General features: G+C 40.0%; 4 protein-coding genes and 1 long non-coding RNA gene across 7 annotated transcripts; 2 read left to right on the top strand and 3 right to left on the bottom strand.

The window, feature by feature from the left end:
* Positions 1-22,505: 22,505 nt before the first annotated feature.
* On the bottom strand, positions 22,506-23,343 carry LOC141003846 (cilia- and flagella-associated protein 20-like). 2 transcript variants are annotated; one of them, XM_073475320.1, is made up of 5 exons: positions 23,260-23,343; positions 23,051-23,130; positions 22,935-22,976; positions 22,673-22,892; positions 22,506-22,581 (listed from the first exon to the last, which is right to left on the bottom strand). In XM_073475320.1, the coding sequence occupies exons 1-5, from the start codon at positions 23,341-23,343 to the stop codon at positions 22,528-22,530; spliced, it is 480 nt and encodes a 159-aa protein (XP_073331421.1). In that variant the 3' UTR covers positions 22,506-22,527. The 2 variants fall into 2 exon arrangements, 1 of the variants encoding a protein (XP_073331421.1); XR_012179760.1 differs by lacking the exons at positions 22,506-22,581; positions 22,935-22,976; positions 23,260-23,343 and having other exon boundaries at positions 22,780-22,861; positions 23,051-23,120.
* Positions 23,344-24,932: 1,589 nt separating this feature from the next.
* LOC141003779 (uncharacterized) lies at positions 24,933-26,010 on the bottom strand. Its single transcript, XR_012179751.1, has 2 exons — positions 25,744-26,010; positions 24,933-25,524 (listed from the first exon to the last, which is right to left on the bottom strand). It is a non-coding gene; the product is annotated as an uncharacterized lncRNA (long non-coding RNA).
* A 4,639-nt stretch (positions 26,011-30,649) lies between these two features.
* LOC141003159 (uncharacterized) lies at positions 30,650-36,188 on the bottom strand. 2 transcript variants are annotated; one of them, XM_073474439.1, is made up of 11 exons: positions 35,873-36,188; positions 34,753-34,877; positions 34,565-34,661; positions 34,105-34,220; positions 33,902-33,972; positions 33,688-33,813; positions 33,503-33,598; positions 32,328-32,456; positions 32,105-32,233; positions 31,917-31,992; positions 30,650-31,540 (listed from the first exon to the last, which is right to left on the bottom strand). In XM_073474439.1, exons 1-11 carry the CDS (start codon positions 35,962-35,964, stop codon positions 30,693-30,695), a joined length of 1,905 nt encoding a protein of 634 aa, XP_073330540.1. In that variant the 5' UTR covers positions 35,965-36,188; the 3' UTR covers positions 30,650-30,692. The 2 variants fall into 2 exon arrangements, with proteins under 2 accessions (XP_073330540.1, XP_073330541.1); XM_073474440.1 differs by having other exon boundaries at positions 34,753-34,880; positions 35,873-36,167.
* Positions 36,189-36,323: 135 nt separating this feature from the next.
* LOC141003381 (E3 ubiquitin-protein ligase RNF19A-like) lies at positions 36,324-37,876 on the top strand. The gene is made up of 4 exons (XM_073474706.1): positions 36,324-36,426; positions 36,629-36,729; positions 37,002-37,148; positions 37,261-37,876. Exons 1-4 carry the CDS (start codon positions 36,324-36,326, stop codon positions 37,717-37,719), a joined length of 810 nt encoding a protein of 269 aa, XP_073330807.1. The 3' UTR covers positions 37,720-37,876.
* Positions 37,877-61,149: 23,273 nt separating this feature from the next.
* syt4 (synaptotagmin IV) lies at positions 61,150-68,710 on the top strand. The gene is made up of 5 exons (XM_073475457.1): positions 61,150-61,192; positions 63,345-63,961; positions 64,097-64,420; positions 67,828-67,948; positions 68,390-68,710. Exons 1-5 carry the CDS (start codon positions 61,159-61,161, stop codon positions 68,707-68,709), a joined length of 1,416 nt encoding a protein of 471 aa, XP_073331558.1. The 5' UTR covers positions 61,150-61,158; the 3' UTR covers position 68,710.
* The last annotated feature ends 2,865 nt before the right edge of the window (positions 68,711-71,575 follow it).

Here is a 71,575-nt window from a genome sequence, read left to right as displayed (position 1 = left end):
AAGTTAACCATGGTAATTATCTCAGTTTAGCGTGGTAGCATGCTAACTTACAGCTGAGGCTAATGGGAATGTAAGTAAATTTTGACCATAGGATGGCGCTAGAGGAAAAGCAAAGATGAATGTCAGTGCCAAATCTCACCGCAAAAAAAAAAAAAAAATTGTCGAGACATTTCACTAGAAACCGCCGATGTGAATGTCGTGGTGAATGGACAAGTCGGAGGTTTAGAGTTTAGCCTCCTGGTAACATGAATGTTTGCACAAAATTTCATGGCAATCTATTTAAAAGCTGTAGAGATATCCGGCGTTGTCATTGCTAGCGTAATGTGGCTAGTGTGGCTAAAAATACTCAAATAAGACCCACACAAATCTCTAAATGTCCCTGAAATAATACAAAGAACATGACCTCAGTGTCTTCAATCGTAGCCACAGCCATGGATGCTTGTTGACATGATGTTCGAATAATCAACTCATCATTCGAGTCATCGTCTCAGTCATTTATTTAGCAGGCAGCACATCACTGAAACGTAACAGTAAACCCACGGTGAAGGAGGTCATCAGCCAGATGCCGTTTTTTTGACATGACTGGCACGTCGGCGTGGCTCCTGGCCCGCTGAGACGTCAGCACGCACGGCGGGCCAAACTTGTGTTTCTCAATGAGTTAAGCTTTTCTGTAACAGTTGCCAGTTTAAGGATGAGTGGGCCAGATAATAGTGCTGCTGACGCCACAGGAACACAAGAATACTGGGACTGATTTAGAAATGGAGGCTTTTTAAAGGTTGATAAGACTCGCTGGAGGACGGCTGAGTGTGTTTGTGTGTGTGTATGTGTGTGTGTCTATGTGTGTGTGTGTGCATGCTTTCCAAGTGAGTGAAGAAATGCAACCATATTTTTAGTCTCTTGCCTGTTGCTTAGCGACCATCTATCTGTAAGTCGTTGTCTTCTTGGCTGTTGCTGGTGTGTGTGAGACATTGTGTGTGTGTGTGTGTGTGTGTGTGTGTTTGAATCTTTTGATGTTTCTCAGTTTGTCTGCTTGCCCTTTTTTTAGTCAATGTGACGACAGTTTTCATTAATTTTTTCTCTTTCTGCGGGTGAATCTCAACATTTATTACTCATCATGCGATTATTTTTATCTCCCCCCACGTGTTTCTTTTACTTTTTGTGTTCCTCGTGCCTCCCCTTGTTTGCATGTGTGTCCATTGTATGTAGATCTGCATGCGTATTTGTGCCTTTGTGTGAGTGTGTTTGTGTGTGTCAGTTGGTGTTGTAATCTCCTTACAAGGGCTCGCCCTTTGTGTCCCTGGCCGAGGCCCATATACGCTAGATTAATGAATTAGAAGACCAACCTGACCCACAGTTAAAATGCCTGGAAATTAGATTCCCTCCCTTTGTGTGTGTGTGTGTGTGAGTGTGTGTGGAATAAGATGATAATAGATTTGGCTGTCGATCAAGACTGGGAATAGATGGTGGTGTGTGTTTGTGTGTGTGTGTGTGCCTTCCATACATTAAGGTCGCTGACTCCACATCCTCTGATTGGCTCACATACAGACATCAGTGATAACCGATACACATGTACTGCACTTGGTAGCGTTGGTATTTTTACTGCACATATTTTGCAATAATGTTACACTTTATCAAAGGTGCAATATGTAAGAATTTCAGTTTGAAACGTTCGGAAATTTACTGAAATTATCAACAGAATGTGAAGAAATAACAGTTTTAACTTTATGTCGAGGACGTCTATCTATTGTGTTGCAGAGCTAGCATGCTAACCAGCTAGCTCCTAGCCAGTTTGGTCGCCAAGAGGTGATCCGTCTGATGGTTAACAACACCAACACTGCCCCTGTGCTCCGAGCTCCCAATCCGGGTAGAGTCAGCTAATGCGACCACTAGCTGCACGCTTAACTGAGCTAACTAGCTTACGTCAGGGAGTCTGAATTTGAGAGGTGTCACTTCTTACATATTGTACCTAAATTAATTAGAACATGATTGCAACGGTGGCTTGAGATCAAAACTGAAATTTATTTATTTTCTTCTCTCTCTAAAGTATATGGTTGCTAGGTTGATTAGCTGTGCAGGTGTGTATGTGTGTGTGTGTATGTGTGTGTGTGTGTTAGAGGCGTTTACAGACATCACTACCTGTATCTGAGCTTGAGATATAAAGATTATTTTTAGAAGTATTTATATTGTGGTAAACCTGGAGTCAAGACTGGTAGCTGCCGTCATGTTAACATGTTTCATACTGTGCGTTCAGCAACAAACGAGTGAAATGTCGTGAATGCAGAGCTGTTAAACAACAGATTTATGGTGTTGGTCAGATTTCAAAGTCTCTCAGCTGAACATGAGCACACGCTTAGCGGCACCGATATCTTTTGTCAGTTCTAGTATCTTATTTATCTGCTAAAACCCACAAATATCCAGCAAAAGTATCCAGCTCATGACCTCAGTGTGCTCAATTTTAGCTGCCGCTCTGATGACTCATCCCCACACGATGATAGGGTAACTTCTTTACTGCTGTTGTACACTTTGAGATATAATGTAAAGAATTTAATTTCTAAATACAATAATTATATGAACTCGTTTGTAAAGATCCATAAATTATATTGTTTGTATGTTGCCACCTATCAGATTTAGGAACATCCCGTGTGTGTGTGTGTGTGTGTGTGAGTTTTAAACCTTATGTTAATCAGCCACTATCTATTGATCCGCTCTTATTTGACCTCTCTTCTCTCTCACTCTCTCTCTCCTATCAGCCACTCTATTGATCTCTACCTTATAAATATTGATATGTTTTATCACTTTATATTTATTCATCACTTTTCATTTTATTCATATAACTCGCAGCCCTATTTTGAGCTCACAAAGTGCTTTTGATATTAATATCTGGTGTTTTTCATTTTTTCCATGTATTTTATTATTGTTATATTCTTTATGTTGCATTTGTTTCCATTGTTTTGTGTTGTTTTGGTGACAAGCCCTCAGAGAGTAGAGCAAATTAGCATAGTAGGAAATTACAGAGTGTGCTCTTATCCTTTTTATTGTGTGTGTGTGTGTGTGTGTGTGTGTGTGTGTGTGTGTGTTACTGAGCGCGTGTGTGTGTGCGTGGACGCGTGCGTTTTCTTCATATCATTCCGTCCATGAGTGTGTCGATGCATGAATTAAACTCATACTGAATACAGTGTTGATGTTGGAAATGTCGTAGTAAAGAGTGAAGTATTTTTAAAAGCTGAAAATGACATGACATGAAAAACGATATAGATGTTTACAAAGACCAAACTTTTCTTTTCTCTCTTCTGTTTTTTCTTTTCTCAAAGATGAAATTAAACTTGACTGGCAAATGCTCAAAGACAGTGTCTGTCTCTTTTCTACTGACGGAGGGGAAAACTCAATTAAGTTTGAAATTATTTTTTAAAATGAAGTTGCTAATTTCACTAAATGCTTCGCAATCAGCAAATGGACTGCAGTATGTAATCATATTTGGGCTGAATTGATTAACTGATTGCTAAACTAGCAACAGCCCTGCTTTATTTGTATTGGCAAGCATTCCTAATTAATTTGGAAGTTCAGCTAAACCTAAAAAAGAAATAAGGCAGCCTCGTCTCAAAGCCAGTGGGCTTTTTGAATGGGTTTTCTGTTAAATGTCTGAAATAAGGTCTGTGGTTATCACAGGCTTCAGACAGTTTCCTGTTTTGTTCTATGCCAAAGTCATTTAATACCCCGTGTTTCAATTAAAACGCTTTATGTACCTTCTACTCTCTAGTTTGTCTTTACAGGTGGACTTTGGTTGCAAACTATTCTAACTCTTAACTTTACAACTTGTAGATTTATCATTTACAGTAAAATGTGTATGGTGTAGTAAGAAGCTTAGTGGTGGTGATGTTGAAGTGATGTCACTGCGATGTAGCTCGTTAGCACATTAACTTTTTCAATTCTTGCATTTATGCCTCAAAAATCTGAAAATTGGCGCTCACTTATGACGACTATGTTGCTAAACAAAACATTGTATCACACAAGTATCATTAACTTGTGTTTGTGTTTATTTTCTGCAATAATCCAAAATCCAATTGAATAATCCCATAGGGTTTTTGTCAAGGGAACAGGTCGACGCTAACTTCCGGGTTAGCGTACAAACGTATGCCATCCCTGCCGCACTAGATATGAGGCTTCACTAGCCCAAATTAGCCAAATTAAGGTGGTATGTCTTCCAAAGTTGCTGTCTTTTTAGCACAAAATTCCTAATTTGTGTTTTCCTCCTCGCCACAGATTAGCAAGGCAAGACTGGAGAAATAAAACCTGGGAATGTTATACAGTGAAGCCCTTTTGCAAAGAAGGAGGCTGTGTATTTTGCCCCTAACCCGTTAAGATATCCTTTAATGATCAGAAATTGGTGCAGAATTAGTTGTGATCACTTCCTGTTTGATACCAAGCTTAATTTGACACAACAACAATCTGTGTAGTTTCCTCTGTTCTGTCAGTTTGTGTTTGTACGCCTGCCACAGTCCAGTAATGAAAAAATACAAGTTATCTGAGGTAACGATCAAATAAATATAAATATATGTAAGCAAAGCAGGATGTCCTGGTGTCTCTCTCTCTCTGCAGTCATTCAGTAATTCTAATTCACTTTGCAATCTTAAGGTGTAGCATGATGGTGTTGCCAGCTGTGTGAACACTTGAATAAACACGATAATGAGCAGAGACCAAAGACAATTCAGAAAATAGGCAAAAAAAATTACGTTTGCCTGAACAACACTTGTTGAGGGCTAACAATAACAACGATTTGTTCTGCATAATTCAGTTTCTGCACCGTGTTCAAAGCAGAGCAAACATCTCCAGCCCCTGCACACAATGATTCATTTACATTTTGGTGCCGCCTGACCTGAAAGCGAATTGACTCAATTTGTTTCAATACAAACACATAATTAAAGGGGAACTCTACCAATATTACACATAAAGATCAGTTTACTCGTCACGAGGAGTACGACTCAGGCTGTGAAAATAAAAGCTGTGTCATGTCCTCTGTGACTCTCGAGGGAGCTTTCTTAAGTCAGAAGAGCTGCCTAATGATGTCACAGTTATGTCATTAGGGTAAGATCTGGGTTTAGTCACAGCAAGCATGAGGCCTGACAACCACACTATCAGCTGATGATGGTTGGTCAGCCCAACACCAGACTGAAGTATCTCAACGTCTAATCAATGAACTGACATTAACGTTTCTGCAGACATTCATGGTTCCCACAGGGTGTTTTTCCTGCAACCATTAGCACTGTCATTGTGATCATGCTAATGTTAGCATTTAGCTCAAAGCGCCACTGTGTCTGAGGACAGAGAGAGCCAAATCGAACACCAGCAGCCCGATCACTGTTTGAGTGAGACTTGTACACAAACCAACTGGTGTATCTTGCTGTAAGTCAACATATCACTAACCCTGGTCCATATGGACATAGCTTATAACCTGAATATGATATCCTCAAACTTCTTTCTAATGGTTTGTAGATGTAATCGGCTGGATAATTATCAGGTTCAAGCTTTGAGAATGTCGTTTTATCTAGGTGCATCTAGCTTTGGGTTACCGTGTTTGTGTAGGTGGAGACGAGGGGTGATGAGGATTTTTCCTCTCAAGAAACAGACGTATTGAAAACACGTTATGTTGTTGATTACATTTTTGTCTATATAGACTCGTAAAGCTGTTGGTGGAATGGGGTTAAAATGTCCACAGTAGCAGGTCCTACTACCCCGAGGGTGGACATAGAGGTGTTCCTCTGTTGACTTTAATGTCTACACAAATTTCAGTTTGTTTAATGGACATGTTTAAATAAGGGACACAATTCTACATAGACTGTGACGCATCTTTTCCCTGTTCATTTTTATTTTTTTATGAATCATATCCTCAGTCTCTCACTATATTAAAGTGCACATTAACAAAAGAACAGATGGTCCTCTTGTGGGCGAGGAATCCCTCCTCTCTCGCTCTTTCTGAGGTGTCTCCCATGTTTTCCCAGTTAAAGAGTTATTTGAGGAGTTTATTTATGTTTGTGATTTGTGTTATTGGGCTAATAAAATGAACTTGACTTCCACATTTGCAGGTGATTAATTTCAATTGAGGCCTTTTTGAACTCATGACTGGTCCCACCATGGGGATATATCATACTGTATCAACACTCTTACTCTGAGACAATTTTCCAAGCATTTTCTCTCTGGTGAAACAGCAGCGAAAAGGTCAAATTAACAACCCAGAGGGCTTGAATCATTAAGGCATGTTCAAATCAAGCAAACAATGAGGCCATTAAATAGCAGTGGGATGTGGTGGGAGATCAGGTTCTGACCTGACCTGACCTGACCTGACCAATCAAAAGGCCACGGGTTCATGACCCCATCCTAGCTAATGTCAATATTCACATCATTGTAAGAGATGGGTTCATGCCCTCATTGTAGCGAATGTCAATCTTTGAGCAAGACACTACAGTAAACGGTTTAACTCCTGAATACAAGAAGATGCAAATACATCTCATACAGTAGAAGTATGTGATGCTGCAGTTCTTATGAAGCAATGTGCTGATCGGCTGCTGTACATTCATACCAATTTCTCCTATATACTAATCAATATACATATATTAACAAAGGGTCAGATGACAATGTGTAATGTGAAAGGTTCGCTAGTAGTGATGAACCCTTAGTGAACTTTGCAGTTCCCCTCAGATCTACGGAGCCTTTTTCAGCTCATTGCTTTGATTTTACAGCCAACTTTCCGGTTGGGAAACTCAGTCAGTGGACCACCATTTTGAAGCTTCAAGTTTGGAATTACAGCCATCGCCATCTTGGATTTTTGGGACCAAAAGTGACCATATTTGGACAAGTGGGGGAAATTGGGGAGGTTATCCTGATTGAATCTGACTGAGACCACCAAGGTGGTAGCGACAAGCATCAGTCACAATATAGCCACACCCTTACGCAAATACTCGTTGATTGTCTTTTTTACTCTAAATGGACCATAATTTACAAAACGAACATCATGTTGTATTGAAGAAGACTTGACACAAGAGATCGAGACCATAAACTCATCAGGAAACTGTTCACTGAGACAGTAAATCAAGTGAGAAGTAAGGTTCTTTTCTCATAAGCTTACACACAGTAAGACTTCTTTTTGAAACCAGTGGAGTCGTTTGTTTCACAGACCAGAAAGCTTCATATATTTTATACAGTCAGTGGTTTTACTTCACTCTCACCGCCCTCATCAACCTTGTTTCACGCGGCAGTAGCTGTTTTCAGCGAGTAAGCTCCAAAATCTCCTTCCCAGGTAGACAAAGTCAGCTAATAGCAACTATTTAGTGGAACATATTTTCAACAATGCAATTGGCTGATATCTTTCTTGGTTCGACTGCTATAAAGCAGACGATTGGTCTTTGGGAGGAAGGGTCATGTGTCATACAACTGCCATAACTGGACTTTTCTATTCAAAATGCTGTAAGTGGTTTGTCTCCTCCATAATGTCTTACCACCATCCCTGTATGGACTTTCTCGCCCTTTATACTACTTCGTATATATTACTATTGCCACTACCACAAAACACTGGACTTTGGTGTATGCACTGAATGGAATATGAAAGTCTAAAGTCGTGCTATTTGTATGCAGATTCAAGCTACTGGGCTGATATTCATCATCAGCAAATATAGAGGTTTTTTTAAAAAAAATGGCCCTCTACGGAGCCCTAAAGTATTTTCAACACCTTTTTGAAATCATAATGTGATGGACTGAAATACATAATGTATACAGCTCAGGTATAAAAGAGGCGATAAAGATGATGGATTCAGGGTTTCATAGCAGTGGAGTCTCAAAAGTGCAAAGACTCTTGTATTAATTTTGGAAGAGCAAGAGACTTCTTTGGCCATTAAAGGAACAATCTGCATATTTCATAGATAATGAAATGAAAAGTGCATATGCTGATCTTTATTATTCTGAGCAACTATTAGCAAAGTTCTTATGAAGTACAATATGTAATTTCAGCCACTAGGGAGCTCCCTCTCAAAAAAACATGACATCTGTAGAGTGTTATGTGAGGAAGAGATGCTGCTCAGCTGCTAAGAGTTGGCTAGCATGTCGGATCTGCTCTGATCCGGAGCAGTTTACTGACGGGAGATTGGATTTCTCTTCACTCCTGTTTATCAGCCTGACTACAGCAGTTATTTTCTGAGGAGACCTCCGCTGTTGGTGTTTATGTCAAGTTACTATAGCTTAATGTTGACTGCTGACTGGAGCTGGATTGGAAATCAACTTTGAGCGAGAACTGCAGTCTCTGGTGAGTGCGAAATAGTGAGAGTTTACCCGAATTTAAACACAGATGCACTCTGCTTGTGTGCCGTTGCTGGCTAACGTTGGCTCACAGTTAATGTAGGCTAACCCGCAAACTTATGAAACTAATCCTTTGAGTAAACTTGTGGATGTTGTTCTCTGGTTTGATCATTTAACATATATTTTTTAAGGGCAGAAATGCCCCAAAACGTGGGAAACTGGTTTTATATAAAATATTATGATGTAACAAAATCTTAATTCAGGTTCATTCAACCTGCACGTCATGTAAATGATAAGGGTTGAGCCTCCGTGAAATGCTCGCTGGGTAATATGAGGCCAACCTGCAAACTCTCCTTGTTTGTGCATCACTTTTAACAATAATCTCAGTAAACATACAAAACAGCCTCACAGTTAATTATCTCAGTGTACCTCTGTTTTCTCAGCTGTTATCTAACCTGGCAACATGAGAGAGAACATCATCGTATTTATAACACTGGCCAGAGGGGAGTGGATGTTGTAGATTAAACACTCATGCAAACACACACATACATACACACACACACACCTGGGACCTGACCAGCACCACCGCTGTGTTGCTCTGTTGGCCAATAAACAACTCTTCTGTGGTATCCTGATTTGGTCTAACGCACTGTGCGAATAGAGACAACAGACAAGGGAGCGATGGGAAAGAGTGTTTTCACTTGCTCTGCATTAAAGTCCAGGTGTTCATTAAATTCACTTTCTAAGGCTGACCTCATTAAGGAAAGATAAATCCAAACTTTGAAATAGTTCATGTTTACATATATATTCCCCCCCCCCCCCTTTTTTTTGTTCTTCTCTGTCAGTTTCTGAACAAAAAAGTGGCAGCTGTTATTCCCACAGCAACCCTGCGTTAACCACGACGGCGAGACACGTCTCCATCCTCCGCTGGAGGAGAACGAGACGAAGAGACGAAGAGTAAACACAACAGTCCTGAGGGAGAGGTAGAGGAGTGGTGGAGCAACAACAAGAAGGAAGACGCAGACTGAGACAGACAGGAAGAAGGACGGAGTGTGTGAGGAGGAAGAGGAGGAAGGCAGATGAGGAGGACGAGTGCGAATGTGACCAGAATGTGAGACAAACAGACAGAGAGAGAAAGAAATAAACAAATTGAAGCATGAGAAAGGAGTGATGGAGTTGGTGTTGACACAGATTTATCCTGTGGGACGAGGAAGAAGACAGGAAGTGACACGCTACATTGATTGTCTCCCCTCTCCCGAGTCCCAAATGTTTGCCTCCACACATAAACTGATTTTGACACTTGGTAGTTGGTTAATTGGTGTGCGAATTTAACAAACAGCTTCGTATTAGTATTCACTAAAAGTGGAGAGCATCAAGTTCTGTTTCAGTTATTTATAAACATGAAATGACGCAGATGGAGCAGCATTACGATGTGTTTCCTGGAACTGTAAGAGACAAAGATGTGTTTTCATCAAAGTATTATTACACTATATGAATTAATGGAAAAGCTAATTGGATAATTTTCACTGTATCATAAACTCATCCGCACTTTTGAAGCAAAAACGTGATCACTGCGATCACGGATGCTTTTTCATGTTTTATCTGGAAAAAGACAAAGCCAATATGAGCCAATATGAGCTTCTATGCTTGCCCTAGATCCTACAACAGCCAATGAGGGATCGTGTAGATAAGTGACCCACTCTCTCTTCTCTCTCCTCTCTCCTGAGCCACTTAAACACCCGCCTCCGGTTGATTGATGCTTCATGTAGCCAATGAGATTCAAATCAAGTAATATATAGTTTATTACAGTTTTTAAGGCTTTAAACTTGGAATTTATGCAGGTTTATATAGTTTTATGCGTTCTGCTTGTTTTTCCGCCTGAGCACTTGTTTATTTTCAGTAAATATTGTTATCTAGTTTGAACTTGGACCATGGGAGACTATATGATGTGGACCCACTGTATTTTCCATCTTATCAGGGCAGTTACAGGTCATCTGCATTCAAAACTTTTGGCGAGAAAAATAAATAAATACTTAATTGTGTTCAAAATATAACACACAATTTATTTTTCTACCTATTATCACATATAAACCCAAAGTTCATTCCCTCCCAGTCACAAGCACAGTCTCCCGCCACCCCCTATCTCCTCCAGCTCATATCCTCTTCATCCAATCACAACCTGACACGCTGTCCTCCTTCCAATCTTTTGCAGGCTGTCAAACTTTAAACGTGTTCTTGCTCTCTCCTGTCATTCAGCTGTCATTTCAGCACACGGCGATGCCTGGCACTTCCGATCAACCCTCAGATCAAAAGTTTCCCTTGAACAAAGTTGTCCCACATCTAGCTCCGTTCCTCATCAACGCCACCAGGGAGAAGTCTCCTTTCGTTATCCTGATGAAGCTATTTTTCTGATTATTAGCTGAATATTCGGGTTTCAGTATCTCCTTATGAGTTCAATATTTATTCTCCTTTTAGCTCGCAATCGACTAATGAGAGGAATATCTGGCTCTTTAGCTTCAAAATGAAATGGTACATTATATCCGGCAGCTAGTTGCTTTGTCTGTCTGCTGTTGTGTGCTGAGCGTAAAGTAGAGTTTATCAGAGCCTGTTGGCTAAAAACAGTCGCCTGCTGTGGTTGAAAATGACACTGATGAGACCAAAACAGTGAAGTTTGCAGGGCACAAAACCAACAAAGACTCCACAGAGCTGGGGAGAATTGCATAGTTGACTCCTGTCATGTTACACATACTTATTTGGTCCATTAATAAAACAGAAGTATTGATAAGAGCGGCTTTAAAAGGTCCAATAAATGGCTTTATAAGATTTCTTTTGATATACATATGAAACAGTATGTTTAGTGGGGCTCAAAATAGACACTGACTGTAGCTGAGGATCAGTCGTGTTGTCTATATTACATCTTTTAATATCTAACCATTTATGTTTGTAATGTTATGAATTCAAATACATACCCGTTTATATACATAATCGTATCTTCAGTCATAGCTTAGATTGGGGAGTTTAATTGCTTTGGCTCAGCTTAGTTAGCTAAGAAAAATGTCAGAAAGTGGATCAAATATTTAATATCTACTTAATATTTAGTGCCCAAGGCAGGAAGAAGAACAAAAACTGAAAGAAACACAGAGAGAGGAGGCAAACTCAGCGACAGAAGACACTGATGTCTATAGGATGAAAGAGGATGTCCTCTTTAGTTCTGAGAACTGTAAAAGGATAAAAAGAAACAGCAATGTCAGCGAGGATACAGAGCAAGAGGACACACAGAGAGACAGACGACCGGAGTGGGAGGATGAGGGGGATAAAACGACAGCGAGAGAAAGAGGGAGAGAGGGAGGGATAAAAAGAAACAGATGCAATCAAAGAGAGCAGACAGTAGTGGCTGCAGCAGAGGGAGGATAGACTAGACTTTTAGCAAACATGAGGGATAAAGAAGTTGTGGAGGAAATGAGATTGACAGGAAGAACAGACGGATGAGAGCAAGGGAAAAAAGAGGGAAAGACGGATGAGAGAGGAGTGATGAGAAAATGTTTTTCTTGTTGGGATTGAAGTGTTTTGAGCAGGAGAAGGGTGAGTGTTTGGATAAGGGGCTTAGGAAGAAGACTTTTGTTTTATCTGGAAAAAGCAGATGGAGAGAAGGAGGAAATAAAGGGATGATAAAAGAGAGAATGATGATTTTGTGGAACAGAAAAGAGAGGTAGTTGGAGCAGATTTCACAGGCCACATGACAATTTGTTTATGAGGTTATGGACATTTGGAAATGATGCAGGTGATAATCAGAATGCATTACGGAGTCCGGATAAAATGTGCGTAATCTCCCAAACCAATTGGCTCCTCTCAGACTCTATTGTGTCACTGATTACTGAGGATTTGCAGTAGGTAATCAGCGATCGGTGATGGATTATATTCTCAAACTAACCTTTACGACCCTGCCGAGCAGCAACGAGGGATGAGAGATGGATGAGAGGAGGCGGGGGGAGAAAAATGGGAGAAGAATAAGAGATGGGAGTGTGAGGATAAAGCTTATGCCTGGTCTATTAAAGCTGCTCATTGGATAGTGAGCTAATGGTGTCAGTGCCTTTCTTTGCTGAGTAAGGGTGTGTGTTTACATGAGGCAAAGTCACCATCACAAAAAGAGTTACTTCTTCAGCATGTGTGTGTGGGTTTGTGTAGACGTGTATTACTGACGTTATGGGGACATGTCACACTTTATGGGGACCCGCCGTCCTTATGGGGACAAACGCAAATCCCCATAATGTAAATGATTAAATCTAAGGGTGAAGACTTGGTTTAAAGTTAGGATATGGTTAGGTTATGTTAGGGTTAGAAGATACTCAAAATCCATCAAACTTATCAGTTTCTATACTACAGGGGCATTGTGTACTAGTGTGTTCTTTAAACTACGCACAGCACAGCAACTTTCTGCAAGATGGATTCCATAACAAGTTTCTCTTTCAGTTTAGTCCCTTTACTTTCTGCAAATCCTGTCTCTGGATTAAAGAGAGTGTGAAGGCAAAGCTGCGCCTTAAAAAAACAGTCTGTCATATCAAATAAACTCAAAACACATTGCAGAGTAGAACGTGTTAAATAATGGACACTTTTTTATTACAAGTGGAAAGGAGGTAAAAGCCCAGAAAGCCTGAAATGAGTCAGAGGACAGAGAACCACATCCATGACAAAGAAACCAGAAGCAGGGATGAAAATGTGTCTGATCTTTCGAGGAAAAAAGACGTGTCTAGTGTCTTCATCACACACAGAAAAACACAACAGCCCGTCACAGGAAGTTTTAAGTTTATTACTGATATTCAGCCATATAGTTTATATTAATTATGAAAGAACAATTAAATATAACATCCAGATCATTGTATAGTATTCCCTTTATATCCAACAATCATATACACTACATACACAGTGTCAACAAAACACACTACATATCTTGTCTGATGTATAGTGCATGCTTTCTTCACTATCTGCAGCGTACAAACACGACTGCTGCTTTTAATTACTTGAACTAATCCAAAAGTGAAAGATGGACTCATTATTGGGTAAAACTGAAGGAAGGGAAGTGGGACAGAGGGGGAGAAAGAGGGAGAAAAAAAAAGAGGGAGAAAAACCATGACAGCCAGAGGCCTCAGGGTGGGCCTGAGGGGGACCAGTCACGCCAAATGTCTAATAAGAGTAAAGTCAAGGAGCCTTTGTGTGTGTAATGCTGAAGTGAGCATTGAGTCTAATGGTACGGTACGCTGCAGTGTTTGTGTGAGAGTATGATATTGTGCATGTCTGCTTAAATGAGTGTGTTCAAAGTAAACAGGACAGGAAATAACAGAGGTTAAAGCTCGCGACTGACAAGAAACAACCCCCGGGCTCCATTCTGGTGGGAAGGAAACTGGCTAACGGCGTTAGCATACTGACTGCGCTTCTCTCTGTGTGCCAAAGCAGCACTGGCCAAGCAAGAGCCGAAGAAAAGAGATGAGAATACCGGCTGTTGTAGTGTCACGGCTCACAGCGGACGTCATTAAAGATTGTGATTCAAAAGCTGATATCCAAATATGTTGCCTCATAATTTTGTTCTCATGGATTAAACTGGCTTTTTGGGAGTTTGACCCATTTTACATCAAATCTGACAAGACTCCAGGAGTAACTCTGTGACTGGTAGATAGCACAATGTGAAAGCCTACAGGGCACATGCTAATGATTTAGCATGTTAAGTAATCACGGATATTCTGTTGGTTCTCAACTCCTGGGAGAAATATCTGCCTTTTTTAGCTGCTACACTCTCTAGTAGTTCACCAGCCACTGGCTAACTTTGTGTGGACAGGTGGCATAAAGTGAGTAAATTAGATTTTTAGCTGTGACTGGAAACAAACTCAATGAGAGCACTGAGACTCAACCAAAATAGTGAAGCCTTTAAAACAAAACAAAAACCTGAAAGATGCTTAAACACAGTAGAACTGCAGGTTCACCACTATGTGCGACGACTTTCACATCAGAAACAGTAATTAGTTCCAGTTTTTGAAAATTTTGATTAGTGCAGCTTTAAGTCGGATTTTAATCAACAGCATGAGAATAAAAATAAAACTGAACTTTTGTATATTTTGGAACATTAAAGTCATTTTGTCTCAGTAACAATCGAGTACATTACTTCAAGTCTCAGAGCTAACTGATCACACTAGTGTCACTTCTTGTCATATAAGATCAAACTCCCCAAAACGTCAAGTACGCCCTGAACATGAACCATATTCTACTGATTAAAACTAGAAAGTGATCATCCCAGAAAAAGTGTTTAGACAGTTCATGTATTCAAATTTCCTGCAGTGTGCACATCACACAGGTTATATGCCAATCTTTCCCATTAACCTCTGTGGAGAACAGATCCATACTGTGGTGACCTCAGTCGCTCCTTGTTTAGGTTTAGGAAACGCTGACACATTTTGCATTACTGGGCTGTAATATTGCACATCTCTCTCTCAATTTTTTTCCCCATCACTCTTTTCATCACGCATTAGCACCTGAGAAAATAGATTGTAACAGCATATAACTGTGCTGCAGATGCAGTTATCACATTGGAGAAACCTCAGTTTGTGTAGAAAATCTGACGTTGATGTGTCACCGGTGGATACGACGCTTTGGTGAACAATTAAGTTCAACAATTTATCTCAAGGACAGGCTAAAGTCAGGAGTTGACTGGTTTTAGGTGCTTAAAAAATGTCTGCTTCTCATTTATGTGATGACCTTTAACATCCAGTATTAAAAAACTTCTCTTGGTGCAAATAATACCAAATAAAGAAAAGCTCAAAATCTTTCCTGTGTAATTGTCAAATGTGCTCAACGACTCTTTTGCCAACACTGAACATCACAAACATAACCAACTGATGTTGACAGAAAAAGCAATAATCATTGGAAAGTGGTTGTATTGATGGTCCATGTCACAGGAACTAAAACAGAGTGAGAAAAGTGCAAAGGAGTATCAGATGAAAAGGGTTGTACTGTGAAATTGGATGTTTCACCTCAGACTGAAAGAAAAAGCCTTCTTATGATGTTCAAATCTGACAAATGTCACTTTGAATACTCGGTCACTGGACTTGGAATGACCTTAAACATACAGCCTTTCAGGAATGTGTCGACTTGTTGGGGAAAATAAACCTTTTGATTGGAGAAGACTAGCGGTAGTTTCACCTCCGTCTCCACTGTATAAAGTCAATACTCACACTGCATAGATTAGTGTCCAATATGAGATAGCTGATGAAAACCATTTACATACTGTAGTGCAGTGTGGCACACTGAGAGCAGGACAGCCAGAGGTGAACGGGCTGGCAATCATGGACTGTTAAATTATCACAGATCAGAAGGTCAGCGTCTCCATTTAAAGTGCTGACCCCAGCAGGTGTGTGTTGATGTTGCTGTCCTACTAATGACCTGTAAGTTAAAGCAATGATTTCATAACTGTTACTGGCTTTACGTTACTTTCTTGATCCAACCTGAGAAGCCCTGCCACAGTACAAAACAGAGCTCCACTATCAGTTCAAGCACATTAAAATGCTTTAAGATGCAGAGACTGACTTTGTGCAAACCACGGATACATTCGATTTGCAGGTTTTATTGTATCACCCACATTTCCATAATGCGCAACATAACGAGGGTTTGAATTTGTAACGGGGGCTTGACAGGCCTATATATTACAGCCTGCAAATTGTTTGGATTAATCGATACAGGTAGTTTCTTGAATCACTAAAAACTTAAATAACCATAAAAGAAAAAGTTGTTAAAATTCCATTTAAATGGATGACAGTTTACAAAGTGTGTGTGAGGGGGAATAATCAGACAGACAGGCAGCCAGCACTCACTGAAGGAGGGAGGTGGGAGAGGATGAGACGGGGCTCGCTAATCATTAATTATTTTCTTTGTAAAGTAAAATAAACTCACTGCTCTTTCTCCCCTCAGCCTCTCCTGACCTCCATCCCTCTCCAGTACTTGTGGTCAGTAGTAAAAGTCACGTAAAACTAAACATATACACAGAATACATAAACACAGAGTGCCATCATTTTACTGTTAGACACTAAACCGGTTATAACTGAGCAAATATACAGTGTTTCAACGAGAGGGTGAAGGAATGCCCTCATGTTTTGGCCTCATTTTGGTGATTTAGACAAACAATTTTAGTGCATGGTTGCATTAAAGTGTCACAGTGCAGCTTTAAATCGCCATCTGAAGACTGTGTTGTTATTTAGCACGCTGTATGACGTCTTTCTCCAGGCTGCGAAAGTGGCAAACTAACTGCACCAACACACACTGAGAGAGCTCTTTCCATTTAGCAGGAAGTATTACTGCCCCCAAAAGCAGATGTCTCATCAAGAGATTAACTTCTGGCCACAGACACACAAACACACACGCACACACACACACACACAAATAACCGTGCAGAGTTTAGTAATCTGCAATATAAAATTATTGAAGTTCTTCCATAAAGTGTGTGTGTTTTTCAAACAGAGGGTAGATTGGATGGGATGAGGATTTTCCAGATTTTCAGCCTCTGAACCAATAAGCTGTGGCTGTGTGTGTGTGTTTGTGTGTGTGTGTGAGAGAGAAAGTGACACTTACATCACTGAAACTCTCCCTTCGTCACCTTCAGACACACACACACACACACACACACACACACACACACACACTCATTTCCATCCAGATGGCCCACAATGCAACCTTGTCTGGATTTTGATTGGAGGTTAAAGGCCGCAGACTTTATTCTGACCAATGACGCTGCAAATCCTCCCGACACATGTGTGTGAATGAGCGTGTGTCTGGGTACAGTATAACAGGATAATCAGGCTCGATGACTGGAAAGCTCAAACCACCAATTTAAAAACACACACAGCTGAGGTTGCAGCCCCTCTTGCTGGTCAGCAACTGCCATTACAGCTGAAACATTAGCTTTTAAACTTATTTTTATGTCTCTAAAATTAAATTTGGATAAAATTCAGCCTTCTTTTCCTTTATATCCTCTCTTGATATTCAATTCTGGAAATTAGTCTCTGTTTTGAATTGTTTAAATTGTAGGACATGAGGCTATTATAAAGCAATCTCATTTGTCAAACGTTGCTACAAACAAAATGTCACAAATTTGTGGTGGGAATGACTTTTTCCCACCGTTAAGGTAATTGCATGGGCCAAATGTATGTAAGTTACAAGTTTTTATAACCCTGTTCCTCTCTCTCAGCAGTTTAAAGCTCACAAAGAGTTTTAAAAAAAAAAGTTAAAGCTGTTACAAACAGAAAGACTTCAGCAAAAACAGTGTCAACATAAAGCTCATGGTAAAAGCTTACTGACCGGACAAAAAAAATGGGAATGATGCAAAGAGAAAAGTACCAAACAATATAAGAGCAAGACAGAGAGACAAGAACATGTAAAAAAAAATTACAAAAATAAATAAATAAATTAGTTAATAATTAATATCATTACTATCCCACATTATACTCATTATAGACCCCAGTTGAATGTATGTATTTTCCTTTTTACAATAATTTTAACTGAACGACATCTCCACCTCAGACAGGAAGGGAGCGGTGGACGAGGAAGTGGAATCGGCCATCGAGGCAGTGCTATCGTCCATGCTCCTGTTCCAGGTGCTCCGATTGGGCGTTGACGGGTATGAGGGCGTGGAGCAGTTGGAGGGCGGGCCCGAGCCGGAGCTGGGGCTAGGGCTGCTGTTGAACAGGGCGTCCTTTCGGAGACCTTTGTTCTGGAGCTCCAGCTGATGGTGCTGGCAGATTTCCTCTGGTAGTTGCTGATACTCCTCCTCCAGTTCCCGCTCCAACTGAGACTGAAGCTGGTTAAGAAACACCAGGAAGATATTAAAACATGTTCAAGAATTGAAGTAATAGATTGAGACTTTGGGAAATTCCCTTTCTTGCTGAGCGTTAGATGAAAAAATTGATCATTCTCATGTCTGTATGTTCATTAATTAGCTAGAACAAGCAGGTGAATAGCTTAGCTTAGCATAAAGACTGGTAGAATGGGGAGGCAGCCAACATGATTGCATGGCATCGTGTTGCAAATGTGAAGTAGTCAATGCAATTAGATAGACCTACAACCAGATTATATTATTGTGAAAGTCCTCAGAAATGTCTGACGAGATACTTTTTTCGACACATTTGTACTTGTCAGAATCGTGGGTGATTACTGCCCTCCTGTGGTCACAGTGAGGAACTACATCATGCTACTGCTACTGCTTTATGAAGCACTTTTAACCAGGATTAAAACATTACAGGACTGCAATGAGGCAAATAAAACCATATAATAATAATAATAATAATAATAATAACAATTAAGACACGTTGAAGGTAAAACAGGATAGGATTAATAAAAAGCTACATTAAAAAAATAAATTTTGAGAAATGATTTAAAGTGATGAGATGAAGATGTCACTGATTCTGTAAAGCTCAGATGGGGACAAAACATCAGTATAAGCTATATCAGTGTGCATGTAAATCTTAATATAATTATCAAAAGACAATAAGATGAACATTCAGGTCAAAGTCAAACATTTGCTTTTATATCAGCGTTGTTGTGATTCATCATATAACCAAGTTATTATCATAAAACGTTCAAAATAAATCTTTTCTTTTGACATGTATTATTTCTCTGTGTCCCTTCAGATGCGAGCAGGCTTCTCTCGCCTTCAGGCTCTGGTTGGTTCCAGGAAGTTGTGTGCATCGTATCATGTGGCCCGTCAGTGAATCACGTGCTTCCAGGGTCGCTGTCGGAGCTACTTGGTGCGCCGAGCGTTCCGGCACCGACTGTGGGCCGTCATCATCATCCAGGCCTACACCAGAGGAATGATCGCTCGCCGGCTGTACAATAGGGTGAGGGGAGAGGTAGAGACATACACATACACACCAAGTACTGTTCTTATGTACAATTTTGAGGTACTTGTATTTTATTTGAATTTTTATTTTTATTTTCAGCTGCTTTTTATTTTTTAATTCTAATTTTGAACTGAGATGTTTTCAAGAACAAACCTTTTGGTTGGGCCTGACTTGTTTTTGGTAACCAGTGGACTCCTGTCTCTTCCTTTCAGTACCGCAGGCGGCTGGAGGCCGAGAAGATGCGTCTGGCTGAAGAGGCCAAACTAAGGAATCAGATGTCTGCAAAGAGAGCGAAGGCCGAGGCTGAACGCAAACACCAGGTGGGAGTTCAACAAAGAATTCTGACATTTTCAAAACTCAGTTTATTCGTCATATTAAAACAAACTGTAATGTCTTATTCAAGTTGAAATGATCTAGAATTTCTTTTATTTAATTTGTTATATGCTTAGAGTCAACGACTCTGACATGGTGGACAAGATGTTTGGCTTCCTGGGGACGACAGGCTCTTTGCCAGGCCAGGAGGGACAAGCCCCCGCCGGCTTTGAGGTGAGCTAAAAAAAAAGGTTTTACTGTCACTGTATGAGATTAAATCAACTTTTTTTCTCTTGAATGATGGAGCAACAATGTACTCTAAACCAACTTGACACTTTTGGTTGCAAGCTCTCAGTCTACAGCTTGAGGGGTTATTTTTGTTCTGTTTTTATTTTCTCACAAAATGCGATGCAATTTTGATATAATATGAATGTGAAAAAGGCCAAATCAAAGTAACTGGATGCGGCCTCTCAAACAGCCTCTGCTATTCCATGACCACGAGGGAAACCAGCTGGTAGGCCACCTTTGACATCTGACCCCAGTTTGACAAGTTGTTTTTCTGAAAGATGCTCATGTCTGGCTGCCAAGAACCAAAACTAATTTGGTTTAAAAATATTTTGAGAAAGTCTTAAAAAGCATTCAATCTAAGTGTCTGCTACCTGTAGATGCCCTGATAGATATTTCTTCTGTGCTCCAGTCAAGGCTGCTCTGGCGGTGTGGATCACAGTGCTGAGGCTCATGGGAGATTTGCCAGACCCTAGTACCATACAGCCATCAGTGACGGAAGTGAGAAGATCCCCGTCATGACAAAAATCTACGAGACGCTGGGAAAGAAGACCTACAAGAGAGAGCTGCAGGCGCTGCAGGGGGAGGGAGAGGTAAGGATAAGGCGGGTTTGGAGGGATGAGATTTATATAGTCTGAGCAGATTTACTGGAGGACTAGTTTCTGTACCTGCTAGCAGAAGCATCTCTGATTAGTCTTTGAGCTGTTTCCTTCCCGTCCTCCCTGCAGACGCCTCACTCAGACAGCCACAAGAAGAACAGTGTCCGACACAAGCTGTTGTCCCTCACCCTGAAGAAGAAATCCAAGATCCCCGAGGAGGTGAGAGACAGAGGGGGGTTATAAAAGCTGACTACCTTTCTGATAGTTTCAAATTGCAGAACTAGAAAAGTTAGTAAGTATAGTGTTAATCTAATTGATGTAATCTGGTGTGTGTTAGGGATGAGATCTACTGTCAGATCTGTAAGCAGCTGAGTCAGAACCAGTAGTTAATTTACTGATTTGAACCAATGAATGTTTTTTGCACTTTAAAGAGATGCATGCTGTTGTCTAAAGCAATAGATTTCTATGAATGTATTCTTTAAGTTATAGCAATCGTGTAAGGAAAATGTGTTTTGTTAAAATAATTTGTATATTTTGTAATTTGCTTGTTGACAGTTTGTTATATTAGGGTTGTTTCAAAGAGAAACAGCAGCTGCAGTGGTGATAATGAGAGTTTCAAACAGCAGTTTCATGCCACATTTTTCAGTATCAAAATTCTTAAATTCTGAAGAGTCCTGATTTGAAAGCTATTACAGCCTGACACTGTTGCCAATATTGATTTGCCATATCAAAGTTATTATAGAATGATATCCTTTTGTTTTATTTGTTATGCTTTAATATGCTTTCCAAATATATGATGACAGCTGACCGAAAATGTTAAATTGGAGCCTTTTCAGGGTTTTTTCTTTTAATTATGTCCTCTTTTCTTTCCCCATGCCTGACCACATTTTAGGCATAGGCATTTAGGCTGTTGTTAAATCCTAACACCAGTTCTCAAAAAGACTGACGATCCTTATTGAAATTTATACTTGCCTGCTGGGAAAAATATGCTTACTCTCAACACGTACAAACATTTTATACTAATAGTTTATAACACTTACTGCCCTTACTTCAAATTCTTGTCCAAATGTAACCCTATAGCAGTATGACCTTTTTCAAGTGTTAACTTTTAAATCAGTTGTTGTTAATGAGCCATATGTAAATCTTATCACATTATTGGTATTTCAGCGCACAAATGGCAGCTTTATATGTCCATTAATCTGACCTTAACATGTCACCCAGTTTAAAACCTGTGTTGCAGTAGTGAGTGCATGACATTTGTTCAATCTTTTGTTTTATAAAGAGTGAACATCGGAGGATTATTGCTGAAGCAGCAGATGTAGCAACGATGCCTTGAGTACCATATTTGTTTGCACCTCCTGTATCTCAATGCCAAAATGCACATTTGTGCATTGGAAAGACTTGACCACTAAAAGATTAAAATGACTCAAGTCAGTCTGTGACAGAATATGCTGGCAGAGACATTTAATGGTAATTTGAACTCATACTTAAATGGTGCAATTAATTCTTTGTTTTCATTTGCGCGACTCTCCAGTGTGTCAATGTGTTCACGCAGTTCAGTTGTTTACTTTTAATTAGACCTGGCTTTGTTTTGTTTTTCTGATATTGCGAGAAGGAAAATATGAAGTCAGTGTTTATGCTTAAGACAGGGATATCAAAATTCTTCCCAGCTCGTTTTTCATGTTATCTTGTTCTCCTGAAACCCTTGCACTTACTGCATTTGGAAAATGAGTTGAAGATGCAGCTTTATGTCATTTAAGTTCATTTTGTTCGTGGATGATTGTTTGATGCAACATTTAGTGAAATGAATGTATTGCTGATCTGATTGATGACCAGATCATCTATTGATGAATGGACTCGTCTGTTGTTCTTTGTATTTTTAAACACCTTAAAATACAGCATGCATTGAAATTGAGGACAAAAAAAACTTTACTGTGCAGAAAACCCTACACAAACAACACACAAAACTCCACATCAGGTCCAGGGGAAGAGAGCAGGTTGAAAATATCTACTGCTGCAAGAGCCAAACACAAAAACAGACAGGGGGGTAAGACAAGTTATATGTGGTGTTATAAGTAAATGCAGTGATGTGTGTGCGTGGATGTGCGTGTTGCACCTTGGCTTTCTGCTTCTGGACAGGCAGGCGGAGTTTAAACTCTGCTGGGAGCTCATCCTCAGAGTACAGTCTGTCTGAGAAATACACTCCTAATTCGACAGTTAGCGTGGATCTGAGAGGAAAACAGCAGGTCAGACATTAGCAACTGAAAGAGAATACAGTCAGAGTTGTAGCTGGTTTCTAATCTGTCTCTGTGCACTGACCTGTACACGCAGTGTCTCAACGTAATTGGTTCCATAGGCCCTCCTGGTGAAGTCCGACAGGTCGAACTGAATCTGGTTCCAGCCTTCGTCCAGCTTCATTGGCATGGTGCAGAGCAACGGATCCACTCCCGTCGTGCTTCGGTAGGTACTCAACTGAAACCGCCGGCGACCGTTTGTATCATCTAACACCTGAAAGTTTAAAGATGGGAGAATATGTCCACTTTACTTGTTTATACCACCAAAACATGGAACAGGTCGGAACAGTGTCTTCTTGGGGTCTGCAGGACATGTTATGTAGGTGGTACTACAGAGAAGAGAAGAGGGTGCTTTAATGAGTTGCCCTGAGCTGAAGAATCAGTTCAACAGACACAAACTCACCAGACGTTTGCCCACTCGACCTCCAACACCTGGGAGCGGATGTCATTGTCTGTGACTCCCTCGATGTGACCATTCCTCGCCTGTGTACACACAGAAAATTATGTATATAAAGGCTGCGCAGTCAATGGAAATATAGTTAGTTAGCTTTAGCACAACCAGCTAAGGTAGCTTGATAAGCTTCATAGCATCCACTCCGAATCGCTGCTTACCTTTTCATCCCATATCTGAAGCAGTTTGCTGCCGATGCTGTAGAAAATAGACAAGAATCCGCTATGAAATGTGTTTTTAAACATCTTCTCTGAGTTATGTTAGTCCACGATCGCTTTACACATGTGTTTAGTACAATGTAGAGGTTACCACTCAAAGCAACAAGAAGAACATTTTTATTAAGATCATCATCCTTGATAAAGACTTGCAGTGATTGGCTGCTTCAACTGTAATGGGTTTGGTTTGGACCCAATAGCAGCACAAAGACAGGCGGGTATCGTTGGTAACAAACTTTATTTTCACAAGTGCAGGAATTAATGGCAGTAGGCAAAACAGTCTGTCTTCTGACCGCTGGCCTTTAACAGTCTCTGGTGGGGATTGTAGATTAGGTTCAGCCGAACCAAACCAGGATACTGGTGAGTAACGTCCGTGAAGCTCAGTCTTGTACTCACTCAGTGCAGGAATAATCAGAGCCACAGGACTGCAGGATGCCACAGAGGAGACAGGAGTAACACTCACTCTGCAGAGCTGAATCAGGTAATCACCGGACAGCCAAGGGAGCAGACAGGCAGAATCCAGAAAGGGACAGGCGAGGCTCGTGGTCGGGGACGGAAGGCTGAGGTGATTACCAGGGGATCGGTCAGGCAGGATGGTCAGAGGCAAGCAGGGTCGAAACCGGGAGATCAGGCAGAGAAACGCTGGAGAGTCTGGTGCAAGCATCGAGAACAATCTGGCAATAAGTGAGAGTGGAGCTGGGGCTTAAATGCAGCCAGAGCAGAGCAGAGAGCACAGGTGAGTGGAGTTGACTTGATGAGAGGGGTGTGTCTGATTGGCAGATTGAAGCAGGCAGGTGCAGAGTGGTGAGGCAGAGATGAACTGTGACATCAACAAACCGTGCGAGTGGTTTGCAACGACAGTAAGACTTTGTGCCAAGCCGGATTTGATTAATTCCCTCTGGATTATTCAAATAGACAAAACAACGGAGGTGGTGCCCCATTTACCAGTGCTTTATTGATCGCCAGTGATTAATAAATTACATTTATTATTAGTGTATCTCCTACATATAGGATATAGAGAGTAATATCTATAGTATATATAGTATATAGAGTAATATCTATAGCATATATAGTATATAGAGAGTTATATCTATAGTATATATAGTATATAGAGAGTAATATCTGTAGTATATATAGTATATAGACAGTAATATCTATAGTATATATAGTATATAGAGAGTAATATCTGTAGTATATATACAGTAATATATTTCTTTTAGCGGTAACGGAGTAATATATCACATTACTAATAATATTTCAGTAATGTGTTAAGCCATGTAACGCGTTACCGACCGAAGTGAAGTGTTTATTGTTGTTTTTTTAAGAACCCATCCACACCAACATGAACATATTAACATAGGCTCTGTGTGTTTAATATAGACGAGCCTATAACATATTTGTTCAGTCTCTGTGTGACTAAAATGAGCTGTATTTGGTAGGCCTGATGATGAAGCCTAATCCTCAGAGCACACTTGTTGAAAGTAACTAAAAAGTAGCATAATCGTAGTGAATTACTCTACACAGACATTAATATTGTAACGTGATATATTATTTTAAATGAAGGTAATTAATAATATGTAATATATGGTATTTTGAAAGTAACTTGACCAACACTGGTATTAAAACAGTTGACCCTTTACTTACATACATGATGACACATTTAAAATCATGACATGACATTAGTTCTGAGTAAAAGAGTCAAGAAGTGGACAGCTTTGTACAACGGATGATTTTAAGACAAATATCTGAAATGTGACGATGAGTCAAAATGTGTCTTTTGTCCCCAGATGATAATAACTCATAGTGAGGACAGAGCAGGATAACATCAGCCTTCTTTAAGACTTAGTGGACCTGATTTACTCCAGTCATTGTACCAGTTAGACTGTTAATGTGATGTTGAAAACACTGATCTGTCCACCTGTGTGACTTCTTTTAGTGTCTGAAGTCCTCAGCATTAATCCTGGTGGAGATCTTTGACTGCTGCTGGTTGAGGATGTGGTGCTGCCTCACTGCTGACATCACTTCCTGTTAACATTATAGCCACACAGTCCATACTCTGGTTTCTGCCCTCCCTGTCACCCATTCCACTACTTATACGACCACATTGTTGTACGAATCCATTCAAGTTAATGGTTGATCCGTCTTTGATTCCATGGTCAGACAGCAGCTCATCGTCATACAGCTGCGAGGAACCGATCGCCAGCGTAAACACTACAACATGTGGACACAGGAACACAAACACACACAAAGGAAATCAAAACCAGACAGTCACAAATAACTCACAAAGACATCAGTTATGATTTTTAACAGGTCATTTGTATTTGCCTCTCTTGGACCATTGGCAAATCTCACCCACTAGCACATAATTTGAGCTTAATAGACAACAACTTAACTTAATGTTAACTGTGATTTATACAGTTGTGATTCTACCTGGGATCCTGAAGACAGACTCTATCTTCTTCTTCAGCTGCAGCACTGTGATCCTCTTTAACTGCTCCTCAGTGACACACAGGACGATGGTCCTCTCCGTCCTCCGCTCACAAACTTTGATCTTCATAACCCTCTCTGTGGACTTGACCTCTGCAGCCACTTCTGTGTGTGACACTTCTGTGGATTGTTCTCCTGAATACGATAAAAATGACCCCATTTTAAATCTGCATAGATCTGTGAGCTTGTGCTGGGCTCTTCACCTCTTGCAAGTTATACACGTCAGTGAGTGAGTTCAAGTAACAAGTAAACAGAGCTGAAAAAATACTTTCACTTTCAACTTTGAGTCTTAAAGAGACACACACCAGCCTTTATTTAAAAGAAAACATGGCTTTTTAAAATACAAATTACTGTGCTAAACTGGGATTTTACAGTAAAAAGTCCATCAGATTAATTGGATATAGCAGTATGTTGCTGCAGCATTAAAGGGGCACTGTGTAGTTTTGGAGAAGAAATTTAAACTGTGAATTTTAATATTTACAATATTAATGAGGTAATGATACAAACTCAGAATTTTTATTTTTTCCATAACTGAATAAACAAGCTGTTCTCAGAGGAAGATAAGGTCCCAGAACACTGTTTGAAGCTAGAAAGGTGGCAGGGTCCGCCACATATAAACAAAGTAAAACAGTATGAAACTGTGTTGTCCTTTAAGGTCAGTTTGTTTATTCAGCAATGAAAAACAAATTCAGTTTAATAATGACAGTTTATATATAGAGAGAGTAATATCCATAGTATATCCATAGTATATATAGAGTAATATCTATAGCATATATAGTATATATAGAGTAATATCTATAGCATATATAGTATATATAGAGTAATATATAGACTAATATATTTCTTTTAGCGGTAACAAAGTAATATATCGCATTACTAATAATATTTCATTAATTTGTTATGCCATGTAATGCCTTTCAAGCCGCGTTACCGACCAAAGTGAAGCGTTTATTGTTGTTTTGTAAGAACCCATCCACACCAACATGACCACATTAATATAGGCTCTGTGTGTTTTATATAGACGAGCCTATAACATATTTGTTCAGTCTCTATGTGACTGAAAGGAGCCGTATTTGGTAGGCCTGATGATGAAGCCTAATCCTCAGAGCACACTTGTTGAAAGTAACTAAAAAGTAGTGTAACAGGTAGTAAATTACTCTACACAGACAGTAAGATTGTAACGTGACAGATTATTTTAAAATGAAGGAAACTAATAATATGTAATATATTACATTTTGAAAGTAACTTGACCAACACTGGTATTAAAACAGTTGACCCTTTACCTACATACGTGATGACACATTTAAAATCATCATATTTGTTCTGAGTAAAAGAGTCAAGAAGTGGACAGCGCATGATTTTAGACAAACATCTGAAATGTGACGAGTCAAAATGTGTCTTTGTGTCCCCAGATGATAATAACTCATGGTGAGGACAGAGCAGGATAACATCAGCCTTCTTTAAGACTTAGTGGACCTGATTTACTCCAGACATTGTACCAGTTAGACTTTTAAAGTGATGTTGAAAACACTGATCTGTCCACCTGTGTGACTTCTTTTAGTGTCTGAAGTCCTCAGCATTACTCCTGGTGGAGATCTTCGACTGCTGCTGGTTGAGGATGTGGTGCTGCCTCACTGCTGACATCACTTCCAGTTAACATTATAGCCACGCATTCCATACTCTGGTTTCTGCCCTCCCTGTCACCCATTCCACTACTTGGACGACCACTTTGAAATACGACTCTGTTCAATTCAATGGTTGATCCGTCTTTGATTCCACGGTCAGTCAGCAGCTTGTCGTCCCACAGCGGCCAGAGACCAATCGACAGCCAACGCACTACAACATGCAGACACAGGAACACAAACACACACAAAGGAAATCAAAAACAGACAGTCACAAATAACTCACAAATACATCATTTATGGTCATTTTTATTTACCTTTCTGGACCAATGGCAAATCTCACCCACTAGCACAGAAATTCCACATCAGAACTTCCTGGTATTATCTGAGTGACTCTCTGAGCTGGAGTACTATCATTCTGAACTGAAATTACTCTGTGGAAACAGGTAGTTTCCTTTTAATGTAAATCTCATATTGAAATATTGAATTTTTTTGACATTTAAGAGGACTTTCATTTTGAAATTCCACATCAGAACTTCCTGGAATTATCTGAGTGAAACTCTGAGGAGGACCACTATCAGTCTGAAGTGAAATTAGTCTGTGTAAACACGGAGCTTCCTTTTAATATCCATCTGTGCTCGAAAATGGTGTTCGTTATGGCCAATCCATGACTAGCACAGAAGTCCAATAACAAAACCCCATTCGGGTTCCGATCGGGCAGGCCATTCCTCCCAATCACCCCCCTCCAAGTTTCCCCATTGTCACCCACGTGAGCGTTAAAGTCTCCCAGAAGAACTATGGAGTCCCCAGGTGGAGCCCTTTCCAGGACACCACCCAAGAAGGCCGGGTATTCTGAGCTGCTGTTCGGTGCATATGCACAAACAACAGTCAGAGCCTTCCCCCCAGCGACCTGCAGTCGCATGGAGGCGACCCTCTCGTCCCTCGGGGAGAACTCCAACACAGCGGCACTCAGCCGGGGGCTTGTGAGTATCCCCACACCCGCCCGGCGCCTCTCACCCTGGGCAACTCCGGAAAAGGAGAGAGTCCAGCCCCTCTCAAGGAGTTTGGTTCCAGAACTGGTGCTGTGCGTGGAGGTGAGCCCAACTATATCTAGTTGGTACCACTCTACCTCCCGCACCAGCTCCGGTTCCTTCCCCACCAGAGAGGTGACATTCCATGTACCGAGAGCTAGTCTGCGAAGCTGGGAGTCAGGACTCCCAGGTCCCCCCCTTCGCCCGCTGCCCGATGTACATTGCACCCGACCCCATCGCTCTCATCTGTGGGTGGTGAGTCCACAGGGGCGCGGACCCACGTTGTTCCTTCGGGCTGAGCCTGGCCGGGCCCCATGGGCCAAGGCCCGGCCACCAGACGCTCGGCGGCGAGCTCCACCCCTGGGTCTGGCTCCAGGGGAGGGCCCCGGTGCTCCCATACCGGGCGAGGTACTCTTTGCCTGTAGCTGCCGATTCATAGGGTCTTTTTGAACCGCTCTTAGTCTGGTCCCTCCCCTGAGACAAATTTGCCTTGGGAGACCCTACCAGGAGCTAATGCCCTGGACAACATAGCTCCCAGGATCACAGGGACACACAAACCCCTCCACCATGGTAAGGTGGCGATTCTTTGGAGGAGGTCTGTATTATCATCATATTATATATATTATCTATCTATATTATATAAGTCACAACGCTACATTTTTGTCTATTTATGATTCCATATTAAGGTGCAATATGTAAGAATTGTCCACCTGTCAAATTCATACTCCAAACATATGGGGTTTGACATATCACCAAATCACAGTGCAAGTTCAAGTTACTTTATTAGTACCCAGAGGTAGATTTTGTTTGCAGTAGAGTCCTCATACACAAATACGGGAAAAACATAGAGGCACATATCACACATCATCCAACTTAGGACAGTGGAAATTAAAAATGGCAAATTAAAAAGTTCTTACAGGTCCAGATCATACTGAGATATTGAAATGAACTAAAATACTAATAGTAAAAAGAAAATAACCTGTGCAAAATATAGCTATGATTTATTCCTCAGTGTAATGGCTGCAGGTACAAAACTGTTTTTGTGTCTTTTTGTTCTACACCTAGGGATTGTAAACCTGCGCTCAGAGGGGAGACGCTGAAACTCAGTGTGCAATGGATGGGAACTGTCATTTAAAATTGAACCACATATGCGCTGTAGCTGTTTTGTATACAAGGTCTCCACGTTGAGCTGTGGCTCACCAATCAGCCTGCTAGACCACTTTACTATTTGGTTGAGTGAGCTTTTATTTTTCAAAGGTTCCCAAACCAGGCTGCTAGTGCAAATAATAGAACTGATTCAATAAAAGCGTGTAATACATGCAGACCACTCTCTTTCCCCCTTGGGAGGTTCGGATAAACTCTATGATGACTGTATCCATTTCTGTTGTGCTTGTCTGTAGTTTCTGCCGCGCTCTTTACACAGAGCCGTTGCTGCGCAGTGTGTGAAAAAAGAAGGAAACAGAACTGAAAAATACTTTCACTTCAGAATTAAAGAAATGCACACCGGTCTGTTACCTAACCTTAAAAAAACCTTATAGGCCTATCTTTAGTTTGGCTATATACAATATTATAAACTTTAAATATTTTGTAATACCAGTAAATATCATTTATTTTCACTCTTTATGTTTCTTTCTGCTGTTTATGATTCAAATCCCATTTTAAGGCGCTGTCTTTATGTTTTCTTCATTTCTGACGCATATTGTATTACATATTTTTGAATGAAATGTGTTATATAAATGAAACTTTATTATCTATATTCAATAGGCTTATATATGCATGTTATTCTCATGTTTATTACACATTCATCATCAAAACCATTTGTTAAATGTAAATTAATAGCACAGGTTTCACTATTATTAGGCGAGTTGTGGTAGAGTCATGCAGGTAATTATGTAAAACTTCATATTAAAGTCCTCACATCAAGTTACCAAACACTTTCCAATCCATGTGTTGTAATTACATAAAACAGTGAAACTAATTCTGATCCCTCTGCACTGCCAAGCTAGATATTAAATTACAACAAAACATGGCTGTTCACATTCAGTTTATCTTTGACAGCAGCACAGACTCGACAGACGACAGTGAGTCAGGTTTGCATGAGTCTAGTTATGTAATCGAATACTAATTGTATTTTCAATGTGAGCCGCATTTAAAGAAAAAAACATACATTATTCCAAGGGACCAAAAAAACCCAAATTACTTCTCACTTGAAGATTCATTTATTATCCTTATAATTTCATCACTTCCATGGATCTCTCCTGTCATGGCTTCTCTTTGAAGGACTTGCAGTTGGACGCTGCATCCTCTCCTTGACTCTCTCTGAACTGTGTGATTTTCTGTGTCGCGTTGGTGAACAGTTACACTTTGTGGGTTCATCTGAGCTACACTGACTCTGCAAGGACATGTGAAATGTCTTCACATCAGAATGATACCTGTTTTTACTGACATCATCATCTCTTCTGTGTGTTATCCGTCCTTCTGCTCTTACCCCAGCTACCACTGCCTCCATTTTGTTTTTCCCAACTTTGGTTACTGCAGGTTTGACTTTATTTCTTCCAAGACTATTGTCAGTCACACTTGTTGTTTTTGTTCCAGTCTTTGCAACAACGTTGGTCTGTGTTTCCCAGACAGTCTCACTGGTCTTCCGTATTTTCTTTTGGGGTTCATGGTTAGGCTTTAATGTGCAGTCTACATTGTGTGTTGTCAGTTGTACTGTGGGGGTCCCTCTAGTCCTGAGATGCTGCATGTGCTCCTTTGAGTTTGTATCAAGCTGCGTGTTTCGCTCGTGTCTCTTTTGTCCCCCATCTTTTTGTAGCTTTGCAGAATTTTTTGTTTTCAAACTTGATTTATAACTGTCTCCGTCTGCTTCGGTGTTTGTTTGCCGCAGTTTCTTCCAGAACATATCGTCATCCCTCCTCATTAATAGATCGCCATTCAAGTGCGTCAAGGTTTCCCCTCTTTTGCAACTTTCATCCGTCAGTTGATGACGACAGACAAGAGATCCTCCTCTCTCTGGCTCATCATGTCTTCCCTCAGCCTCCACATCTGGATGTATGCAGGGAGCCTTCTTTTCACGATTTCTGCTCACTTTGAAGAGATAAAAATAAGTTATTATTACTGATAAGCACAAACAGCAGTAGTTTACAGACCTAGGCACCAATTGTCAATCAATCTGATGTTAGGCACGTTTTCTACAAACATTTCAAGATTCAATTCTTTATACTTCATTAAGAAAGTCTGGACAGTTAAGTTTGAGCCATAAAAGAAAAACCACACATATTAGCACCTGTACTAGCAGAAACACAAACAACCTGATAGTCATCTTGATCCTGGTGGGACAGCCCTGGACTTTTTACGCCCGCCATCAACGCTTCATAAATTCTGTGTTTCATTCAGTCAAAGAGATGTGGTGCAGGTACAAAAGATAGCATAGATGATAGAAATAATACATTTGCAAACATACCCTTCCTGTACATGAGGAGGTAAGCTGTACAAGACCTTAAAGACTTGTCTTCAGCCCCAAATATCGGTTTTCTGACCTGCAGAATTGAAAATGACATCACAGTAAATGTTAAAATTCATGTTGTCGAGCGTTCAACTGTGTGAGAATTTGTGGAATTGGGCTGCATGTAGAAAAATGAGCCTCCTCACCCTCTCAACGATGTCGTCATTGAAGTGGTACCACGCCTCAGTCTCAAACGATTTGATTTGTGCGGTATAATGACCCCCTGTCAGATTACCAAAGTGGTTCACTAAAGCGTAGAGGTCATATGTGCAGTTCTGAAGGGAGGGAAACAGAACAAAGTCACCACATTTATGAAAAAATGTTTAATCAAAACAATCAGCTGCTGAAAGAAAAATAGAAAAAGCATACCTCCATGTGTAAAGTTTGGGGGATTTTCACTTTGCAGTAAAGCTTAACGTAACACCTGCGCCTGTAGTCAAAGCTGAATCTCTTCAGCAGGAGGGTCAAAATGTCTGGATGTTGTGTTATCTCACATCCCTACAGAACACAGAAAGACAACAGCTGCATGAACAAGACACAGTCATAATCAGAGTCCTAAATCAGAGCTTGGCAGATGGGTTTGACCCATTGTTCAACAGGAGATTATATGTTATGTTTTGTTGGTTAGTATTTTATTTCATTGTGTCTCAATTCAGAACTAATTTCCCCATTTGTAAGTGAGAGCTAATAGCACTAGAACCTAAAGAATTTACAATAATAGTATTACTGCTACATCTACAGAAATTTTACAAAACAATATAATTCTATCAGCCAAATTCATCTTAAAAATTGTGTTGTGACTCTTTTTTGGCAAATGAATTACACTCAAAAGGACAAGTTTCCCCAAAAATGAATACTCAGTCATTATTGACTCAGCCTCATGCTGATGGAAAGTCAAAACAGTGTTGCAGCGTTCTCCTAACCAACTGAAGTAGATGAGGACTTGTTTAAAAACGTTAAAAAAAACCAAAAAACACTATAATTCAAAAACTGTAATTCAAGTCTCCAGAAACCCTGAGATCAGAGAATTGATTTGAAAAAGGCATTATTTACACCTTTGTTAAAGCTGTAGATGCGAAGCTAAAAGGGTTAGCAAGCACCCGATCTGTGCAGAAGCTCGACTGTGTGCCGAGGTTGTAAACGTCTTTTCAAATGAATTTGGGATCTCGGGGCTTCTGGAGACTTCTGGAGACGTTGGACGAGCTGCTTTAACGTTTTAAAACAAGACCCCATCTACTTCAGCTGTTTAGCTACAGGAATGTTTAGGGACTACCAATATTTCATTTTTCAATATCACGCTAATTGTTAATACCAGTAGATCACTACACCCCTATATGAAACATACACAAAAAACAAGACTCAAAAATGACACTTATTAATGGCTGCATGAAAGTACTGTTGTTAGTGTTGTTGTCGATCAGGAAAGATTTGTGTCTGACAGATAAATTGAGATTTAAATAAGCCTTCTATATGCATGGTTATCTACTGTAGACTTGTGAAATCATGTGAAAGTTTTGACGCAAACTAATAAAGCGAAAACTCACTAAGTCTGCGTCCTGCTTTTGACTGCAGCGGTTGCAGTACATCTTGTTGTCCCCACAGACTCTTTCACCCTTAAAGAGAGCCTTCAGTCCTCTCTCCTGTAAACATAGCATACATTTTCATCCTGAATGCTATTTTCTAATGTATATTCTAAGACTCTTATTCTTATTAAAGGAGAGCAGAGTACCACGCTGTAGGTCTGGCGACACGAATCTTCCACCGCGAGTGGCAGAATCCAAAAATAGCTCCTGGAATCGCTCCTTTCCTTACACTCGAGGCAGGTGGTGTGGTGGTTCAGCTCTCCCTTGAACATCTGGACAGAAAGGTACAGTCGTGAGTGAGTGAGTGAGTGAGTGAGTGGGTGAGTGAGTGAGTGGGTGAGCGAGTGAGCGAGTCTCTACCATGGCTGCCTCTGGACTGGTCCGACACAGGAGCTTCTCGAAATACTCAGCAGCATCACGTTGCTCATATACTGAAAGTAGGAGTGAGTGCACAAAAAAAAAGGCTTTTCACTGTATGTTCATTTTATTGGTAACGCATATAACTGTGCCAGGCTCAAGGGTCTGCAGGATTCAGCTGGGGGATGTCTCAAATCCAAACTCACCATTCGTGATCCCCAGCTGTTTTGTGATGTTATGTGTTTTGGCAACACGTTTCTGTAAATCAGAAAACAGTTGTCCCAGATGTGGGTCGATGGTTGATGAATCATCACTACAGCATCTGTGGCACATAGAAGTATATGTGACTTTATTAAACGTGGAACCAGTAAATAACAGATTTTGTCCTGTCCATGAGTTATTTTAAACAATAAGCGGTAGAAGTTAATGGTCCACTAGTTGTAGAACATGGTCGTTTGGAATAAGGCATTAATATGCGCTTCATAACGCGTCAATATGCTACTAATATGCATGCTAACAAGCAACTTTTTTTGCCTTTTTTCATGGCTTTATTAGATAGGACAGCTGAAGATTTGTAAGGGGAAGAGGATGAGGGAGGGAAGGATAACGTGCAGCAAAGGTTGGATTTGTATTAGCATAAAAAAAAATAAAAATTAGGTTACGAACTGTTTCACAGCCTCCCGGAAGTCTTCGGTCATGAAAAGCACCTGAAGCACGCTGTTCAGATAGCATGTAAGACCTGGACTCTTCAGCCCATGGTAATCTAAAGACGCAAAAGTGACATGATAAGATATTCTTAAAACTCAGAGATGTGTAAGAAACATGCTGAAGTCTTTTCATTTCACGTCACCTACCTGAGATGGTGAAATTGTCTAGTTTCTCTCTGAACATTTCTACAAGGTCATGATTCATGCTGATGTCTATCGTATGAGATGGTGGACATTGTTTTATTGAGGTGTTCCAGATGTGTGGATTCAGCCTGCTGAAGCACATTAGATACAGCAGATGTTAAGCGACAACAAGCAAGTTCACAAGTTATGGACAAAAAATACACAGAAATCATGACAAAAGTCATGAAGAAGAACAACCTTTAAGGCCACAATTGGCTGTTTTTTAAATCAATTTTACAGACAAACAACTGATAGATTTATCAAGAAAATAATCAACAGATTAATCAAAGACTTAAAAAAAGGTTAGTTGCAGACCTAAACATATAATGCATAAATATGATACATTAGATTAAGGTCACAGTAGAATAAATAGATTAAAATAGTTCAAATCCGCATATTCACTATATAACAATAACATATGCTTACACATTAATCCAATAATACAACACTCTGACAGGGGCCATTCTCTTGCTCTTGATACTTGAAGTACATTTTGCTGCTCATATTTTTGTGTGGCTACTTGTGTTTTGTTCAGTTTCCTCTCTGTGTGCTGAGGAACACTTGGCTCAACCATGTTGTGTGTTAAATGCTAAATAGCCTAAGTAAAGATGAGTGTAGATCTTCTAGGCTACTTAAGAATGCAGGACTTTTACTTGCCTTAGAGTGTTTTTATACTGTGGCACTGCTAGTTTAGCTTCAGTTTAATATCTAAATACCTCTTCCTCCAGCTTTTTACTACATTATATGGAATAACAACATAAAAAACCACAGTATGAACGCACATTGAAGGATTTTCAGCCCACACAAACACAGCAGTGAGTTAAATTGAACACGAGAAGTGAGCAGTGAACGCAGCTGGTGTGTTTGGATGTTATGGAAACCCACGCAGCCTCTCAACCCTCCATTACCCAGCGACTTCAAATCCGCGTTTAAAAACGGACGGAAGAAAGCTATCTAATGAGATAAAGCAACTGTAAAGTGATAGATACACGTACACTAAACGTCACAAGATCCTATCACACACATGCTGACTTTTTATTTGGGTATGTAGTAAAATGGGAGGGTAAAACACGACAAGACTCACCGTGCCGCCAATCTGAGTCTGACTCCTGCTTTCACTTTCGATACCGCGAAGGACTCGCGGCTGAAAACACACACGGATACGAGGGGCTGCATACAAACATCTGTATTGGGTTTGAACAACAAAATCCTCCAGAGTTGTGTAGTTTCAGGTCTGGCTGTCGTACTTCCGGTTAAGCACCAGAATAAATAAAAAAACTTAAGGAGAGACAAACAGTCCAAGTAAAAGACATCACTTCCTCTTATAAATCTGCTGTTATTTTGAGCCCGACAGTGAGGACTGTGTGGGTCAGTCCTATTGACGCCTGTTCGTTCAGAAACAGACTGAGACTTCAGGGTACAGATGCAGTATTTGGAACCGCGCCTCATGTAGCGCCACCACGAACCACGTGACTTCATGGAAACAGCTGCGGATGAAAAGCCCCGTTAAGTTTGAGTGAGCGCGTTTAGTCAGGATGGATAACAGCTCGACAGCTGTACAGAGAAACAACTCAGAGAAGTGTTATGACCCTCAGGACCCCACGCTTACATTTGTAGACGGAGATGATGAACTAGACTGTAAGTAGCTATATTTTAAATTGAATGGAGGTCAATGCCTACAAAGCAAAAGTTTAACAAATAAAAATGAACTGCACAAGAGCTTCTACTATCTAGTACGTGTAGGATACTGCGTATTTCTCTTTTAACTGAGTCTGAAGTAATTGGACTAATTATAGCTGAAAGCCCATAACACTGCTTCTACTTTGTTTGTGTCTCATAGTTTTGTATATCGGCTACAAGTCTCTCAGAGCAAAGATGTCCTGTGGTCATGCTGTCACTCCGATGTCTCTCACCGACTGGTGCCGCAGGTTGTTGGACCAGGTATGATGTTTACACCTCCATGATGACATTTAATGATCTTTTACTGACAAAACTGCACTGATAAAATACATAGGGGCAGGTACGTGTGATTAAATAGTAATTTCATATGTGACAAAATTTTCCTTCAGCATTGAGAAAAACAGTGAGTTTAAACTTTATGTCTTGGGATGTAACTCTGAACTTGAAATTGATGTTAGTTAATAGTGAATCATACAAGCAATGACATATTGACACATGAAGATGTTTCTTTGATTTTCTTTTTAATATCTTAGGGAAAGTCGAGATTTGTGTGTGGTAAGTGTGATGTTGAGTGGCCCTTTGAGGAAGTTCGTAAAATGGCTCTTCTGACTCCTGAAGAAGTGAACGAATTTAAAAAGAAAATGTTCAGTAATGCTGCCCCGAACTTGAAGGTCATAGAAGTAAGTACATAACTTACACTATTTGCAAACTGTTCTTAGAAAAAATGTTGATCATGCAAATACAAGGCTGAATTTCAAAGCATCTCACTCTGTCTTTCATTTAACGTCACAGTGTCCTGGCTGCAAGTCTCGTGTGGTGAGAACTGATCTCAGTGATCTCAGTGTCAGATGCACGGTGTGCACAGCGGAAAGAAAAAACATTTATAAGTTCTGCTGGCAGTGTTTGAGGGAATGGAAAGGTCCGGCTCCTCGTTCAGACCGCTGTGACAATGACGGCTGCCAGAGCCCACTGGAAATATTAAAAATCTATCCAGATATCGTCTTTGAGAGGGTGAAGGGGGTCACAGGATGTCCCTCCATCCGCGCCTGTCCCACCTGTGGTGCGCTGGTGCAACATGATGGAACCAGATGTAAAAACGTTGTTTGTCCTCAGTGTAAAGTGGAGTTTTGTTTTGTGTGTCTGAAGATCACTACAGAGTGCCAGAAGATAAAACCATACTCATATTTCGATGTATGCTCCACTGGTGTAGCACCTAGACAGACCTCCATACCGGTGAGGCAGAGCAGATAATTGTGTTGATTCAATACTGTGATCTCAAGAAACACAAAAACACCTTCTTACGTTGTCTTTTATAATGCCAATCATCATTATTGTTATTACTCAGACAGACATTCAACCCAATACCAGCTTTAAAAAACAGAGCCTGAGATCCTTTTTTGTCTTTATTGGCACACTTGAGCTATTTTATTTTAGCAGCTCTGTTTAACTTCAGTATAAAACTCACATTAATTGTGATACATTGGTGGAATCACTACAAACAAATTACTGTGGTTGAAGATGTATTCAGATGATTTACAAAAATAAATGAAAATATCACAATAAAAATAATTGTTATAAGGAAATAATAACAATATTGGCCAAATGTACTTTAAATATCAAACGCAAATGAGCTTTATTGGCATTAATGTTTAAGTTAGCTTAATAATATATTATTGATTATCAAAAGTAAAAAGTATCCATTATTAAATTTTTTATTTTATATATGATCATTAATTATTGATGCATCACACAAATGTAAATACTACTCAGAAGTTGTGATGAGGAGGTAAATCTAACTGCCTTTGAGGAGTTTATAACAAGTGAAAAGTACTAATTTAATGTAGTGAAACATTAAAGTAGGCTGATGTAAAGTGGCAGGAAATGAAAATCGTACTCCACCTAAAAACTGTATAAATGTACTACCGTTTTCCATTTAAGTTCTGACTGCCATTGAATGTCACACCCTTAAACTCCTGGACAATGGAGCCATCTTCTGGTCATTGCTCTAATAGCCCATCCAAGTAAAACTCACCATAAATAGTCACTTTGACTCCGCTGAGTGAAAAACAGCTTCTACTTTGTCCCCAGAAAGATGGTTGCAAAACACTTACAGATATGTAATAATTCTGCATTCAAACGTCTAACAAATGACTCCACCATTGTTATTGTTATGTTCATTTGTGAACTTACATCATCCCAAATGTTTCCAACAATGTTCAAACCCAGAGAAATCCAAAGTAACGGTGCGTTTCATGGTGCATTTCATGGTGCATTTCTTTCGGTCAGTCGAGTAAGTTGACGTGTTGTGTATAATTAAGCAGCTCAGCATGTCTGGAAACCCACAATAGAGTCAAAGTGAATGCAACAAGGAGAAGGACTGAAGGGTGGATGGACTGTAAATAAGAGCAATATCAGTGCAATAGTTCATGAAAAAATAATGAACATTTTCAAAACGCTGCTGTCCTGACTTCTAACAGCTGTCAGGAAAATAGTAAGTAGTAAATAATAAGAAGCTGAGCTAGTATTCACGTCATACATACAATGTGACTTGTTTTTTTTTGTGTTTGCAGAGAGGCATTATAGGTTGTCTTGTTGTTTAGTTGTAACGGAGCACTTGCCATGGCTACTGATGATTTTCCTGGAGCTGTGAAGAAATTAATAAACACATGGAAATAGATCTATACGTTGTATTTAATTAATATGGCAAATGAAAATGGAAACGCAACAGGTTATGGGCCAGACGTGATACAGGAGGAGGAAGATGACAAAGGTTAGTCTTCAACGGAGATGAAAATAACTTAGAGCTGTGGGAAGTAAAGTTTCTTGGACACCTGCGCATGCTAGGCTTAAAGGACACGATACTCTCCGAGGACGACCCAGATCCAGAAAAGAACGAAGAATGCTACGCAGAGCTAATTCAATTCCTCGACGATAAAAGCCTGCCGTTGGTGATAAGAGAGGCGACAGACGACGGCAGAAAAGCGCTACAAATATTAAGGGACCATTACGCCAGTCAAGGGCAAGCCCAGAATTATTGCCCTATACACAGAACTAACTTCTGAGTCTCAGAAACTGTGACGAACTACATCATCCGAGCTGAAAAGGCAGTAACTTCCCTAAGAAATGCAAAAAACGTCATAAGTGACCGGCTGATAATAGCCATGATACTGAAGGGCCTCCCAGAGTCATATAGGCCTTTCGTCATTCATACCACGCAGAGCAGCGAGAAATTAACGTTTGTCCAGTTCAAGAGTAAACTACGAAGCTATGAAAAGACAGAAAAGTTCGACACCAAAGTAAAATCAGACAATGTGATTTAAGCAGACATGTCATCTGTCATCTGCTATGGATGTGGAAACCGCGGCCATATTGCGAAAGATTGCCCCCAAAAAGGAGTACCAAAGTGGTGCAGCTACCACCGAAGCTCAACACACAGTGACGAGATATGCAGGAGAAAGAACAAGCACAAAGATGATGCAAAACAAACAGCAGTAGGACAAGAAGACCAAGAGGAGGAACAAACATTTGTATTCAAGGTCAGTCAAACATTTCTGTCATGTTATGGACTAAAGAAGATGTATGGTTCTCAGTTGTCATTTATTCATATTGTTTGGATTTTGTTATACTTTCTGACTTCATTTTGGCCCAGTTTTAGGTTGCATGAGAGGGGTGGGCTCTATGCGCCCGACTCAACTTACGTCTGATTGGCTTACGAGAGCTGCTTGTCTCGGTAAAGCTGCCTTCATGTATGACATTCTGTCACGCTGATCCAGCTTTCGAAGGTGAGTCTCAGTGGTTTTTCCCTCTAAATGCACATTTGGCAGTGCCTCTGAAGGGGACCAGGCGCTCATCCACAGTCACATCAGTGCCTGGATCGTACATCAACAGCAGGAGAGACATCCACTTGTCCCATACGTCTGGAATCTGAGCAAGTTTGTCTCGTGCACGGCGATCTTCTCTTGTGTCTTTATCATCAAATCAAATCACTCTTGAGATTTTATGAAACATCTTGAGTGTCATGGTAGCACGGAAAATTGCCCTGCCAGACTCGGCATGTCATAAACTAGCTGCCATCTTTCTCCACTTGCTGCCATACACACGCTGCCCCTCCTTGTTTGTCAGGTTCAGCACCACCTCTTCAATAGGCTTGGGCAGAAACAGGTCAAAAGTGGACTTTATGTCATCAATACGAGACCTTGCATATGCTGATGGACCATGGTGGTTTGTCTTCTGGCTGTGTCCGAAATCACTCACTAGGCTACTATATCCACTATAATCCACAAATTTATTTTAATCATGAAGAGCAGAGTATCGAACAACCCCCATTATTTTCAGACCATTTGATGAATAAAAAACATATTTTGACAGCAAAAGATTTAATTAGCCCCAGCCCATCCCAGTCCAAAGCTTCCTGCTAGTGGCGTAAACACAAACACTTCCCAACTAGCTAATGGTAGCTACAGTTATCGTTCATTCTGGTGATATGCTACCCCCTATTTGTTTTGGGCATTAATTCAACAGGACTTCAAATTTTACATATTGCACCTTTTAAAGAGGCTCCAGTTCAAGTGTCAGCTTTGGCAGTTTCTCATTTAGTTTTATATACACAATTGTGTGTGGCTTACTGGCTTACCAGCTTTCTTAAAAAAAAAATCAACTGTTTTTTCTGTCAGTGCTGCCTGTTTGGTGGTGAGATGCTGTTTGAGATGCGATGGTTTCATGCTCTCATTACTCAGAACATCACCACATACTGGGGCCTGGGCTCTTCCTCCGTCCTGCTCCAGCTGAATCCAAATTTAATGTAACCGGTGTCATATTTTCTTACAGTTTTTCACCGTTTGTAGCTTGTTGGTGCTGTGGATACTTCAGGAATGCTGCAGTGATCACTGTCATCCACTGCTGTAACATTATTATCCTCCTGATCCAGACTTCTCTTCCGAAGAGATCCTGTTTGGAGCCACGGCTGCATTGTTTGTAACTCTTTTTAGCTTCCTCAGCTTACGATCTTTTTCTTTACCTTGTAACGGCTTGGCGCGTGCGCCACAACCTGACTACATAGCAGGCTGACCGGCTTATCGAACAAAAAAACAAACAGTTAAGGCTAAACTTATTTTAAACCCATTTTCATTTATCTCACGGTTACGGTGTTTTCATTTAATTTGTCATAGTATTTTGATAGTATTATACGTTTTTAAATCAATTTTATTACATTTTTTTAAAAGCAGGCTATTTTGGAGATTCCTCCATGTACCACTAGAGGGAGCCAGCGTACTATCAGTGGCATGGGCTCTCTCCAGAGGTACCATAGTTTGAGAAAGGCAGAATAGACTATCTGTAATAACACCTGGACAGACTGGGCCAAAGGAGGCTGATGTCAGTGATTAAAAACACAATATCAAATACAGCAGGCTCACCAATGGAGTGCTCCAATGGAGCACGTCTTCTGTCGTACTTATCAATCTTTACTTTGGTGGAGTAGAGCTGAGAAAACACAATACAAACCAGCTGTTGCTCCATGAAACATCTGGACTGGAGGCGCACGAGATGTGATCGTCACGTGACATGCGCAGCAATACAGCTGGCCTCAACAGTCCGTCCCAAAACTGGACTTCACATGAAGCAGCCTATGTTAGTCAAATATAAGACACGAGAGTCACTCACTGATGAGTGGCTTCTTAGCTTACAAACTGTTGTCACTTCATAGTTAAGATGCTTTGATGGGAACGTTGAAGGCTGAAATGCAAACCAGACAAAGCAGGCTGCTGTAGGGCCCCAGACCCTGAGAGCCACAGGCTCACTGCAGTAAACACTAAACTTTATGAAGCATATTAAAGGTGCACTGTGTAGTTTTAGGAAAGACATTTTAATCAGAAGAGAAAGATCTTCACTGACTGATTTATTCATTCCTAAACCAACTAAAGAAATAAACTCTCTTCGTTTTCATGACTGAAAAAACAAATTGACCTGAAAGGACAACACAGTTTCATACTGTTTTTCTTTGTTTATATGTGGCGGACCCTGCCACCTTTCTAGCTTCAAACAGTGTTCTGGGGAAGACTGAGCAGATTTATTCTTAAAGCCTTTGTGGAGGATCAGAAATCATCTGATTTTATTGATTTATTCCACTCTTGTGAATTGTTTCCATGGTACTTGTGGGGCCTCCTTACAAGCTGGCCACACTGGATGCTCGAGCTGTGCGTGTGCGTGGCAGAACATCTGCTTCTCACTGACTTCTCACACGTCTGTCACGCGAGGCTGCAGCGGCCCTTCAACTAGAGATTCAGAGTCTTGTGAGCAGCAGAAGCTCAGCAACGCAGTCGCCACACACTACACAAGCAACCAATGTGGTCAGCATGTTAGTGTGACGTGGGCGGAAGTGTTTTTAAGACTTGAAATTTATTTTCAGGGAACTTAAGGGAAGTAAAAAAAATGCAGTTTGCATCGGAAATCATGTGATGGTGTTACTGGTTTTTCAACATGCCCTCAAAGGAAATGCCAGTTCAAGACTCGCTTTTGTGCAAATGACGAGGGCTGTCTGATGATATTCATTTCTGCTCTAGGCTTCTGTCAAAACAGGGATTTACTGTCACCTGTCCACAGTCTCTGACATTAAGCCACCAAACTGTATCACGTTGCTCAGTTTCACATTCTTTATTTCAACTATAATGATTGATTAGACGACACATCACAGAATGTATTACATAACATTGTTGGCACCTCCCCAAGGTTCAACTCACCTGTTGTACTCCTGCAGGCGGACTGGTCATCTGTGTGTTCTGGAGAATCACTTAAAGTTGGATCGTCTTTAAGTTGGATGCCAGCCGGCAGCCGCCCGTGCCCACCAGCTAATTGAAAAGAAGAAGAAGGAGAAGAAGAAGAAGTAGTAGCAGCAAAGACGATAATTGAGTATCTTTGTAGTAGTAGTGAAGCACTTATATGGAAAAAATATGGATAACATCGGTAAAAAACGCAAAGAAAAGGGTGGGGCTGAGAAGGCGAGGGGAAAAAAATGCCACATTTAGTGAAGCCGCTAAATATCGCAAACTAACTGAAATGATCAGCAGCACAGCCAGCAGCAGCAGCACTACGGCACAAGTTCACGTTAATATTAGCAGCATCCAAGAAGTGAGTGAAGAAGAGAGTGTTAAGGCCGGGACTCGTGGGAGCCAGACAGTTGTGCAGCCTCAGCATGGTAGGGCCACCTGTGATGATGAGGGACAGAGAGATGAGCTGGTGGAAGTTCCACAGACAGATACAGGGCAAGTAAGTATGGAACATGACATGAGAGAGGGAGAAAGAGAGTTACTTGCTGGCTGATGTTAGCAAATATTATTCAGGTGTTGCTACATTTTTATCTATACCCAGTTTGTGTTGCTCAGTGCGATGCAAAAAATTAAATGAAATAAAATAAAGCGAAATAATGATTATAGTAGTTAAAACAGCTCCACTTTAAACATTTTAGGTGTAAAATGCCACATGCAGTAATATTAAGAAATAGGCTATATACTGTATATATAAAAAACTGGTGTGCTTTTACTTTTTTAAAGTTTTGGTAACGTTACAGTTTTCTGATAATACTTACAAACTTTGAAGACTTTGAATACAGAAGTTACATTTGTAGTGGTTGTGCAGTAAGTTAATTACTGCATAAATTAATTAAGATTATTGAATAATAAAGTAATCATAAGATTGCATGAAATAGATGATATAATATGCTGTTATAATCAATTGGATACATAAAACCTGTTTTATTTCAAATCCATTCCATCATTTGTTTATTCAAGTTGAGCTTAGACCGAGGGCAGAGGATGACACCCACGCCAGCTCAACCTTTGCTCAACCTTCACTCAACCTGCAGTGTAATGAGACCATCATTTCTTTGTGAATATTCAAGTAAGACTAGAATACAATGCTCTTAACACAACATCTAGTCAACATCAGTGCTATTGCTGTAATTTGGATGGTATAGTGTCATGGGTCATGATTAAAGTATTGTGACACCCGTGCCAGGTGTTGATGACTTTCCGCGTACCGATTGTTGTGGGCCGGCCGAGCCAAAGTCCAGGGCTGTTTTGTCCCAGTCTGTCCCTGACACGAACACACACACAGTCAAAGGTGAGTTGAACCATGAGTATATAAAGCATTTTGTGGTGTGTCGTCGCATCATTCTTCTTTCACTATCTGTACAGCAGCTCTCTTTCTATTCATCCAGCAGGTAAGATCACAAACTTTAACTTACTATGAGATGGTTTATACTGTAGACCTTTGAATATTACAAAGTTGCAGTTTGAGCATTTCAATATTTCAATTTCTCTATCAAAAAGTTTTTTAGAACAGCGATGGCAGCAGCAGCTTTGTCCAGGAGCAGAGGAGTGGCTGGTGTCAGAAGCACTAAAGGCCTATTCTCCATCTTCACTCTGCTGTGTCTGGTTTGCCTCTCAAGTTCACTGGTAAACAGGGACACACTGGTAAATATGATGTTGTTTGAGCTCTCACATTTACTTGCAAGTCCACAGTGTGAGTCATCACATACAAATCTACTGTTGAAATTTATTTTTTTCCTCAGTTGTTTGTTCTAACATGTCCAAAACTATGACTGCAACTTGATTCTCATTCTGGATTTGCAGGAAAAGGTCAAGGAAAAGATTCAGAAAGCACAACAAAAACTGGACATGGAGAAGGTGAGTCAGTCTGTCAGTTTTACCGTTGCTTACATGCTAATAAAACTTGCATTGGGAGTAACTTTAGTGATGAATACTCTGTGACTTTAACATATAACCAGTGTTGTTAAAAGTACTCAAAAGTCAGACATGAGTAAAAGTAAAGACACCATGTTAAAATATTAAAGTCACCCATACGAATAGTACTCGAGTACAACAAGTATCTGACATGAAATGTAATAAAGTATACAAAAAAATGGGTTAAAAGTAAATTAAACATATAGTTATGTGTATGTATAAACTGCATACTTGCTATTGACTTGGTGTTGGTGTTATTGACCTGGCCAGTTAGCAGATCTGATGTTCAGCATTTTTCTGATAATCAGAACAAGTGTTTTTTAATCTGACTGCCGATAAAATAAATTCATTAAAAATGTACTGGTTTGGTTTTGATGCAGGATGCCATCTGCATAGTAATTATAATTATCAAATAAATGTAGTGGAGTAAAAAGTACAATATTTAGCTCCAAATGTAGTGGAGTTGAAGAATAAAGTAACAGAAAAGTACAGTACTTGAATAAATGTACTTAGTTACATTCCACCACTGCATACAACATGGCAAACTGAGGTGGTGTGATGTCATGAAGTGGTTTTGTTCTCTTCATTAGGCAGGATTGGCCACCTCCTCAGAACTCATGAAGTATTATGTGAAGGCCATGGAGCCACTGATGGGATTAGTGAAGACAACCTCAAAAACTTTACCTGATGGCTTTCCACCACTGGAGGGTCTAATGGACAGCCTCAAGGACTTTGTGGAGAAAACCAAGACCTTCCTAGATGGGGAGAATGAGCAGTTAGGTGAAGAAATAGAGAAGAGTGCAGAGAAACTGAGAGAAATAAGAAAATTAGTCAATTCCATTGAGGAGCGAGAAGCTGAATTGTAACTCCCATGTTAGTCAGTACCTCTGTCTCTGATTTTGCACATATTGTACCCACTAAGTTTCTCTTTTTGATCGTTCATCTTCATTTTACTGTTTCATCAAATCATGAATTCCTTTTATTGTTTGACATAAAATTGGCACGGAGAGTGTGGATACTGTGTTGATATCCTTTTATTGAATACTTTAACAACAAAGCATTACATTTTAGAAAGTGTAAAACAATGTTTATGCAAAATGACACAAAATAAAATGATTGAACTGCTGTTTCTAGTTAGCTCAAATATTGAGGTAGATTACAAGTATATGCTTGTTTAGTTTTCTTTTGCTGGTTTATTTTCAGTTTCCTTACAGTAATCACAATACAAACTATAAAATTCAGTCTACGTTCTTATATATATGACTTGCGTGATTACTTTTCAGATATCATATATAAATACTGGGAAAGCTGTTAAAAATACATTGTATTGTATATCAAATTCAGCATATGTGCAACTCAAATAAATTCCATACAAAGGAAGTGTTGCTGTCTTCTTTCTCTCCAATCCTAAAAAAGCTCAGAGTTTAATACAAGTAATTACTCTGACACATTGCTGCTGAGTCAACTTCTCTTCACTTGTGCTGCTAGATTCAAATCAGTTAAAGACATTTTTGTACATACAGAAGCTCTTCTGATTAGGATCAATGATCATGTGTTTGTGGAAATCTTTCACTGTATGAAGATGTTGTCGGCTGAAATGGTTAATAATTAACTACAACTTGATACTAAAAGACCAGTCTCTTCAGCCTTTAGACCTCTTGAATTATGGCACAGTGCCTCATTTCCATCAGTGCTGCGGCTCTTTGCCTGCTTCTGTACTGCACACTGAGAGATTGCTACTGTACCTTTAATTAAAGGTGCACTATGTAGTTTTGGGGAAGTAATTTTAATCAGAAGAGAAGTTCTCCATTGACTGATTTATTTATGCCTAAACTAAATAAACAAACTGTCATCATTGTCATGACTGACTAAACAAACTGACTTTAAAGGACAACACAATTTCATTTTGTTTTACTTTGTTTATATGTGGCGGACTCTGCCATCTTTCTAGCTTCAAACAGTGTTCTGGGACCTTATTTTCCTTTGAGAACAGCTTGTTTATTCAGTAATGTTAAAAATAAATATTTCTGAATTGGTATTATTACCTCATTAATATCATTTATTGTGAATATTAAAATTCTTAGTTTGAATTCCTTCTCCAAAACGACGTAGTGCCCCTTTAAGGCTGAGCAGATTTATTCTTAAAGCCTTTGTGGAGGATCAGAAATCATCTGATTTTATTGATTTATTCCACTCTTGTGAATTGTTTCCATGGTACTTGTGGGACCTCCTTACAAGCTGGCCACACTGGATGCTCGAGCTGTGCGTGTGCGTAGCAGAACATCTGCTTTTCACTGACAAGCGAGACTGCAGCGGCCCTTCAACTAGAGATTCAGAGTCTTGTGAGCAGCAGAAGCTCAGCAACGCAGTCGCCACGCACTGCACAAGCAACCAATGTGGTCAGCATGTTAGTGTGATGTCGGCGGAAGTGTTTTTAAGACTTGAAATTTATTTTCAGGGAACTTAAGGGAAGTAAAAAAAATGCAGTTTGCATTGGAAATCATGTGATGGTGTTACTGGTTTTTTCAACATGCCCTCAAAGGAAATACCAGTTCAATACTCGCTTTTGTTTCAAATGACGAGGGCTGTCTGATGATATTCATTTCTTCTCTAGGCTTCTGTCAAAACAGGGATTTACTGTCACCTGTCCACAGTCTCTGACATTAAGCCACCAAACTGTATCATGTTGCTCAGTTTCACATTCGTTATTTCAACTATTCTGCTGTGTTGCACAACATAATGATTGATTAGATGACACATCACAGAATGTATTACATAAAATTGTTGGCACCTCCCCAAGGTTCAACTCACCTGTTAGTTTATTTTTATATAGCATTTCCTCTTGTTTGTTGTTTCATGTAAATACACCAACTGATGGTGGCATTCCTGTAAATCAAATACAGTTTATTTGAAATGAAACTGAAAGGGCAGCGTCAGGTAGGTACAAAGGGATGATCTGTCCTGCACGTGCATACATTCCTAACAGAAATCACACAACATACATGCATGCAAACACACACACACCCAAAGGTGAGTTGAACCATGAGTATATAAAGCATTTTTTGGTATGTCGTCTCCTCATTTTTCCTTCACAATCTGTACAGCAGCTCTCCTATTCATCCAGCAGGTAAGATCACAAACTTTAACTCACTATGAGATGGTTTTTACTGTAGACCTTTGAATATTACAAAGTTGAAGGTACAGATGCAGTTTGAGCATTTCCTTTTCACGTCTTCATCGATTTAAGCTCTATCAAAAAAATGTTTAGAACAGCGATGGCAGCAGCAGCTTCGTTCCGGAGCAGAGGAGTGACTGGTGTCAGAAGCACTAAAGGCCTGTTCTCCATCTTCACTCTGCTGTGTCTGGTTTGCCTCTCAAGTTCCCTGACAAACAAGGACAAACTGGTGAAGGAAGCTCTCTTTGCTATAGAAAACATTTCTATTTTCTTCAGTTGTATGTTCTGATATGTCCTCAAATATGACTGTATCTTGATTCTCATTCTGGATTTTCAGGAAAAGCTCAAGGAAAAGATTCAGAAAGAGGAACAAAAATTGGACAGGGTAAAGGTCAGTCAGACAGCTTCCATATGCTCACAAAAATTGCGTTAGGAGTAACTTCAGTGATGGAATCTGTGACTTTAACATATAACATAGCAAACTGAGTTGGTGTGATGTCATGAAGTGGTATTATTTTCTCCATTAGACACAATTGGCCACTTCTTCAGAGCTCATGAAGTCTTATGTGAAGGTCATGGACCCAATGATGGAATTCATGAAGACAACCTCAAAAAATTTACCTGATGACTTTCCACCACTGGAGGGTCTAATGGACAGCCTCAAGGACTTTGTGGAGAAAACCAAGACTTTTGTAGATGGGGAGAATGAGCAGTTAGGTGAAGAAGTAGAGAAGAATGAACAGAAACTGAGAGTAATGAGAAAATTAATCAATTTCATTGAGGTGCAAGAAGCTGAATTGTAACTCCCATGTTAGTCAGTACCTCTGTCTCTGATTTTGCACATATTGTACCCACTAAGTTTCTCTTTTTGATCGTTCATCTTCATTTTACTGTTTCATCAAATCATGAATTCCTTTTAATGTTTGACATAAAATTGGCACGGAGAGTGTGGATACTGTGTTGATATCCTTTTATTGAATACTTTAACAACAAAGCATTACATTTTAGAAAGTGTAAAACAATGTTTATGCAAAATGACACAAAATAAAATGATTGAACTGCTGTTTCTAGTTAGCGCAAATATTGAGATAGATTACAAGCATATGCTTGTTTAGTTTGCTTTTGCTGGTATAATTTTAGTTTCCTTACAGTAATCACAATACAAACTATAAAATTCAGTCTACATTCTTATATATATGACTTGCGTGATTACTTTTCAGATATCATATATAAATACTGGGAAAGCTGTTAAAAATACATTGTATTGTATATCAAATTCAGCATGTGTGCAACTCAAATAAATTCCATACATAGGAAGTGTTGCTGTCTTCTTTCTCTCCAATCCTAAAAAAGCTCAGAGTTTAGTACAAATAATTACTCTGACACATTGCTGCTGAGTCAACTTCTCTTCACTTGTGCTGCTAGATACAAATCAGTTAAAGACATTTGTGTACATACAGAAGCTCTTCTGATTAGGATCAATGATGATGTGTTTGTGGAAATCTTTCACTGTATGAAGATGTTGTCGGCTGAAATGGTTAATAATTAACTACAACTTGATACTAAAAGACCAGTCTCTTCAGCCTTTAGACTTCTTGAATTATGGCACAGTGCCTCATTTCCATCAGTGCTGCGGCTCTTTGCCTGCTTCTGTACTGCACACTGAGAGATTGCTACTGTACCTTTAATTAAAGGTGCACTATGTAGTTTTGGGGAAGTAATTTTAATCAGAAGAGAAGTTCTCCATTGACTGATTTATTTATGCCTAAACTAAATAAACAAACTGTCATCATTGTCATGACTGACTAAACAAACTGACTTTAAAGGACAACACAATTTCATTTTGTTTTACTTTGTTTATATGTGGCGGACCCTGCCATCTTTCTAGCTTCAAACAGTGTTCTGGGACCTTATTTTCCTCTGAGAACAGCTTGTTTATTCAGTTATGGAAAAAATAAATATTTCTGAATTGGTATTATTACCTCATTAATATCATTTATTGTGAATATTAAAATTCTTAGTTTGAATTCCTTCTCCAAAACGACGTAGTGCCCCTTTAAGGCTGAGCAGATTTATTCTTAAAGCCTTTGTGGAGGATCAGAAATCATCTGATTTTATTGATTTATTCCACTCTTGTGAATTGTTTCCATGGTACTTGTGGGGCCTCCTTACAAGCTGGCCACACTGGATGCTCGAGCTGTGCGTGTGCGTAGCAGAACATCTGCTTTTCACTGACAAGCAAGGTTGCAGCGGCCCTTCAACTAGAGATTCAGAGTCTTGTGAGCAGCAGAAGCTCAGCAACGCAGTCGCCACGCACTGCACAAGCAACCAATGTGGTCAGCATGTTAGTGTGACGTGGGCGGAAGTGTTTTTAAGACTTGAAATTTATTTTCAGGGAACTTAAGGGAAGTAAAAAAAATGCAGTTTGCATCGGAAATCATGTGATGGTGTTACTGGTTTTTTCAACATGCCCTCAAAGGAAATACCAGTTCAATACTCGCTTTTGTGCAAATGACGAGGGCTGTCTGATGATATTCATTTCTTCTCTAGGCTTCTGTCAAAACAGGGATTTACTGTCACCTGTCCACAGTCTCTGACATTAAGCCACCAAACTGTATCATGTTGCTCAGTTTCACATTCGTTATTTCAACTATTCTGCTGTGTTGCACAACATAATGATTGATTAGATGACACATCACAGAATGTATTACATAAAATTGTTGGCACCTCCCCAAGGTTCAACTCACCTGTTAGTTTATTTTTATATAGCATTTCCTCTTGTTTGTTGTTTCATGTAAATACACCAACTGATGGTGGCATTCCTGTAAATCAAATACAGTTTATTTGAAATGAAACTGAAAGGGCAGCGTCAGGTAGGTACAAAGGGATGATCTGTCCTGCACGTGCGTACATTCCTAACAGCAATCACACAACATACATGCATGCAAACACACACACACCCAAAGGTGAGTTGAACCATGAGTATATAAAGCATTTTTTGGTGTGTCGTCTCCTCATTTTTCCTTCACAATCTGTACAGCAGCTCTCCTATTCATCCAGCAGGTAAGATCACAAACTTTAACTCACTATGAGATGGTTTTTACTGTAGACCTTTGAATATTACAAAGTTGAAGGTACAGATGCAGTTTGAGCATTTCCTTTTCACGTCTTCATCGATTTAAGCTCTATCAAAAAAATGTTTAGAACAGCGATGGCAGCAGCAGCTTCGTTCCGCAGCAGAGGAGTGGCTGGTGTCAGAAGCACTAAAGGCCTGTTCTCCATCTTCACTCTGCTGTGTCTGGTCGCAAGTTCACTGACAAACAAGGACAAAGGAAGCTCTCTTTGCTATAGAAAACATTTCTATTTTCTTCAGTTGTATGTTCTTATATGTCCTCAAATATGACTGTATCTTGATTCTCATTCTGGATTTTCAGGAAAAGCTCAAGGAAAAGATTCAGAAAGAGGAACAAAAATTGGACAGGGTAAAGGTCAGTCAGACAGCTTCCATATGCTCACAAAAATTGCGTTAGGAATTTCTAGCTTCAAACAGTAGTCTGGGGACCTTATTTTCCTCTGAGAACAGCTTGTTTCTTCACTTATGGAAAAACGAAATATTTCTTAATTGGTATTATTAATTCATTAATAATGTAAATATTAAAATTCTGAGTTTGAATTTCTTCTCCAAAACTACATGGTGCCCCTTTAAGTCTGAGCAGATTCATTCTTAATGCCTTGTGGAGGATCAGAAATCATCTGATTTTATTGATTTATTCCACTCTTGTGAATTGTTTCCACACCTGTGCCACACAGGACATATGAGGAACCTGAATTGTTTCTATGGAATGATTTTTCTTTAAGGTTTATAAGCAAATAAAGCATTGTAGCATGTATGTTTCAATTGCAGGGCAGCCCCACATCTTTCAATTTATTGTTTAATTTCCTTCGTGGTAGTTGTGGTGCCGCCTGAGAGTGACGTGAAGAGTGGAAGTGTTTTTAAAATGTAACATTGAATTTCAGGGAACTTCAAGTTTCCATCATAAATCATGTGATGGTATCGCTGGTTCTTTCAATTTCAAAATGACCTCAAAGGGAATTTCCATTCAAGACTCTCTTTGAGGCATTGGTTGTTGATAAAATAAAATAAAAAGTCTGATGATATGTGGTTTGTTGTCTCCTGCATATCTACGCACTCTGATGGTGGCATTTTCCTGTAAATCAGATACAGCCTCTGTAAAAGTGAAACTGAAGAGGCACCGTCAAGTTGAACCTTGGGGAGGTGCCAACAATTGTATGTAATACATTCTGTGATGTGTCATCTAATCATATTTTCTTTCATCACCTGTACAGCAGCTCTCCTTCCAGTCACCCAGCAGGTAAGATCACAAACTTTAACTCACCATTAGATGGTTTATACTGTAGATCTTTAAGTATCACAGAGCTGCAGGTTAAGTTGCAGTTTGAGCCTTTCCTTTTCAATTCTTCATTGATCCTTTACACTCTATCACTTTGATTTAGAACAGCAATGGCAGCAGCAGCTTTGTCCAGGAGCAGAGGAGTTGCTGGTGTCAGAACCGCCAAAGGTCTGTTCTCCATCTTCACTCTGCTGTGTCTGGTTTGCCTCTCAAGTTCACTGGTAAACAAGGACACACTGGTAAATATGATGTTGCTTGAGCTCTCACATTTACTTGCAAGTCCACAGTGTGAGTCATCACATACAAATCTACTGTTGAAATGTATTTTTTTCCTCAGTTGTTTGTTCTAACATGTCCAAAACTATGACTGCAACTTGATTCTCATTCTGGATTTGCAGGAAAAGGTCAAGATAAAGATTCAGAAAGCACAACAAAAACTGGACATGGAGAAGGTGAGTCAGTCTGTCAGTTTTACCGTTGCTTACATGCTAATAAAACTTGCATTGGGAGTAACTTTAGTGATGAATACTCTGTGACTTTAACATATAACCAGTGTTGTTAAAAGTACTCAAAAGTCAGACATGAGTAAAAGTAAAGACATCATGTTAAAATATTAAAGCCACCCATACAAATAGTACTCGAGTACAATAAGTATCTGACATGAAATGTAATAAAGTATATAAAAAAATGGGTTAAAAGTAAATTAAACATATAGTTATGTGTATGTATAAACTTCATGCTTGCCATTGACTTGGTGTTGGTGTTACTGACCTGGCCAGTTAGCAGATCTGATGTTCAGCATTTTTCTGATAATCAGAATAAGTGTTTTTTAATCTGACTGCCGATAAAATAAATTCATTAAAAATGTACTGGTTTGGTTTTGATGCAGGATGCCATCTGCATGGTAATTATAATTTTCAAATAAATGTAGTGGTGTAAAAAGTACAATATTTAGCTCCAAATGTAGTGGAGTTGAAGAATAAAGTAACAGAAAAGTGCAGTACTTGAATAAATGTACTTAGTTACATTCCACCACTGCATACAACATGGCAAACTGAGGTGGTGTGATGTCATGAAGTGGTTTTGTTCTCTTCATTAGGCAGAATTGGCCACCTCCTCAGAGCTCATGAAGTATTATGCGAAGGTCATGGACCCACTGATGGGATTAGTGAAGACAACCTCAAAAACTTTACCTGATGACTTTCCACCACTGGAGGGTCTAATGGACACCCTCAAGGACTTTGTGGAGAAAACCAAGACTTACGTAGATGGGGAGAATGAGCAGTTAGGTGAAGAAATAGAGAAGAATGAAGAGAAACTGAGAGAAATGAGAAAATTAATCAATTCCATTGAGGAGCGAGAAGCTGAATTGTAACTCCCATGTTAGTCAGTACCTCTGTCTCTGATTTTGCACATATTGTACCCACTAAGTTTCTCTTTTTGATCGTTCATCTTCATTTTACTGTTTCATCAAATCATGAATTCCTTTTATTGTTTGACATAAAATTGGCACGGAGAGTGTGGATACTGTGTTGATATCCTTTTATTGAATACTTTAACAACAAAGCATTACATTTTAGAAAGTGTAAAACAATGTTTATGCAAAATGACACAAAATAAAATGATTGAACTGCTGTTTCTAGTTAGCGCAAATATTGAGGTAGATTACAAGTATATGCTTGTTTAGTTTTCTTTTGCTGGTTTAATTTCAGTTTCCTTACAGTAATCACAATACAAACTATAAAATTCAGTCTACATTCTTATATATATGACTTGCATGATTACTTTTCAGATATCATATATAAATACTGGGAAAGCTGTTAAAAATACATTGTATTGTATATCAAATTCAGCATGTGTGCAACTCAAATAAATTCCATACAAAGGAAGTGTTGCTGTCTTCTTTCTCTCCAATCCTAAAAAAGCTCAGAGTTTAGTACAAATAATTACTCTGACACATTGCTGCTGAGTCAGCTTCTCTTCACTTGTGCTGCTAGATTCAAATCAGTTAAAGACATTTTTGTACATACAGAAGCTCTTCTGATTAGGATCAATGATCATGTGTTTGTGGAAATCTTTCACTGTATGAAGATGTAGTGGGCTGAAATGGTTAATAATTAACTACAACTTGATACTAAAAGACCAGTCTCTTCAGCCTTTAGGTCTCTTGAATTATGGCACAGTGCCTCATTTCCATCACTGCTGCGGCTCTTTGCCTGCTTCTGTACTGCACACTGAGAGATTGCTACTGTACCTTTAATTAAAGGTGCACTATGTAGTTTTGGGGAAGTAATTTTAATCAGAAGAGAGGTTCTCCATTGACTGATTTATTTATGCCTAAACAAACAAATTAAACAAACTGTCATCATTGTCATGACTGAATAAACTGAATAAACAAACTGACCTTAAAGGACAACACAATTTCATTTTGTTTTGCTTTGTTTATATGTGGCGGACCCTGCCACCTTTCTAGCTTCAAACAGTGTTCTGGGGACCTTATTTTCCTTTGAGAACAGCTTGTTTATTCACTTATGGGAAAACGAAATATTTCTTAATTGGTATTATTAATTCATTAATAATGTAAATATTAAAATTCTGAGTTTGAATTTCTTCTCCAAAACTACGTAGTGCCCCTTTAAGTCTGAGCAGATTCATTCTTAAAGCCTTTGTGGAGGATCAGAAATCATCTGATTTTATTCAATTGCAGGGCAGCCCCACATCTCTCAATTTATTGTTTCATTTCCTTTATGGTAGTTGTGGTGCCGCCTGAGAGTGACGTGAAGAGTGGAAGTGTTTTTAAAATGTAACATTGAATTTCAGGGAACTTCAAGTTCCCATCATAAATCATGTGATGGTGTCGCTGGTTCTTTTGATTTCAAAATGACCTCAAAGGGAATTTTCATTCAAGATGGTGGCATTTTCCTGTAAATCAGATACAGCCTCTGTAAAAGTGAAACTGAAGAGGCACCGTCAAGTTGAACCTTGGGGAGGTGCCAACAATTGTATGTAATACATTCTGTGATGTGTCATCTAATCATATTTTTTTTCATCACCTGTACAGCAGCTCTCCTTCCAGTCACCCAGCAGGTAAGATCACAAACTTTAACTCGTCTGGTTTGCCTCTCAAGTTCACTGGTAAACAAGGACAAACTGGTAAATATGATGTTGCTTGAGCTCTCACATTTGCTTGCAAGTCCACAGTGTGAGTCATCATATTTTCTTGCAATAACAAAAAACACAATACACACTATAATGTTCAATCTACATTCCTGTAAATACTACTTGCATGGTTATTGTTTTAATATCATATATAAACACTGGGAAAACATGCCTTAGTTTAAATGAAGAATAAATTATGAGGTTTAACGATTGTACATGAAGTCATATGTGTGAAACCAAACTCCTTTTTTTGCAATCCTAAAATATGAAGCCCAGTTTAATACAAATATTTTCTCTGCAGAGACAATGCCAGGCTGGTAAATTAGCTTCTACCAAAGACCTTCTTTACTTGTGCTGCTAGATTCAAATCAGTTAGAGTAACTCTACTAATTTTACACATTTAGGTGTGTTTATAGGTCTTTGGGAGTACTACTGCATATGTGGAAAAAAGCAGTGTGAAGCCTCTTGAGGCTCCAGGTGAAGCTGAATGTAATCTGATAAATTGCCTCCAGTGATGTCACTAAGTGGTTTAGCTGAGGTGCCAAGTTTTGAAAAGCGGTCCGCTGGTCCAGCATGGCACTTGTTGGACACTTTTGGACTGATTCTGGACAGTTTCAAAACAAATGATCAAAATCGATTCAGTGGAACCAGAGATATTGTCTTTTTATCCCATTTACTGTATTCTTCGTCCTTGTGCCTGGTGGTTTTGTGGAAATCATAGTGCATCAAGTCAATGCTTGCTTATTTGTGATGTCCACATATGGGCAAGAAATGCTTTAAATGTAGGGGGTAAACAGGTGAATCGCATCCTCACGTTCCATCGTGAAAGACTTTATGACTGAGCATAACTGGAGAAACAGGGAGTTGATTTGTCTTAAGGTATCCAGATAAGAGCGCTGCCTATGTTTGGCTGCACTTCCTTTCCATGTATATTTGTTTATGCAGCTAACAGTGCAACACTACAGTACATCCAAACACAGAGGCTCGTTTGTTCTGAAGTTAGCTACTGCAGCAGTGGGAGTTACAGGGTTTTAACAATCTGTTACCAAGTGGTTGAGACACGCCATCTCCCCATTTTCATCATCATTGCCATATTACTCACTAATTTAACCTGGATTGTTAATAGTTTGTAGTTATACAGTTCCATCACTGACGTGTAAGTTATACTTTCCTGGGTTTGTTTGCATCTTGTCATATGTTTGGTTACAGTTACTGTCAACCTTTCTGGTTAAAATAAAACACAGGCAAGTATTGTTAAGTTAATTTTTGTTTATTGGTTTCATTATCTGTTCCATAAGTTAATCATTTTCTTGGTTTGTCACTTACCGTACAGATCAGGAGATCAGTTGGCAAAAGGAATAAGTTACCAACCACTTCCTGAATCATTCACCTGTTTTCAGGAAAGGTATTGGATTTACCTGCAGGAAAGGTCCAGCCCACATTAACTCCTGCTATTTAAACTGTCTATTTAAGCAGTTGCTTTTGGCTGTATGGAGGGTTGGACATCAGTGTGTAGTTGTGTGCACTTGATGTAAGTAATATCAGTTGAGTTCTGTTCTGTTATTTCCAAGTATCTTTCATGTGTAAATAAAGAAACTTTTTTAAAAAAAATACCTAAACATCTGGCCTTCTGCTTCCTTTCAAGCCACTCTGGTCCATCTGTCTTGCAAATCTAAAAAGCTTATTTTGATTTTTAGCAAGCTCTTGTAGCTCATGTAAAACGATCTGGTGCCGCAGTGGCAGTTAACCCAACAACAGACTCTGCCTTCTTGATGAGTTTGTTCAGTCTGTTGGCATCCTTCGCTTTGATGCCCACACCCCAGGACGCCACAGCGAAGAAGATGGTGCTCGCAACAACAGACTTGTTACGACTCACGAGCAACAACGAGCAAACGAGTTCAACCAGTTTTTCAACAGGTTTGACTCCAGCTCCCCCCTAACCAAGCCCCCGTGCTCTTCACGGACATGTTCCTTTTTGTTTCGTTCTCTGAATTCCAGAGTTTGCAGCTTTGATTTAATTGTGGGTGTTGAAATCATACTCACTCACAGTGTTAATAAAAACTGGAATAAAATATTCTTTACACAGTTCATAATGTTTAACTGTGCAGTTTTGGTAAAACTTGTATGTGAATCTTTTGTGACTGGTATGTGCAGCAGTTAATCAAGGAAACAAACAGCAGATAATGGATTTTAATCTTAACCATTCATGTGTCCTTAAACTTTCGGTTCACTGACAAAGGCTGACATGTTGTATAACTTCAGCTGCCATAGCAGCATACAGACAGTTCCTGCTGCTCGTTGGATTTGTGGGATCCATGTGTCTCATAATGATGTCCTTTAAACAAAGGAACATGACACAAGACAAGAGAGGTACAATATGTGTGTGTGAGTCTGTGTTTGAATTTCTTGCTGTTCCTGCTGTGTATCCTGCTCGTGGTTACGCCAATTGTTTAAATACATTGTCTGCATTCTGTTTTCCAGTGCATGTGGTATTAGTAATTGGATTCATAGACACTAAATTGACAACCTCACCCCTGATGACATTTGGATTAAGGGTTAGGTTTAGGGTTAGGGTTAGCTAACCCTTGGATTCACTCTCATCCCATCAGCTCAGGGGTGTTGAGAAAGACAAATGTTTGTTCTTTGGCTTTCACCCCACCTGTCATTTCCCCATGAGAAAAGTCACTCAGAAGTGTTGCCCTTTGAGGCGTTTTATGACCTCAAAGGACAAAACAAGTTTATTAGTACAGTTCAGACACCAGGCAATTCAAAAGGCTTTACAGGGTTATAGAAATACATTAAAAACAAGACATTATGAGAATATTAAAATTGAATTTAAAAGGGAGTAAAAACAAAAACAAGCAAATATTAATAGTTGAAAATAAAAATTAAAAAGAAATAGCACTGTCAGTCCAGATGATGAGAGAAAAAATCATTTGGTAAAACACAAGTCTTATTTTTAGCAATTATCTAGGCTTGGTAGTGTGGATCCCAGGTATGTTAGGTGAAGGCGGGCTCGACAAACCGGCTAGGCAGGTGTACTAGCTGGTAGTCCTGAAGACAGTATGAACAGCTGTAAATGGCAAAGCAGGCAGGTGGATAACCTAACTGATGGCAGTCAGACAAGCAAAACAGATAACAGAGCTGTCACGGTACACAAAAAGGTGAAGACCCACATTTAGAAATACAGGCAGGCAGGTTGAAAAACTAAAAGCGAGTTTTGTTAAAATAAAGCTGAAGTCCACAATCCAGAAAGGCAGACAAAGGAAAGTCATCAATAACTAAAAAGAAATACAAAAACTAAAAGAAGTAGAATTTTAAAAAACAAACATTTTGTCCTGGCGACTGAGCTGCATCCAAGATTACTCCATAAACTACCACCATTTTTCTATGACTATTCTACATGTTTTGACTAACATTAATTGGTTTTAAATCTCATGGTCATGGTTTGGTTTTCAGGATAAATACTTTTACTTTTCACCTTTTTTTTCAGCTTTAGTTTTAGTCGGGGAAAATGCATTCTCTACTATGAACACCGGGGGCCAGTATTTGACTATGCCAAATGTTACACCTGTTTGTGATGCACATAAGCTTGAGTGTGTTGTCATATTCTAACTATTCATTTATTTGTTTTTTTGTCAGGAACTAGTGCAACAGACTGACGATACTTTAGATAGAACGATACCTGCACAGAGTTTGACTAATTGATTACAGTTAGACATCACAGATAATTCTATATCACATATTACAAAAGTGGCACGATGATACATTAAAAGAAGACCCACTAGCTACAAATAAATTGAGCAAGATGTAGAGTAAAAAACTATTCACCAATGAGTCTCAGTCTGGTGACACTCAACTTAAAAGCTACAAAAATACAAAAAGCTGTTGACAGACATGTACAGTGAATAACAAACATTTTGCACATACACTATATTTATTGTATATCATACTGTATTAACATTGTATGAAAAGCTATGGAAACTGAAAGTTATCTGTAACTTTCACTGAACTGTGGAATTAAATATAGGCTTCAGTATATTAATCACACTAAGCAGTGCAATTTAGGACACAGTGATCCGCATGATGTCAATGAACAGTGTTTTTTGTTGTTGTTTATGTACTGTATGATCTCTGAACAAGTTCAAGTTCAACTTAACTGCGGGTAATTTCGTGTTTCATTTAGTTTTGTATCACATGTGCTGTATCAACTGGACGTGTTTCAGTTTCTTGAAGACGTTTCGTTTCACCTCTCATCCAAGAGGCTTCTTCAGTTCTAACTAACTGGAGGGGAGTTGCAGGCTTTTAAACATCTTTGGGGCCACTTGTAGGTCGTTGACCCAACCGGCCTTCATGTGACCCTACCAGTGGCCCAGAGGACTCTGAAACTCAGAGCTCACACGTGTCCTTAAGGACTCCATAAGGACACTCCCACACATAGTTCAAAAGCCTGCAACTCCCCTCCAGTTAGTCAGACCTGAAGAAGCCTCTTGGATGAGAGGTGAAACGTCTTCAAGAAACTGAAACACGTCCAGCTGCCTACGATACAGCACGTAGAGGAAAAATTCACTGCATACAAACCTATCAGCTTAATCACCACTTACTTTAATGAATGATGTGACTACTGCACACGTATTCACCTGTCTTTTATATAAATAAAAAAGAAAGAATGTAGAGACACACAACCATACACGTACACGCAGAGAGAAAGAGACAGATACAGACTAAGACTGTTCATTTCTCTAATAATTAATCAGGGGAATTGGCAGCCCTGTTGTGCTGCTACACCGGGGGTCCTGATTTCACAGCCAGCCTCCGTCACCACTGCGTCAGCACTGATGAGCTCAGCGTTACCGGCAGGGAAGGGGGGGGGGGAGATGGGAGAGAGACAGAGAAAACAAGTGGAGGGAGAGGGAGAGAGAGAGGGAGAAGAAACGGGGTGTTGCCGCCTGTGAGACACACTCACGCATCACAGTGTAAGAGCAGCAGGGGCGAGGACAGAGCATCCCTCCATCCTTCTCTCTGGGAGAACAAGGCTGCTGCTTCTGTTTGTTTTTGTTAATTATTGAAGCCGAACAAACAGAAAACGTGCATTATTAAACATAATCAAAGCCGAACGTACTGCGGAGACAGACTGCGGTGCGAGTAGAGAAGAGAGCTCGGCGTGAAAGCAGACGGAGCGTTTTCAGCACCTCGGACAGCGGACATGGCTCCGATAGTGGAGGAGGGAGCTCAGCTCGGTGAGTCCAAACTCTGCTGTCTTCACCAACAGGAACCAGGTGCGACGGTGTCGTCGCAGCACATGACTCGTGTAAAAAAAACTATTAGCTTTATTCGTCGCTGGTAGCTAATTTGATGCAAACAAAATAACGATAATATATGTGTGTTTTAAGTAGCATATTTAGAGAAAAAGTGCTCACCTGGACGTGAACGTGTCGTCTGACCGCTTCACTCAGCACAACAACGTGTTTGGGGAGAATTCCAGCCTCCATTTTGCAGCTAGCTTAAGGACGACTGCTAATTATCCGGAAAACTACCCAGAAGGGTGGACGCGTCATGCTTTTTGATATGACTGATATTAATATAAACACAGCTCATTTAATGTCATAATTCGGGGGTTTTGTAGGTGTTACTATATCGCAGGTGAAGCCTGGGAAGCACCTTGTTTGTTGTCTTTATTGTCCTCTCGGTTCAGCTGCTCCCTCGCCGCCCTCCCGTTGCCACATCCATCTGTCTGTTGTTGTTGCCTTAAAAACCAGGTGCACCCAGGGCGTGAGGCTGAAATATTAATGGATATAAACGGGATGAAACAGTACGTACACGGTGCTGTGATGTAAAACTGAAACGAGCTTATTGCTCGCACATGGATACGTCTGAAATGAGAGGCAGTCCCTTTAGGTTTGTGATGAATTTTAGATGGATGATATGCCAACAGCTATCACAGCAAAACAACCTTACAGTGTACACACCTCACCTTAAAGGCAAACAGACCTATAGAATAATATCAGGAAACACCCGTCACACACTGGCCTATATGATCAGAAATTGCAAGCCAGTGTGTCATAAACATCACCTTTTACCTGTAAATTCCTGTTTGTCAATAATAGGAAAGTAGTTATATATATATATATATATATATATATATATATATATATATATATATATATATATATATATATATATATATATATATATAAAACATACGTTGTTTACTGTGTCAACATGATGCTGATGATCTAATTACATTAGATTTCCCCAGATGAAAAAGATTCAAAAGACAATACACGACTGATTATCCCCCGGCTCTCTCCCTCTCTCATCTCTTTGTATGGGTGTTAACCTGAGTGCTTTTCCACTGGGCCGCCCTCTTAACTGCAGGAAATGGCCTGTGTTTCTTCCATTGTAATAGACCTATTAACTCTGGCTGCATGAGAAAGCAGGGTGATTGCTGTTGAGTCACAGTTCAACGCCACGAAACAAAGAGCTGAAGCATCCAGTGGCAAATATCCCTGTAATATGTCTGCACAGTAACGTTTTTAGTGATACTATAGGAGACAGAAGTGTCGATGAAAGGATTCAGGTCCCACAAAGCACCACTACTGTGGAAAAGAAAACGTGGTTTAATCAGGCTGGCCATTTTCCTTGCTGAGTTAGGGCAGATCTCCTACTCTGTTGTAGGAGGAATATAAATCACAAATCACAAATTTCTAGGCTATTATGCATTTACAGTGGTGAGGGATACAATGTTTTGCCCAAACAAATCTGTTTTGTTATGTTACATAAGATAGTGTTTGTTCTCTGTATCGACCAGAATTATCCTGATGTTTCCTTCTCATAGCCTGGACATCAGTCAATAAATCTTCCCTAACCTGTTTACATTGTAGGTCTGCATATCAGACTGACATTGTGATCAGTACGATTGTTGTGATACCAGACAACAGATAAACAGAGAGCATTTTTGTCCATTTGTGCTGTTGCCGAGGCCTTGTTCCACATCTGAGTGCAGCCATTTTTGTAAACCTGCCGTCAAGAAATCAACCAGTCACATAATGATATGATGTCAGTTTACCAGAAGTTCATTACTTACACCAACTGTTTCCTGTTGATTTACTGGAGCCATGTTTGGAATATGAACACAGTACTGATGGTTCTTCATCAGGGTTGAACAGATTGCCATGTTTTTATCTTTTTCTGAGTCAAGACTGCAGCATGCGTCAGTCACACACACAAAATGGACTCAACAATTAAATCTGTTGAGGTTGTGCAAGCTGCACACTTGTTTTATGTGTGATTGTTTACAGCCTGTTCCACAGTTTTTGTTGGCCTGGGTAGTTGTTGACATTTTTAATTAATGTTATTTCTCAACTCTTCTCTACACTCTCTCCTCAATAGTGGCAGTGCCAGTAGGTGTTGCTGTGGTGAGTGTCTTCGGCCTAGTCTTCACTGTATCAGCCTTTGCATGGATCTGTTGCCAACGTAAAAACACCAAATCCCAGAAGACACCTCCCTACAAGTTTGTGCACATGCTCAAAGGGGTGGACATCTACCCGGAGAGCCTCAGCGGCAAGAAGAAGTTTGCTGCACCTGCCACCACGGCGGCTAACGACAGTAAAACTGACGTTAATGGAAACTGCCACACTACGTCGCTAATGAGTCCGACCGGCACCGGTAAACTGGCGTCAAGTCCAAACGATGGCAGACCAGCTCTGCATCTGGATCTGGAGAAACGGGATCTGAATGGCAACTTCACCACTAAACCATTTCATCATCACCACCAGAAGGTGCGGAGTTCCCCGGACCTGGAGCTGCCCTCTCCCCATGCAGGGTTCACCCAACCTGGGGCGATGGACCGCCGTGACCTTCCCTCACCATCCAGCACCCTCTCTAGCCAGGCGCCCACCCCAGCTGTGGACAAGCCCCAGGGCGAGGAGAAGGAGGGCGGACTTGGGACTCTTCACTTCTCCTTGGAGTACCAGCCGGAGAGGAAGGCGTTCATTGTCCACATCAAGGTACTGTGTGTGTGTAGAACCTGGTGTTTCTGTGTGCGTATTTATAACCATTATATTTAAGATCTTTGATAGAAACCTGATTAAAATGTTTCATGCTGTCTTGACTGATTGATGGATTTGATTTTTTTGATCCAGGAAGCCCATGGCCTGACTCCAACTGATGAGCAGTCACTGACCTCTGACCCTTACATCAAGCTGACCCTGCTGCCAGAGAAAAAACACCGTGTGAAGACCAGAGTCCTGAGGAAGACTCTGGACCCCGCCTTTGACGAGACCTTCAGCTTCTATGGGATCCCGCTGGCCCGAGTGTCCGAGTTGGCCCTTCACTTCATGGTGCTGAGCTTTGATAGGTTCTCCCGTGATGAAGTCATCGGCGAGACCCTTGTACCCTTGTCCGGGATCGACTTATCAGAGGGGCGTATCCTGATGAGCCGAGAGATCATCAAGAGGAATGTCAAGGTAAGATCTGGACATTTTTCTTTAGTGCGGTCACTGGGATTAGATTTATGATACATACATATGATACAAATGATTTTACAGCATGCAAAGCACTATATTTATTTTATTTAACAAACACTCATGAAATCACTTAATATTCCAAAACTGCTCCAATAATGACTCACCGTTCTCCTCATTATAACATTAGTGCTCCTCCCTAAAAGCACTGCAGCAAAGTGCCTCCACTGTTACAGTATTAATCAGCACATAAATCAGTACTTAATCATCCTGAAATCCATTTACTTATTAAAATCTAATAAATCTAATTCAAAGAGCTTTCTCAAACTCACCTAAATGCAAATGCATCATATTATGTTTCTTGAAACCACAATGAAATCTTGCATACTGCTCTCAAGTGTTGATTTAATGGCATAATCTGAATCTTGAATGGAAGTTTTTAATTTCACTGTAAATAATATTATTTGCAAATGCATTCAAGAAATTCACATCCATTCCATCTATCTCTAGTTGAGAAAAGTGTTGATAAATAAAGTCAATGGACAAAGTGTATCCCTCTGTGGAGACACATAGATGAGATCTGTTGCACCATTATGGATTTGAAAGCTGATACTGAGGTCTGGTGTTGTTCTTAAATCGACTGCTGTGAGTTCAGCTACGCTAAAGCCCTTTTTTTTTGTTTGCTTGTTTTATCAGTTTTTGCTTTGCTACTAAATGTATGAAAATCCTTAAGAGCTGATTATTCTACAACGCTGAACATATGTAATTTATGTGATCAATGCATTTAAAAGCTGGAATAGATATGATTTGACATTTTCCTCTCAGAATACCTGCCTTTTAGCAAACAAGGCTTAGAATACTCTGAATCATGATACATTTGGTTTTAATTTAATGAAGATCTTTACAGCTTTAGAGAATTGAAATAGCAACACATGGATGGCCAATTTGAAAGGGAATATGCCATCACATGGACACTGTTACATTCCCAGTAGTGTATTGACTAGATTAGGTGATATCCACACCATACCATTATGGATCTGTGGCCTGGTGGTCAATATTCTTCTGCTTCAGACTGGCTTTTCCTGGCAACTGTGAGGACCACAAATGTGCTTTAGCTCATTTCCAGTAGGATGTCTTTCCTTTTAGAATAATGGCATGTACTGTAGTATCAGCACCAGTTGTTAAAATGTAGGATGAAGTACCGTGCTGTAGTACTGTGGCAGAAAATATCCATGACTATATTTATTTCTTGGCAGCAGGGTTAGCTACATTACATTCAGCGTGTTGGTTAATTTAAAGGTGGAGTGTAAGATGATATCTCCTTCCTTAACATAGCTCTGTGGTCTAGTATACAGCAGCTCTTTAGATTGGTACTAGATGGTTTAGCTGTATTTGAGCATATGTCCATTTGCAGGTGGAATGTGAGATCATATCAATATACAGTAATTATAGATTTGTGGGCTAAAATGGTACTCTGCAGAGCTCTGCTAAAATGGAAGCCCTGTGCCTCCCAGGTGGGAGAGGATATGCTTGCGCATATTTCTTACTTCCCAGGAGGAATGTGAGCTATCTGAAACATCTTTAAAAATCTCTGATACAATACAGTACTCAAGAGAAGTGCTGCGAAATGCAGCTCAGATTCTGAGAAATATAAAAGATGACTCCCTCTCAGCAGAGCTCTCTCTGTATTTTTATCATCAAGAGGATAATATTCTGCTGGCGCTCTCCACGCTATGTTTTTTCAGTTCCATTCCTCGTTGCAGTCCTGGGAGAGGCATATCACATAAACCTCGGAAGGCTTTTTAGTGCAATCTATCAAAATTTAGTTTTAGAATCGATGATATTTGGATTCTTTGTTAAATCTTATGTTGGCTGTTGAAAATAAAAAGTTTGAGCCACTTACTACAGTTATTTGCTGTGTATTAGCTGTACTTATTCAATCTGTCCTCTTTGTTTAAAGAGAATATATCTGCACACGTTCTTCTGAATCATTTTATGTTAAAATAGAAGTGCAAACAACCTTTTTGATACATTTACAGGGCTTTACAAAGTGCACAAAAGCAGTAGTTTAAACACAACATATTCATATTATGGTATTTAATAAAACCATTTGGTTATGTGTATGACATGCAGTAAGGCTTATTCTAAAATTATTTTCAACTACTTCTCAATATGAGCCGTCTACATTGTTCCCTCTGACAGAAGCAGTCCCTCTCTAACAGGGTGGTGGCTCTCTTTGTCTGCATGGCATAGATTTTGCCTCCTTGCTTTGTGTGGGTACGTGTGTGTGCTTGACTGTGAGTGTGTGTGCATGTCTGATCATGGAATCAATACTGCTTGTCACAAGCAGCGTAGCACTCACCCTGTTTTCCCCCAAGAAGACAGTAAAAACAATAGAATCAAATTGAATATTTGCGTCGTCACTCATTCTTCTAATTTATAATAAATCTTAAATGTCTCCAGGGGAATGATATGGATACACATCAGAGGCACAATCACATCGGTATTTTCAGAGACTTAACATCAGGTCAGGTATAGAAGTTGTCTGCGTGCTTCTTCTTATTGCCATGGCAACCATGAGCTTCTGAGGCATGACATCTTGTTAGGTGTGATCACAGCATCCGAGGCGTCAGCTCTCTTGGCTGTGGACACCGACAGGGATGTGTTTGTGTGCCACAAATTGCAGAGCAGTATCTCAGTGAAAGCACTGATGCAGAGCAGATGAGGAAGCTTCTCAGTTACACGTCTGTGCTGGTTAAGATATGAGAACACACCCCATAAGCAGGTGATGATTATGTAGCTGACAGCCGTTTAAAAGTTAGCACCGACATCATTTGCAGTACAAGCAGCCGCAGGATTCACCACAGAATTGTTGATTAGGTGCGACTGAATGCATACGTATAGTTTATTTTGTTGTTTTTACTCAGTAAAACTTGGCAGTGGTTTTAGTCTCACTCAACAATAGTATTTAAATGTATTTAAAAAAAATATTAGGACGGTGGTCTTCTTTGCATACGGCCTCTGTGGCAATAAATAGGATCAGGATGAGTGGAAGTGATCTCATGAGCAATTACTAGTGTTTCCAATGAATCTGAATTAATTTTTTGTTTGTTTTACATGTTAACATTAAAGTTATTGATTCAGTCCTTGTATGATAACAGGCTAAGGATAAAAAGAAGGTTTTTCTTTAAAAGGGAGAAGTAAACTTGTTCTGGCCTCAGCTGCACCGTTTGGGTGTCAGTTCTTGTCTGGTTTGGAAGGTGATAAACATGTCTGAAAGTCTCTTCTTCTCTATCCCCCTCCACACCTGCCATCTCTTTTTTGCATCACCTTTTTGTTGTATTTTTTTCACCCATTCACTTTTCTCCCCCCACCTCTCAAACATTCACCCCTCCCCGGTCTCTTCACAGAAGTCCTCAGGCCGAGGCGAGCTACTGCTCTCCCTGTGTTACCAGTCCACCACCAACACTCTGACCGTGGTCGTCCTCAAAGCTCGCCACCTGCCCAAGACTGAAAACAATGGACCTACAGGTACATGCAATTTTAGCTGAGCCTTTCCACTACTCACACAGACACAGATGCATGTGTGCTTGAACTTTCTTCCCATAACCATAAACAGACGAGACCAAAAATCATTTTGCTCTTCCTGCCATTTAGCCCAGACTACTTTGGATGCTGCAATAGTTGCCATAATGACACCACCACAACACCAAAGTAATCTGATCAGGATGTGATAGAGAGCACTTTAGTGACAAGCACACACACTCACACACACAAAGTGTTTACACAGCCAGCCTCTTTTGTCCTCATCACTAACATCCATCATTTCCGCTCCATCGATTGCAGTATTGATCTGGCTTAGGAATAATATGCCACTCTGCAAACGCTGCAGGGATAGGTATTCACCACGCCTCTCTTTTCTTGCTTCTTTCCTTACTTTGTTCATCTGCTCATGTCACTCTTCATCTCTAGATCCTTATGTCAAGGTCAACATGTACCATGGGAAGAAGCGTGTGTGTAAGAAGAAGACCCACGTGAAGAAGTGCTCCCCCAACCCGGTCTTCAATGAGCTCTTTGTCTTTGATTTGCCCTCGGACGAGGGCCTGAGAGACACCAGTGTGGAGCTGCTGCTGATGGACTCAGACACAAGCAACTCACGCTGCCCCAACACCATCCTCGGGCGCCTGGTGCTCGGCACATCAGCGGCGGGCACCCCTGGCGAGCACTGGAGGGAGATCTGCGACCACCCACGTCGCCAGATTGCCAAGTGGCACGGCTTGTCAGAGGATTAGAACGTCGGCGTGTTGGCAGATTCTGTCGTCCATAATTGATCTGGTCCAACCACGAGAGGGATGTAATGAGGATGGGCGGGATTTACCATCAGGCTAGCCAGTACCCATTGGACTTCAGTGAGGGCGGGTGGGAAACAAGGGGGAGGGGACTTTGATGTTGGGGGGGGGGCATTTGAAGTGATGTCATCATTCAATCAATCATTCAATCACTTATCTTTGAAGTTATTGGGGTTCAGCAGGGAGGCTGGGGCGTGACAAAGGGAACCCCATAGCTTTAAACGATCCCAAAGACTGTCACCGAAAATCACCTGGTAACATCATCTCCATGGCAACAGCCAATTGTCACTGTAACCGTGTGCAGTGCAGAATGTCTTAAATGTCGCTAATACTCTTCTTCTCTTCTTCTTCTTCTTCTTCTTCTTCTTCTTCTTCTTCTTCTTCTTCTTCTTCTTTTTCTTAAGCTCTTCCTTCTATAAATAGTAACCTAGTCCATCATATGAAAACCAGAATGAAACACATCTGACAATGCTGTAAAAAATGTGGATTATTAAAGTTTATTTTATAACGACAATGTTTTCTTCATAAAGATGTAGATTGTTTTTATTTATGTTTTTGTTTTGTACTCTTATAGTTGATTTGTTGAACATGTTTTGTAAGTATAAGTGGTATTTCATATATCATTAAGTACAAGAAAGCCTAAATTAGGTGGTTTGAGAAAATACTGGAACAGACTGAGTGCATTGGGGACAGTTAACTATGGATGCATTCACGTGTGTGTGTGTGTGTGTGTGTGTGTGTGTGTGTGTGTGTGTGAGTGTGCGCGCACGCACGCATTGTGATATGAGAGTGCTTTTGCTAATGCGACTGTGTGTGTATGATTGCGCGCGTGTGTTAGCTCTGAAGAGATGTGAGCCACATACTGTTTACTGTAGGTGTTTTGTCCCCCTTACTGTGAGCACAAAGACAGCTGAAGTGTAAATGTATGTACCTTACTATAAAATATGGCAAGTTCTAAGAAAACGTTGGGTTTGTAGTCTTTATTTCGTGTGTGTGTGTGTGTGTGTGTGTGTGTGTGTGTGTGTGTGTGTATTCAGAAGTCTGTTATTACCAGCAGAAGCATTTAAGCTCTTTTTTTAAACGTTAATGTAATGATTTTTTTTTTTTATTGTCACATCTATCCAAGTACTACAATGTGCATGGACGTGCGTGCGTGTGTGCATCCTTACCTCCAGCACCCAGGGGATGACATCATCGGGCCTCTTTCCAAGTCTGATGATGTAATAACTGCTGAGTGGCTAAGTGCTGGAGGATGAAGTCATCATATCTGCTTTTAATATCAGCTAAGTGGTTTCGGTGAGGGAGGACAGCTGGCTCAGCATGCTTATCTGCTTAAAAATACAGACATGTATCTTTACAACCTCTCTCTGTGTGCTGCCCCTGTCCTCTTTCCTCCAGCGTCTTACACTGTGATACATCATGTGTTTGGTGCTGAAGTCTCTGGAGAAGCAGGATGTTCTGTCACTGCTCTTCCGCTGTGGTTCTGACCTGTGAGGTCGCTGGCTGAGACTGGTTTCTATTTTAAACCTCTGCTGTCATCTTTGAAGCAATATAAAAGACCTGCGCAACATGCAGCATCACTACCATCCTCCTTTTTCTCATTTCCTCTGGCTAACCAATTACAATTAAACCAGCTATGAGCTAAAGGCTGTCGCTCTAAGGTGAGGACTTAGCGTCCTTTATAAGAACAGTGTTTTGTTCAAGGACATTTTGAGCACTGAGTCAGTGATTCCAATCTGGGACTTTATACTTAGCAGACTGGGAAGGTGAACATCTTTCATTTCTGACCCTAACCCTAACTGAAAGTAAATAAGCAGATTCAAAAAACAAATGTTGTGGTGATCACACAGACTGCAGCTCAGATCCACCGTTTTGACTGACTATGTAGTGACCTTCAGCTCTGCTCAGCATTTTAGCATGTTTCAGCTCTTTGTGTTGGTCATAAATGCTAACAACTTTAATGTTCCTACTAAATGGCAAGTGGAGTGCTATTTGCTTCAGCATAGTTACATGTTTCAGCTAGGGAGGGACTTCTGCAGTTATTGATTGGTGTTTGCAGTATATATCACTGAATGTAGTTCGATTCCCACCATGGAGCTCTTCTGACTATGCCTGGATAGACTTACTCCCAGTGAAAACAGGACGAAACGACACAGCTTCCGAGAAGAGTCAGCAGGTAGGGCTGCTGGCTTCACAGCTGCAAGCTAACTATCTAACCACAGCTATATTAGCAACAGTTATCAGTTACTTTAGCAACAAAGCTACCAGTATGTTTACATCAGGAACTCTGTAAATCGGTGGACACCAGAAAAAACTTTCCAGAAAAAGACAGAAAAGTTAGCATATTCGTCATATCAATGTTATAACGTGATAATTGTCTTTATAACTTGTTGTACTGCCTCCAAGTGGCCTAAAAATCATTTAATGCTCATCTTCAGGTTCATAATTTTATTTTGAGATACTACTTGAATATGTTTTCTCATACTGTCCAGTGCTTCAGCACCGTATTCTCAGTCTGAAACACACTCTGTTTTAGCTTCTGCCTCTTTAAGGGCCCCCCTTTCTGAATACCCAGTCTGCTCCAATTGGTCAGCTCACATACGCCTGAGCCATACAGCAGAGCAGCTGTGCTAAATCAATTTCACGCGCCAAACTAGTCGCTAGGCATAAATTATGCAAATGTATGACTAGTATGATGTAAGTGTATGTGTTTTCTGTGGGAGAAAGGAGCTTCTGTAGGTGTGGACTTTGGCCTTTTTAACTTTCAAGTTGTTTTACATACACAAGAACCTATTTGACACACTGAAGG

This window comes from Pagrus major, chromosome 10 (assembly GCF_040436345.1).
Source record: "Pagrus major chromosome 10, Pma_NU_1.0".
NCBI lineage: Eukaryota > Metazoa > Chordata > Actinopteri > Spariformes > Sparidae > Pagrus > Pagrus major.
The sequence above is the reverse complement of the archived record's forward strand: the minus strand, read 5'-3'. Positions and strand labels throughout refer to the sequence as shown.

Coding starts and splice junctions, on each gene's coding strand:
- LOC141003846 (XM_073475320.1), bottom strand. CDS start 23,343: ATGTTTAAAAACACATTTCATAGCGGATTCTTGTCTATTTTCTACAGC. Junction 23,131..23,259: donor TTCAGATATGGGATGAAAAG/GTAAGCAGCGAT, acceptor GTGTGTACACAG/GCGAGGAATGGTCACATCGA. Junction 22,977..23,050: donor GTCGAGTGGGCAAACGTCTG/GTGAGTTTGTGT, acceptor TCTTCTCTGTAG/TACCACCTACATAACATGTC.
- LOC141003159 (XM_073474440.1), bottom strand. CDS start 35,964: ATGCAGCCCCTCGTATCCGTGTGTGTTTTCAGCCGCGAGTCCTTCGCG. Junction 34,662..34,752: donor AGACAATTTCACCATCTCAG/GTAGGTGACGTG, acceptor TTGCGTCTTTAG/ATTACCATGGGCTGAAGAGT. Junction 33,814..33,901: donor CCAGTCCAGAGGCAGCCATG/GTAGAGACTCGC, acceptor CTTTCTGTCCAG/ATGTTCAAGGGAGAGCTGAA.
- LOC141003381 (XM_073474706.1), top strand. CDS start 36,324: ATGGATAACAGCTCGACAGCTGTACAGAGAAACAACTCAGAGAAGTGT. Junction 36,427..36,628: donor CGGAGATGATGAACTAGACT/GTAAGTAGCTAT, acceptor TGTGTCTCATAG/TTTTGTATATCGGCTACAAG. Junction 36,730..37,001: donor GCCGCAGGTTGTTGGACCAG/GTATGATGTTTA, acceptor TTAATATCTTAG/GGAAAGTCGAGATTTGTGTG.
- syt4 (XM_073475457.1), top strand. CDS start 61,159: ATGGCTCCGATAGTGGAGGAGGGAGCTCAGCTCG. Junction 61,193..63,344: donor GGAGGAGGGAGCTCAGCTCG/GTGAGTCCAAAC, acceptor TCTCCTCAATAG/TGGCAGTGCCAGTAGGTGTT. Junction 67,949..68,389: donor TGAAAACAATGGACCTACAG/GTACATGCAATT, acceptor CTTCATCTCTAG/ATCCTTATGTCAAGGTCAAC.